Raw genomic sequence first — 60,948 nt, forward strand, 5'->3', positions numbered from 1 at the left:
TAAGGTCACGGAACGAATGATAGAGGAGTTCCCAGAGTTTGTGGAAGAAGTTGAGGCCAAGGGGTTGAAGTACACATTCACCGCTCTCAGCAATGACAATACTACCTCCATGAGAGGCCGTGGCTGGCAAGATGCGTTCGCAACTACTGACCAACAAGAAGCCGAAAAAAGGTGTTTTTTATGTCACAAGTGAAGAGCTTATGAACTACATACAACATCTTAATAATCGTAAAAATGCTAATTAATAATCTGTCGTTATCATTATTTTTTACGCTGATACGAGCATACTAATTAATGATAACAAAATTTGTACGTGCTACAGGTAATTTAATTTTGAATCCTGACTGTACATACAGTACGTATATGCTACTAGCTAGCTTAATTGTTAGCTTGGGATGCATAATTAAATATCTAATTTATATGAACCTTTATTTTAAACATATATTGTGACTTGATCAATTAATAGGGCAAGGGCACTAGGAATGGATGTGGAATGGCTAGACAACGGTGGTGTGAAGACCATTCTAGGCCCGAGACCGCTAACTAGAGTATTTGAGGGAAGGAAGGGGAGGCGAATGTGGTTTAACACGCTGGTTGGAATGTACGGGAAGGAACTCAGCTCGGCGATGATGGCCGATGGAACCGAGATACCAGAGCACATAGTGAAGAGATGTGAAGAAATAATTGAAGACGAAAGCATCCAATTCAAATGGCAAAAGGGAGATGTGTTGTTCCTTGATAATTATGCTACTCTTCATGGGAGAAGGCCATCTCTACCTCCTAGAAAGGTCTTGGTTGCTACTTGCAAATAGTATCTTTTGAGTTGCAACCAAATTGCAGTGATCTAAGGCCATTATAATAACAATAATAAAAGTACTCCATAATGGATGCAGATAAAGAAAACTGGTTTGAACTATATATCTCAATTCATCAAGTATATCCTACGTTTATTTAAGATGTTAAAAGGCCGGTACTAAATAATATGTGGTTCTCATTCAATTCTTCTGCTTTTTGTTTATATATATTGCATGTTTAATGATAGATAATTGATAATGTTAAGTTTTAGACAAGCTAGAAAATGTTTAGTGTGGTCGGGATCTAAATTTTTTTTTCCTTAACGCTATTTTTCGAGTAAACGGGAGGTTGAAACCGAGTATATCAAAAAATTTCTACACGAAAACAATATACCCTTACATTGTAAAAAAAATTTAGGGGGATCGGGCGCCCCCTCCGGCCCCTTAATAGCTACGCCCCTGGTTTTAGATTATTGTAGTCCCAGCTAGTGGCCAGACATAGTTTACTTGGCTTAGTTCAATTATACTTACTTGGATATATAATCACCTTACGAAAGCACCGATATAGCTAACTAGATTCTTAAACGATCTCAAAGATATCTTTCTTAGATCGCGTATAACTGAATTGAAAAGACTCATAATTTCTAGATAACCTAAGTTTGAAAAAATCTCGTATTTTTTTTAATAATCTGAACAATTAAATGTTTCAAATATCCTCATGTCGACATCACAAGTAAGTGTTTGGTTGCGGAAAACATCCATTGTTTTTTCATTTTTGTTTTCCAAGGAAATATTAAAAACAGAAAAAACGCGTTCTAATCATAGTTTCTAAGAATGTTTTTCAAGAGAACTAAAAACAATATCTTCCACTTTTCAATAGAAAACTTAAAAACTTCTTTTCTTGTTTTTCATGTTCCATTTTCATTTTTCATTTCCTTCATCCTCTCCCCTCACATCTCTAACATGTTTTCTAGTTTTCTAATTAGAACATGTTTTCAAACTTTTATTTGTTTTCTAGAAAATAAAAACCCTTTTTATTTTTCTAAATATTTGTAAATGAAAAACTAAAAAACATTTTTTTACAATAAAGTAGACCCAAGTATTTCAATATTAGAAAAGAATGCAATGGAAAATTTCTCACAAAAGTTAGTTTTATGTATCTAAAATCAGTTTTAAGCTAGCTATAAAATTACTTGAGTAACTAATCAATTTAAAATTACTTGAGTAACTAATCAATACACTATCTCTACTACATAATGTTATAAATATAATCTCTATTTATATGTATCTCTATTACATTATAAATCATTTGTTTTTGTCAAAAATTTTCAACTTTTCAACCATTCATTATCATTTTTCTTCTCAACTCTCAACCACTCATTTTTCCCCCTCTTATTCATAAATCATTTTATTCCTCTAATTCATTCAAAACATTTTATCTCAAAGACCGTACATTGATAAATTATAAAAATTATATGGGTGTTCTGATAATTTCATGTTTTTTCATTAGAGAGGTCATCCAATATACATTCGACGAATTTTTAAATTTGAGGACGGAGCCCATACACCTAAGGCATTTGGCTATCACACTCTATGACCTATCACCTCCTATATATGGGCTATGTCCTATCACCTCCTATATATGGGCTATGTCCTATCACCTCTACCATCTCACCGTCGCAACGCGCAGTACTTTATCTCGTACAACATAAAGCATTTGTTCCGCCAAAATTTTCCAACTTTTCAACTTATGAACCACTCATTTTCATTTCTGCACTCAAATCTCAACCACTATATGTTTTCCTCTTACATCCATAAATTATTTTATTCCTTTAATTAATATAAAATCTTCTATCTCAAAAATCATACATCGATAAATTATAAAAATTATATGGGTGTTCTTTAAATTTCATTCTATTTCATTAGAGATGTCATTAGATATACTTTCGACAAATTTTTAAATCTGAGGACGGAGCCCGTACGGCTAAGACATTTGGCTATCACAATTTATGACCTATCACCTCCTATGACCTATCACTCCCACCATTTCACCGTCACAGCGTACGAGTACTTGCTCTCGTTTAAACTAACACAAATAATTAGAGTTGTGATTTCAAGATTGTCACGTAACGGATTACTCAACGTCATATAATCAATGCCACATGTATAAACTTAACAATTTAAATTGCTAGGTTCCCGAGATAAAAAGAAAATTAAACATAGTTGTTATATTTTTGCAAACTTTCATGACTTCAATAAGTTCAATTCGTAAGAAAAGTTGACTTAATGAAACATTTTTGCGCTTCATGAAAAATTATATGCACACAATATAGTTATTTAGAATAACATGTTAATTTTTACCCTTTTTATTTTAAAGTTAAATATATTTCTTTCGTTCTTGAAACATATAATTAAAACGGCGTTTTAACGTTACTTCTATAGTGTCGTTTCCTTTAGTTTAGCTTAATTTCAAGATTCTTCGATTTTTTCTAAATTTTTAATGAAGACCAAATAACGTGAATATTAATGTTACAATTTTTGTCATTTGTTTATTAGTAGCATTAGGCTCTACCGGTAACTTAGAATCTTAGCTAGATATGATATCCTTCCATTTGACCTTTCTGAAAACAATTTACGAATTAATAAACGAGGAAACTTATTTGGAATCAAACTGAACTAACGAAGGAAAAGGCCAAGTCCCTCTTCCAATTCGCGTGCCATTAATTTCTTTTCATATAGTGAGGAGGTGGTTTAAGTACAGAAGAGAGAAAAATTATTTTTGATTTTTTTAAACTTTTTTTTATTTTTAAAATTTTTAACATAAATCCATTTGGAAAAAAAAAATCTGAACAAATTTAAGAAAATATATAAAAATTATGTATACAGATGTGTAACCTATAAAAACTTACATATGTGTAAGAATATATATATTTTTTTATTATTATTTTTTGAATGGGTTTTCACTAAAAGATAAAAAAAAAAAGGTTTAAAACGAAAACAAAGGGAAAAAAAAAATCAAATATCAACCTTCTTTCCTTCTCTCCTTAAGCAATATATCTTTTCATTTGACTTTTTCTATCAATATATACTTTATGTATATATTCAAATATAAATTATATAAGAAAATAAAAAATATTATATCTATATTTCCAATAATGATATCAGAATTCGCTTATATTATATGCATTTATCTCCATGTTAATTAATAATTTGCTGTATATAACTGGGTCTTTAACTTCAATTTAACAGATTCAAAACAAACTTTGTATTTTGAAATCTGGATCAATGCGTAATTAAAAACATGTATGTATACATTATGTTCAATTTGTGCAAATTAAGTTTCATAAATCGTAAATGCTTTAAAAAGTTCAATATTATAAGCTTATAGCTAATTTGAGCTTAAATTAAATTTAATAAGTTCATATCAGATGATTTTTTATAAAATAATTTTAATTAAAAAATACTAACATTTAGGTAAATTAAGCTTTTAAATTGGTCAATTATAAGATTAAGCATTGTGATTGGTCATGAATTTTAGGACAACTCTTTTTTAAAATTAAATACACTTGTAAACTGCGGCCCCGGTTTGCTGGGCTTCAGTTGTTGTGTTGAAACAATTGTTTATGTTAGTGTATTGTATTGAATTTTCAGCGGCTTAATTAAAAAATATTAATCATTGATAAGTTTGTTTTAAATATATATTTGTTAAAAGGCAAAACCACATTAGCTTCATTTTGAGTGTTGCGAGGTTTCAAATACATAAAATTACTATATTATCCTTCAATCAAATACATAAACTCTACAACTTAAAAGTAAAATACAATATCACAAACATGAATTCAACCATTTGGTTCGATATATCATCAACTCCATCAATACAGTTCCATCAATATATCATCAAAACATCTTCAATAATCAATTTATTATTAATACAAACTTCTTTCCAAAATATTGATATTAGGAACAATCAGTAAGAAAAATAAAGTATATCTATTCCACAAGTACCAATTTATATTATATTATATTACCTTATTGAATGAAATAAAAAAAATTATAACTATCCACCACAAAAGGATATAAGAACAAAGAGATTTGTTAACAGGATTTTAAAGCTTCATATTACCACCAAAATGTAGATGATAATGATGTGAAAATCTCATTTTCGCTGATAATTTCTTCCATTGTCATTCTCAAAACTCAATCATCAATTGCCCTTTTATTATTATTATTATCATTATTGTTGTTATTATTATCTTTTAAAAATTAAAAACTTCAAGTTATCATATAAATACAAAATTTTTAAAGGGTTTTAAAGGATTAGTTATTTAATATTTTGTTGTGATTGTAATTAAGAAGAAAAAAAACAAATTTTGTTAGAAATAGTGGAGTAAAAAACAAATGAAAGATTGTAGAGATGAAAGAAAAAAAAAATTGACTTTATATGGAATCATGATGAAGAAGAACCATTGAAAACTAGATTGTTGTAGGTAAGAGAGAAGTTAAAAGAAAAGAAAAGATGTAGAGAAAGGCATTAGAGACAAATGTGGATGTTGAATGGGTTCAGGAGCTGTTTTAAGACTGAACCATTCACTATAATTTATGTTTCGTTCAGCATTATTATATTGTTTAGAGGTGTCAAACAAACGCCCTGAATGCTGACCGAATCAGCATTCCATGCTGAATGATTCCATTCAGTATAAATCAAACACACCCTAACTCTAATGTTAGTTTCATCATGTTTACTGATTGTATTATAAAAAAACTGAGCCAAAATTTTTAATTAACATATATGTTCAGCTTCATTCCTGGCAGGTTTGTTGAAATCTGGATTATACTTCAACTCCAAAAATAAGAAATTTAATACTGTATATATATATATTTTCTAAACATAATACAATATACTTTTCCATTTTAAAAAAACTAGTGACCGTACTAGACTTGTTTCACTATATATACCAAGCACTAACGTATAGATATATACTGTCGGTGGTACCAACACTTACACTTTTAAGACTCATGGCTGCTAACAACATTAATGATAAGCCCACTTTCTCTCTACTCTTTCTTGCAAGATTTTCAGCTACTATTGTAGCCATTCTTGTTCTCACATGGGCTCTCTACTTCACCACTAGCTTCCTTCCTCATCACACTCCCTCTCAACATGACCTCATTTATTCTGTAAGCAACCCTTTCATGTTCATCATTTATATTCTATAATTATCATCATCATATTCTAGTTGTAACATGGATAATATAACTAAGCTGGGATTTTTTTTTTAATGTTAACTAATAGGTGTTGCATCCTTTGTTGATGGTGATTGGTTTCATTCTCATAAGTGGAGAAGGTAACCTTTTTGGAAATGTATGTTAATTTGTAGGATATATTGAGTTATTTCATACACAAAACTGTGCGATTTTTAAAAGACTATACAAGCATGGTAATGTACAATTTGGTGTATGAATTAACAATTTTGGTGAGTTTATGACCTTCCTTTTCAAAAATGGTGACAGCCTCTTTTTATCATGAACTTGAAGTCAGACAAAGCCATGGCTTTTTCTTGAGAAAAGAAGGTGATTTTGTTAAGTGTTGATTTTGCAGCAATATTGGTGCATAGATGGTTGCCTGGTTCAAGAAAAAGGAAGAAATGGGTGCATTTGTGGCTACAAGGTTTGGCATTGGCAAGTGGAATATTTGGGATTTGGACAAAGTTTCAAGGGAGAGATGGTGTTGTGGCTAATTTCTATAGCTTGCATTCTTGGATGGGTATCCTATGTGTTTCTTTGTTTGGAGCTCAGGTATGTATACACTAACACTCTCTCTTTTTATTACGAGTATATACATACTCTTGGAGAAGACTCCCAAATCACTTCAAACCAGATGACCAAAAGATTATATGAAAAATGTAACTCCCAACAACGATACTTAATCTCGTCATCGATGAGTGTAAGGAATAGCTTCTTATAAGTTTATAATGCCTTTAAGATCATATCAGACCATATAAAAATGACAATTTTCTCTATGTTTTCTCGGATATCCTGTTTTCTGACTTTCTCTCGTAGCTTGAACAAGTGTCAAAAACATTTTATATGGAAACTTGTAATATTCATTTATCTTGATAAATATATTTGATTTTATTCAAATTCTAACCTTTTGAAAAGCTGATAAATTTTGGTCTACTTGTAGTATTCTACTATGTCATCATATAAAGAGCATGAAAAATACATTTAAATTTCGAAAATGGTTTCCAAAAGAAAGTGATATAAAATTATTGGTGATAGTTGCGTCAAGCCATTGCTTATAGGGTCCCTTTCCGCCTCTCCTCCACAAGTGACCCAACATTGCATTATTGCTTCTATTATTTATAAAGTATTTTCCTCTTCATATACGTAATCAAAAATTAAAAACTCTGAAAAAGCATATTAACAGATAAAAATGTTGTTGAAACTTTAATTATTAACATTATTAGTATATCTATACTATAATACTAATCCTTTTTGAAATGTTCATTTAGTGGTTGATGGGTTTCCTAAGCTTTTGGCATAGAGGCGAAGTACGAACGACTAGAATACAGGTTTTACCTTGGCATGTTTTTCTTGGTCTTTATACATATGGATTAGCGGTAGTAACAGCAGAAACCGGGCTTCTGGAGAAGTTAACCTTTTTACAGACAAAGGGAATTGTTATGAAGCGTTGCAATGAGTCGCTGATTGTTAATGGTTTAGGTCTTGGGTTGGCCATGCTTTGTGGTTTAGTGATGCTGACTGCGGTCTCACCTAAGCAGTACCAAAGTATTCCCACAACTAAGGTTGTATACTCGGATAGCAAGTGTTTAACTTCTTAGTCAGACTCATACTGCTCGTGTTTCTATATCGAGAATCTGTGTAAATATGCAATATCCATGAGCAAAAGTGGCTTCACGTTTTTTTGAGATGTTCGATGTATCTGTCGTTTATAATCACATTAGTGCATTGTTCCTATTAAGTTTACTTTTAACTAGGTAAATAAAAACTGAGACATCAAAATCTGGTGATTTGCCTTTTCGTGGTGGCAATTTCGACCTGCCAAATTTGGATTGTATTTTATCTCAAACGGGTCAAATAGGTCAAACAAAAAGTTCAGTAAAAAGGCAAACGTATACACCTATTCTGATACAGAGACCAACTAAACTTTTTGTTCAAATACTCCTGGTTATAATCATGATTAACACATTAACTACTTATAAACATAACTGAAAAATAATGAGTAAAGTATTTGTCGGTTAACCTGACTTACGAAGCTAATTATTAAAAGAAAAAACTCATTTCGACCTGTTACCTAATCATCCCATCTTGCCGGTTGCCCGGTTGACACACCAAGAATCCCTATCAAGCAATTCAACCAATGGATGTGGCCCTAAGAGTTGATATATCTACTGGGGGATTTGAACGATAAAATTAGACCAAAAAAGTTACACCCAAAAGAACTTAGTTGATCACAACCTAAGCTCACCTAAGTTTGAGTGAACTTAGCTAACCTAAGTTCGCGAGAACTTAGGATGAAAACTATGCCTAGCATTCAAACAAAACAAACGAAAATGTTTTTTTAGAAAACGTTGACTATATAGCAGAAAATATCATGTAGTATATTATATCTTTTGATACCGCATTAGTTCATAACTTTCTGGGAATCTTACTACCTGGGGTATATAGTCAATAATAATATGTGAAAACAAAGTTTTCATTAAGACTAAAAAAGCAAGAACATCTGCTACCTACCGCATAGTGATTATGAGCTTTCTGTCTATAAATTTGGCTCCCCCGACTTTCCCTTGAATCTGAGATGGTAAATAAATAACCCGCCTTTGATCCCCGGCTTCAATCAATAACTCTGATCCTCCTCTATACTGCAAGATTCAATAGTCAAACAAACAACTTTTGACTTTAATATCACCACAAGAATCAGACATAGAAATAGTGTCCACTTACTTGATATAGTTTGATTTCAGACTTGTCAAAACCAGGCATGAGAAGGGTAACAGATTTGTTGGCTGGATCGAACGTTACAGACTGCATATGTCCACTTGAACCACTTCTCAATGCACTGAGAAGATCTCGTGCATTGCTACTGTGACCATTTTGCATAATATTATCCCAGTTCAAGGGATTACTAAATGAAATAGAAGGATATGATGCAAAAGGCAAGGGTGAAAAGGTCGTTTCAGCAATTTCTAGGTGTTCTTGATCACAACCTGAGTGTGTTACACCAAACGCACCAGAAACGAATGCACCAGCTTGTATGGCACAACCCCAGTAGCGTAACGCAGAGTTTAAAGACATTGGATCATTCAAATCCATCACAAGATAGCACCCAAACAGCTCTGGTTTTGTAATAAAAGATGACCCTTTCTGCATTACAAATTATAAAGGTTTAGTTTTCCTGAACATATTAGGCATCTTTATTCCCAACAATAATTACTGGATCCAACATGTTCTTTAGGGGGATTCAGTTGTGGGTTAATTTCTTCATGTGATAAGTCCCACATAACATTCTTATGAAACAATTTTTTATTAAAAGATGAGATTGTGATACCTCTAACATGTGCTCTAATTTGTCCCATACTTCTCCACTAAGTTGCCCGTTAAAACCAGAACTAATAGTTCCTGCATTTAATGACTCGTCTACAAGTCTCAACAGTGACGGGCCAGCCAACCGTCCCAAATCAGTCTTTTCAGCCAGCATCCGCATGTATTTCAAATACAATCTGGTACAAACATGTAATTATAGATCATCATACATATGTTATTTATGTCATTGTGTCTCTACATACATATATATAGAAGAGATAGAGGGAGAGAGAGACGAAACCTTGATTTACCAGTTGCACCTATCATCCTTAGTGTTTCTTCGGTGCTTAAACCATCATAAACAATAATGTCAAAATTATACTTTGGGTTATTCTTTTGTGTTTTGTTCTGTAAGAATCCTACAAGCTTTTCAAGTTCCAAAGCTGAAAATATTGAATCCATTCCAGGAAGCACACCGAGCTCTTCTCCCACCACCTATTCCACAATAATGCATGCCATCTAGATAAGTTCTCTAGCCACAGGAAAAGGATGATTAACTATCTTGTTTTACATTTACATTTTAAAATTTATACAACAACTTGTTCATGACTGCAAATTACAATGCTTTTGTGATGATTTTGCAATAACTACAGTTAGGTTGAAATGTAATTCCAAAAAACTGATGAAAAACTAAGCTCTTTATATGAAGGAAATGATAACGGCCACATACCTACCCCTTCAAGGACTCCTTGAGTCAAATTAAGACGGGCATCAGCTTGCTTTAATCTACTAAGAGGCTCAAGAATCATCTAATATTGTCAAACACACTTTATCAATCATCAATATATGATGAACACAAAGACATAAAAGCGAAATAAATAGTTACTTTAAAGAACAACTTACTTTTGTAGTTTCTAATCTAACAGCAGAAAGATTGTCGTTGCAAGTTACAAGAGTTGTTCCAATCTTACAGTTAAGTATATAATCTGCAGTGGGATCTTGTGAATGTATCACCAAAACTGTTTTGAGCCCGGCCATCGCATAATGCTGTAAAAAGAATGTAAATATACTTGAACAAAAAGTTTTCAGGTACTAACCACATATCAAACTTGACAATGCATTTTGACTTTGAGTTAGTTTTATTCAAATTCAACAATTTACTTATTTTAAAATTTGAGCCATACACCTCTTAATGAAACTCATACACTTTAAGGGGGGTGTTTGGGATTGCTTTTGGGAGGATCTTATCTGACCGTGGCATTTGCAAAAAGCAGATAATAGACCGTCTAAAAATGAAGATAACTACATTTTTACACAGACAACCGCATGTTGAAAGCTGCTTTTTGAAACGCCATCTTCAGGCGTAATCCTAGGTACAAACACCCCCTAAAACAATACTCTCACGATCAACCAATAACAATATTCTATCCTATCTGCATTTGTTAAAGTACGTCTTCAAACCCCTCTTAAGAAAAAGTTATAAAAGCTTATCAATTATCTAGCTTTTCAAATGCAAAGATATACAAGACTTTGACTAAAAAATTTTAATAGCAAGATTATCACTACTAATTAGGCCTTCATGCTCCAAATGCAAGAACTATTTTGTAGCTTTTTCTTTAGGGGATGTTTGGCTTAACTTATATTTCCGGGTATATCACGTTAAGCACATTTTCCTGGTTTTCGAGCTTATCAACTCGATTTTATTGATTATTTAAGCCTGCAACTTCAAGTCGATAAGCTCACAAACCGGGTAACAAAAGGTTTAAACTTTTTTTGAAATTTCAGCCAATAAACCTGGAATATAAGCTAAATACTCCCTTAGAAAAATAAAAATGCATACTTTACATCAAACTTCAAGTGGGTTATAAGTTTGTATTCAAAATCCCAACACTTAAACAATGTACCTATTTCTAACCACTGGTTTGACCAAAAAAAAAGTCAAAACCCTGATAGAAAATCTTGAAGCAAATGCAAATGAAATTACATTGTAATTGAAGAAAAAAAATATATCAAACCTGAGCAGCAAAAACAGCAGAAAATGTTTTGCCAGAACCACCTTTGCCCAAAAAAGTGACAAATTTTGTGGGTTTTGGGGTACCATCATTTTCATAATTAGTTGTTGCATTTTTGGACATTGATATGATCTGAAATCTTGGTGGTGTTCTTTGGATTAGGATATGATTTGGGTTGGAATGGAATTGCAGATTGAGGTGGGAATGGAATTGTAGAGGAATAGATGAAGGTAAAAAGGTTGGGGAATTACAGATAGCCATTTTTCGGGAGGAAATGAAATGATAGAAAATGAGAACTTACATGCGTGTCAGCCAAAGTCGTAAAGAGAAGTAGGTTGAGAGTGTCTAGGATTTAGGTACCACGATTAAACCAATTTGTCACCTTAGCAATTCAAGGTTGGTTCAAAGATTTTAAAAGAGTATTAATAGAATGGAATTTAAAAAATTTAATGTAACCTAACAAATAAGAAAACTCAAAAAAAAAATTCACCAAAATCCTTTGAATTCAATAAACCAGACGACCCTTAAAGTTTAATTTACTTATATTCATGTCATTTTTATTTTAAAATTTTAAACGGCCGAACACTGAAACAAACATATATCGAGCTAAATTTAAAATTTTAACCGAGCATATATATATATATATATCAACCCAACAACTATAACAACCGAATACGGCACATTTGTGTGTGATGCTTCGCATTCAATACGTCATGATATTCATGAAATGTTTTTGGCATATCTAATATGACGCATTAAATACCAATATGGATCGATCTTGATAAGATTTTGTACCAAAGCCATGGGTTTATTCCTACTCTAAAACATGTAATGTTGATGTATCTGCCGACGTCAAATGCTCCAAAAAAATAAAGATCTATGTCATTTAATCGAAGTATAAAAATATGCGGGGTATTATTGCTTAATTTTTTAAAAAAATATTTACGGTAATATTTTTTCATGCCATGTAGATTATTAAATTTAAAATTAAGTTTTATACTTATCTACTTGGAATCTTTCAATCTCTTTATATTTAATATGTATTTGTAATTAATTAATATATTTTCTTTATGTTTAATGTGGATAATTCATGGCTAATGTGGCTTAAGTTGAGTTTCAATTAAGTTTTTTTGCTTATTTGTTATCTTTTACTCTTTTTAGTATTTAGTTATATTATTTAAAGGACATACTTAGTCAAATTAATTATTTACATCAAATATCCACACCACTCGACGTTGTTTCTACCGCCAACAGTCGTCTCCACCACCACATCGCCGCCGCCACGAACACTGTCACATTGCGTGGGTACCGTGTTAGTCTGTAATAAATAAGTTTACAATATTATAGTTTTATAGTTTTAAATTTGAAATATGCATTATATATTTTTAACATATTTTTACAACAAGGATTATTTATCATGTAACACATAGTTTAATCTAGTAGTGATATATATTTTTGAATATCATAAGATAAATGAACATGAATGATAGTTAATACTTAATAGCTTCAAGACGTTTATCTCTTAATTTGTTATTATCACTACACTTTAGTATTTATATTTACTTATTTAGGTTGTCGTCTTGATAATATCCATTTTAGTATTAACATTTATAAAGTAGATTTAAAAAGGCAAGATATATGTAAATTATCAGAAAAATACAACATTTAATTATTTTTAATCGTTTGCTCCAGTACTCCACTTTATCCAACAAAAACACGATTATTTAGATTACTTTTTTAAAAAAAAAATATTATAATTAGTCTGATTTATCCAACAAAAAATAAATACTTTGACGTAAAAAAAAAAATTTAATTATGAACTTGGTATAGGCTATGATCCTAATTTATTTTATTTTCCATTAAAAACTTTTTCATATTTTAAATATATACCCGCGTGAAAAATAAGCTTTACCTATACGCGGGTTATTAACCGACTTCAACATAAGAGAATATATACATGAAAAACATTACAAACAAATACAAGTTTCTTTTTGACTCTGATTGCATTCGTTGCATTTAGGGTTGTTAACTTTTTTTTTTTTAAATTTTCAATTGAAATCATCGCATTCAAGGTTAGCATTCTGCAAACTGGTTTATATATCTTGTTTGTTTTATTATTCTTTTTATGAATTCAAGTTCATGATTTCGGTTTTTTTTCTTGATACGATTTATTATGTCAATTTTCATGATTTAGGGCTTTTTTCGTTCGAAAATTTCTTTTCCCTCCTATATATATATATGAACCATCAACAATGTGCAGCAGTAGGACCACCGGCACAGTCGCCTTTCAATCTCGTAGCTTTCAATAATAGATTGGTTTTCTTGAAATAAATAGTGGTATTTTAACTCTGTTTGCATTCGTTGCATTTAGGGTTTTTTTTTCTGTAGAAATGATCGAATTTAGGGTTTGCACTCTGCAAATTGGTTTCTTGAAGAATCTGTATTTTTATTTTGTTGAATTTTAACTTGAAGTTTTCATGATTTATGTTTGTTTTTCTTGATACGATTTATTTATGCTTTACGATGTTACTATGGTCATTCTGGCCTGATTTAATCATGGACCCTTCTGTCCCAATGTCCCGATGTAACTGTGGACGACACTTGTCCCGATGTAACGATGGACCCTTTCTGGAAATTTGATATTGGTGTCCCTTTTTGCCTTTATGTTTCATGATGCAAGAATTGATGTCCCGATGAATCTATGGACCCTTCTGTCGGATGTAGCTATGGACCCTTCTGTCCAGATGAATCTATGGACCCTTCTGTCCAGATGAATTTATGGACCCTTATGTCCCGATGAGTATATTGACCCTTATGTACTGATGAATTTATGACTCTTATGGCTTGATGTAACTATGGACCCTTATTATCAGTATGCTTTCCGATGTAGCTATGAGTTCTTTTCATAAATATGCTTTTCGATGTAGCTATGGACCCTTCTGTCTTGATGTGAATATGGTTCCTGATGTCCCGATGTAACTACAGACCCTTTTCGTCAGTATGTTTTCCGATGTATCTATGGACTATTTACGTCAATATGTTTTTCAATGTAGATATGGACCCTTATGTGCCGTTGTAGTTATGGACCCTTGTGTCTCTCTTTTTGCCTGTATGCTTCTTGATGCAACAATTCACCCTTTTTGTTAGACATTTGATTGTCTTTACACTGTGAACTTGTAAAATCACATGATAACATGATAATGTACCTTGTATCGAAAGGTGGTATGGTATTTGTTACATACCTCTGCTATGACGTGACGTGTAAACGAATGGTCCCTTCAGTCAGTATGCCTTATGATGTAAACAATTGTCCCTTTTGCTGGCATGCTTTGTGATGTAAGAATTGCCCCTTCCTGTCAGAGAAATATATATAATTATATATTATGGTCTTCACATCTGGTAATTAGTCCCTTCGTCTAGTATGTTTTTAGATGTAAACGATTTAGTATACTTTATGATCTGAGTATCGACATTTCTGTCAAGGATTAATTCATGTTTCTTAGCTAATGGTTATCATTTAGATGATTTTGCCATATCATGTTAATCTAGTGTTCATGATTCATGTCTTTTTTAGTCAAAAATTTCTTTTCATTTACCATTATGTTATATATATATATATATATATTTAGACACACACACACACACATATATATATATATAACCATCAATGATGTACGTTAACAGGAGCACCAACAGAGTTGCCTTCAACTCTAATAGTTTTCAAGAGTTAATTGGTTTTCTTGAAAGAAATGAGGTTTTTTTCTTCTGACGGCACTGTTTGAGCAGTAAGTATATGCTTTGATTTAAAATTATCGACCCTTTTTCTTATACCAGTGAGTTGGTAATCATGTTCATGAACTATTATGGATCCTTTCTGTCAATATGCTTTTCGCTGTAAGTATGGACCCTTTTCGTCAGTATGCTTTCCAATGTAGCTATGGCCTATGGACCCCTTCTGTCATTCCGATGTAACTATGGACCCTTTCTGGAATTGATGTTTTGTGTCCCTTTTTGCCAGTATGCTTCTTCATGCAAGAGTCGCCCCTTTTTGTCAAATGTTTGATTGTCTTTACACTTGAAACTTGTAATCGCATGATGATGTACCTTATAATGATCGATGGTGTGGTATATCTTTTGTATTATGACATGTGAAAAAATTCGCCTCTTCAGTTAGTATGCTTTATGATGTAAACAATTGTCCCTTTTTGCTAGTATGCTTTATGATGCTAGAATCAACCCTTTCTTTCAGAGAAATATATATTTTATGGTCTCCACATCTGCTAATGAGCCATTTTGTCTAGGATGTAGAAGATCGTCCCTTTTCACTAGTATGCTTCATGATCTGTGAATTGATCATTTCTGTCATGGTTTTAATCAATGGTCAGAGTAATCACAATACAGATTCTAGAACTTGTAAAATCACATGATGATGTACCTTATATGGATGGATGGTATGGTATTTGTTTCGTATCTTTGCTATGTCGTGACGTGTGAAACAATTGGCCCCTTTAGTTAGTATGCTTTATGATTAAAACAATTGTCCCTTCTGTCCTGATGTAACTATGGACCCTTTCTGCTATTGGAAATTTGATGTTGCTGTCTCTTTTTACCTGTATGTTCTTGATGCAAGACATAACCCTTTCTGTCAAACATTTGATTGTTACACTGTGAACTTGTAATTGCATGATGATCTACCTTATATTGATCGATGTTATGGTATTTGTTTTGTATCTCTGCTATGACATGTAAACAATTAGCCCCTTCACTTAGTATGCTTTATGATGATAAGAGTCGACCCTTTGTCGGAGATATATTTTGTGGTCCTCACATTTGGTAATGAGTCCCTTTGTCTAGTATGCTTTTTAGATGTAAATTATCCTCCCTTTTTTCTAGTATGCTTCATGATCCATAAATCGTCCCTTTTCTGTCAAGGATTTAATCAATGCTCTCTAGATCATAGTAATCACTTTGATGATTTGCCATATCATATTAATCTAGTTTCATAATTTAGGGCTTTTTTAGTTCAAAATTTTCTTTTTACTTACCATTTATATTATATATATAAACCATCAACAATGTGCGGCAGCAGGAGCACAGTCGCCTTTAAATCTCATAGCTTTGTTGATTGGTTTTCTTAAAATAAATGGCGCTATCTTTTTTTTTCTGCTCTTTTTGAGCTGTAAGTAAATGCTTTGATGTAAAATTATCGACTCTTTTTCCTTGATCCGTGAGTTGATAGTCGCACTGATGAATTATTATGGACCCTTCCCGTCAATTTGCTTTCTGATGTAGTTATGGATCTTTCTGTCCCGATATAACTATGGACCCTTTCTGCTATTGGAATTTGATGTCTGTGTCCCTTTTTGCCGGTGTGCTTCTTGATGCAAGAATTGACCCTTACTGTCAGACATTTTATTGTCCTTACTCTCTAAATTGCATAGTAATGTACCTTATACTAAGGGATGGTATGGTATTTGTTTTGCATCTCTGCTATGATATGTAAACAACCAGCCCCTATAGTTAGTAAGCTTTATGATGTGAACAATTGTCCCTTTGCTGGTATGTTTTATGATGCTAAAATCGACCCTTCCTTTCAGAAAAATATATATTCTATGGTCTCCACATCTGGTACTAAGCCCCTTTGTCTGGTATGCTTTCTGATATTACGATTGATCCTCTTCGTCAGTATGCTTTCCAATGTAGCTGTGGACGTTTCAGTCCTGATGCAACTATGGACCCTTTGTCCCTTTCTGCTATTGGAAACATGGTGTTTGTGGCCCTTTTTACCGGTATGCTTCTTGATGCCATAATTGACCCTTTTTGTCAGACATTTGATTGTGTTCACACTGTAAACTTGTAATCACATGATGATGTACTTTATATTGATCGATGGCATGATATTTGTTTTGTACCTCTGCCATGACATGTAAACAATCAGCCCCTTCAGTTAGTATGCTTTATGATGTAAACAATTGTCCCTTTTTGCTAGTATGCTTTATGATGGAAGAGTCGACCCTTTCTGTCAGTGAAATATATATTCTATGGTCTTCACATCTGGTAATGCGCCCCTTTGTCTAATGTCTAGTATGCTTTAAGATGTAAACAATCGTCCGTTTTTGCCAGTATGCTTCGTGATATGAGAATCAACTATTTCTGTCAGAGATTAATCAGTGGTCTTTACAACAGGTGATCACTTCGATAATTTGCCATATTAATGTGTCAAAGTTGTCTTATTTTTAAAGTTTGAGTCTTTGAGATGTAAACAGTGAGCCCTCCTTCTGCATGTATGCTCTATTCAGTTGTCCCTTTTTGCCTAATGAAAGAATCAACACTTTCTGTCAGTATGGTATTTATGTCAGACTAATGTTATTGAAATATTTTCATGTTTTTATTATTGGCTGCTGCTAAATATGAAGGAGATGGTGATGAACCTCTTAATGATGTTCTCAAGGAGGTTACAACTTCTGACTTCCAATGGACAAGTCCTTATTGTTGAGATTCACACTCTAGTTGGTGTAGGGCACCAGTTATGCTTTTTTTTTTCTTTCTTTTTATGTCATGTTTTCATTGCTCATTTAGTACTGAAACCACTTATTGAGTGTATTGGAGGTTCTGGTGGAGCAACGCGTGCTAGAAGCCTAGAATTCTAGGTGAGCTTCAATATTTTGGAGCAACCACGTTAAATCTATATAAAAGAGGATCCTGCTACAAAAATTATGTATTGTCCGGTATTCTGTGTTCAATTATCTGCCAGGCTGTTGAATCTATTCTCCCTGGACTGTGTGCGCAGTTTGAACTTCATCACGGGGTCAAAATACCTGACGATGCTTGACCTTTGTGTCTGCAGCTGTTCTTTCTGATCCATACATAATAGGATGTTTTTGTCTGATAAGGTTACATTATCTGAACACCATTTCTGCCTTCATTTAGATTTTTATTCTTTTTTGATATTAAATAAGTAAGTAAGTAACTCCCAATGCCGTCTTCCACGGGTTGTGGGTCCCAATACCGTCTTAGACGGTGTATGGGGGAGGTTGAGATGTAGACAGCCTTACCCCTACCTAAGGTAGAGAGGCTGCTTCCATGTTTTACCATAGGTAGAAAAGGTCCTCCAGCCTTGCTGGGCATGAGGATCGAACCCTTGACCTCTGTGTCCAGAGGTTTTTTGATATTATATATAGAAAATTAAATGTAAGTGGGTTTTGATTAGAAATTTGAGACTACTTGGATCAAAATTGGTCTTACAGCAATTGATCTTCTCGATGAATCTACTGCTAATAAAGATTGAGATTACCTCTAGGCCCACTGACTTGGACCAAGATGGAACGGTGTTGACACTTGATATGGAGAGTTTCTCTAGAAAGCTAGTCTCGTGAAACATCCAAAAAAGATCTGACTGAGATTGAAAGTCATTTTGAATCTTTGAAAGTGAAACAAAAATAGTTCATTGACCAATGGAAGCATGAAAGAATGTCAGTGACCCGCATACGGCCAGTCAAAAAAGAGGTAATTAACACACTCTCGATTGTGTTGACATCAATTGCGAAGGTGGCAATTTGAATGAATTTACTTGCTAATGGGTCGATTTGGGTTGCATTCATTTCAATTGGTTCAAATTAAAAGCATTTAGCTTAAAAGGGACAAAGTTGTATGAGTTGAACACAGTCCAAAGTATATAATGATGCATTCAACCTTGCTAAGTCAACTATATTCAAGGATTTTGATTATGATTGCTGTAGTATAGTTTTTGTAATCAAATCTATCACATACTTTCTTTTTTCTTTTGGAAAGAAGGAAATAAATTGCTTGTGGGTCAACTCACCCGTCCATCTTGTCACCTAAAGTCTCAAATATTGTTAATTCCAATGCCGTTATTAATTGTATTTTATCCTTTAAATGATTGATGGGTTAAACCAAGGAATGGAATCCCCTGGACGTGATTATGATTTGAATCGGCAGAACTCGAACATGAAACTTTGATCACCTTTAGAGTTTAGTCACCAACTAGAAGAAGCTGAGAGAAATATTTCTGATACAGCTTGTTTGTTCATCGATATGTGGCTTATACCCAAAATATGTAAGTTCCTCCATACCCGCCTAAAAGCTGAGAGAAATCTTTCTGATACACAGCTTCTTTGCTCATCGGTATGTTGCTTATACCCAAAATATGTAAGTTCCTCCATACCCACCTAAAGAGCCAGATTAAGAAGTCAATACCCATTAACTACACGCTAACCTGTCTGATAGTATTTGTTATGTTTGTTCATAGGTATGTGGCTTATACCTAAACATATGTGAATTCCTCCATACCCTGCCTAAAGAGCTGGATTTAAAAGTTGATAGCCATTTGCATTCTCATTCCATTGAACCCCACCCTGGTGCCTTTTCAACTTCAATTTGATAGATAATTTTATGTCTTTTGGGCTTTGGCCAAGTTGGTATCATTTTGTGGCTTGCGATACTGCTTATGATGATGTATAGGTAACTGCTCTTTATTTCAGGGAGATCATATGCCTTCATGGGGTTCCCAAGACCTTTTAGTGATCGTGACGTGAAATTCCCTAGCCACTTTTGGTTAACATTGTGGCCTAAGTTGGGTACTCACCTTAAATTTAGTACTTCACATCACCCATAAACGGATGGTCAAACGGAGGTCACCAACCAAACCCTGGGCTCTTTATTGCAAATGCTGATCAAAATTAATCTCAAGCAATGGGAAGACTTCTTACCTCTGAATTTGTATACAACAACTCTCCAAATCAAAAAACAGGTTTGAGCCCTTTGTGTTTGTGAATGCTATGCATATATTGTGCTGACCCTCTTGATCTTGCGGTGTTAGATGTTACACACCAGTTCAGTACCGAAGGCATTGAACTATTGATAGAAACTGGAAAATGTGATCAACTAAATTGGGAACAATTAGAAATAGTTGGCCTGATTCGAGAGTGGCTAATCTCCAATTACAAAGGTACAGAGACCTAAGTTGATATGCAAAAACATTTACTGACTACAAAACAAAGTATTGAAATACTTAAAACTTAAATTTGGCAGGAACAATTAATTCCCATCCTAATTCAGTGGGTTACCCCTCACTCTCCTGCAGTTTGAATGATACCTCTCCTAACTTCCCTCCACGTCTATTTCCTTTTCATTTGTAGCTGTGCCTGCCCTTGACCCAATGTGGCCTATAATCCAGGAGCAGGTCTGTATCAATACATCCTGCCCATGGAAACGACTTGTTCTCAAGTCTGAAAACTGGAAATTGGGTGGTGATGCAATCATATGGCTCCCATGTCGGTTTTGGCGATTTGCGAATTAATGGCTGGACCTAGCTATGAGCAACTCCAATATCAGATGGCCTGCAGCTGAAACCCAGTGATGGGCTAACACCACTGTAGGTTGATCCCTGGATTCTCAGACTGAGGGTCTGTTGGATCTACCTTCAACCCCATATCATTACTTAAGCTGATAAACAAAAACATTCACCGACTAACAAACAAAGAACTGAAAATTACTTTTTTTTCTGGAAAGCTACTGAAAATACTTAAACTTAGATTTGGCGGGAACAGTTAATTCCCCATCCCAGTTCTTTGAATGTTGCCTCTCCTATTTCCCTCCACCTCCTTTTCTTTTCCTTTTGTAGACTTGTAGATCGGCCTGCCCTGACACCAAGTTTGACGGCAAACTTTTCAGAAGAAGCGGAGAATGTTAACCAAACATTAGCAGGTCCTTCTTCCAAGTCTAACTTATCATCCAGCTAGTCAACAAGTAAATAAATTGAAGCCCAAGTCACCACATTTTTAATATAATATACGAGTATATTTTTGTCTGCAAGTTATTTCTGGTTGTTGAACTTTTCAATATTATTAGTTTTATTTTATGCCTACTATGTAGGCAATTGTGAGACCCATCTTTATTTGTATTCACATTGGAAATCAAGTGGGTCATGCTTGGCGTGAATTAATCGTCAATTTATGTCCATTTCTATTCTAATATTTAGCAAGTTTATAAAAGGTGATCTTGCAAACCAATTTTAAGTGCATGCGCGGTGAGTCTGTAGTGTATATATTTAGATTGGGTTTGTGCTCTTCAAGTTGAATGATTGGTGTGTCTGTATGTTCTTCAATTCGTTGTCATCTCTTAATTTGATTAATTTTTGAACATCGGTTTCAGTCTTATTAACCCTTTGGGAACCTATCACCTTTGCTCTATAGTGGTATCTTATGTGCCTTTGAATCACTCTAGACCCTGCAGTTCTGTGCTTTTAGAGCCTTGGTTAATGTTGAAGTTCTGTGCTTTTAGTGCCTTGGTAATGTCGAAGCAAATATATTTGTGAATGCCGCAACTTTTAATATTCATACTTACTAGAGAATGAACAGATAAGTGACTGAAAATTCCTTCTAGGCTCAAGTTAGATCGGTGCCAAAGTACAAGTTTTTTTGGAATAACTGGATACTGAGCAAAGTATCTTTTTTATCATGGTGAGCTGATTTGGAATGTCTTCCAACACCAGTTGCATTGGCAAGGCGAAATGTCAACGTTACCTCAACATGCTGTACCTTTTGTAAGTCGTATATTGAGACTGCTGAGCATCTTTTTGAATCGTGTAGTGTGGCACAGGAGACATGACGTTTTATTGCAAACTGGTGCAGAATTTCTGAACCCATCTTGTTTGGTTTTAAAGATTTAATACAATCCCCTACCTTCTTTGCTGGATCAACCATGTGGAAAAAGCTATTACATGTGATAATCCTCTCCGGTGTATGGGTTATATGGCGAACAAGGAACGAAATTATATTTAACCATAAGCACTCCAAAATGGACAACTTGTTGGAACAAATTAAAGTTATGAATTTCTTATGGGTAAGAAATAGAGCCAAATTGGAGACAATTTCATGGGAGCAATGGAAAGTCTTTGACATATCAAGTACTGGAACTGGACTATAGGTTGGCATGACTTATACTGGGTTGCATCTATACCATGGTGCTTGTATAAACAACAGTAGCTAGGTATTTCGTATTTTTGTATTGTAACTTTTGTTAACAATAAATATATCTGTTGGCCGTTCAAAAAGAAAAAAAAAAAAAGTTCCGTGTACGGATGTTTGCCTGTTTGGTATATCTCATGCATTTTACTTGTAAGTTCCAGCTTATCGATGCACATGAAAAAGGAGAGCCGCTTCTATTATTATTAGATCGCTATTTGGTTTTTTAATTTATTAGACAAATTATGGAAGGATGTTTCGTATAAAGTCATGCATCCGATTTGGTGTTGATGTATCAGTGATTGATTTTTGTTAAAATAAAGTCGGTCTTTAAATATATATTTAAGACTAATATCGGTCCCTAACATCATTTTTCTTCTGACCGGTTTTTTCTGGTGTAAATAATCGCCCAATATGCTTTCAAACATTATATGATGGATTGATGTTGCACATTGACTTGCTAATCACACTAACGTTTTACTAGATATAGTATGTATTAAGATAAAGAGCTAAAAATATAAATTATTAATGGAATAAAAGTGTAAATTAATTAAAAAATTTCTATAAAAAGGGTTATTTACTGAAATGGTACCTGGACTATCCACCATATTACTGGTTTCATACCTATAACTTTAAAATTACTCTCATCATACCCCAACTTATCAATTCTCCACACGGACGATACCTGACCTGACGGGCGTCAGTTTGGCCATTAAGTTGGGGTATGATTACGGTAAATTTTAAAGTTTTAGGTATGAAACCAGTAATATAGTGGATAGTCCAGGTGTCATTTATGTAATTAACCATTATTATTATTATATTATTATTATTATTATTATTATTATTATTATTATTATTATTACTATAATTTCTTGTAAATCTATTAATTTCTAATGGAAGTGATGTTTTTACTATTATTATTATTATTATTATTATTATTATTATTATTATTATTATGGTTGTTGTTGTTGTTGTTTTAATTACACAAAGTATTATTTAGAAATAAATAATTTTAAAAAGTACATTGATATTTTTTGTAAATATTTACTTTTATTTTATAAAAGAATACTTTATTTTTATAAAAAATATTGTAAATATTTAGTTTTTTTTACTAAAAACTATTAATCAATCAAATTATAGATCCATGATTATTTTATTATTTCATATTTATTTATTTTTTATTTAAAAAAAATAAGTAAATCGGAAGCAGTACATTAATTTCATGTAAAGCATTGATAAATGAACATGAAGTCTTGAATGGATACCACCACATGGAGTTGATTAAATCTGTTTTGAGCTGATTCAAACCTTACATAGTAGTTGTACAGGTACTAATGCAATACAAGAAATTATGATATTCTTTCCGGTTCACCCCTTTAAAAAAAGAAGATTGAAAAATATTTTTTATAAAAATAAAAACTTTGTACTAAAAATGATCTTTTATAAAAGAAAAATTTATTTTATTAAAAATAAATTTTATAAATAATAGTTTTTGAAATATTAATAGTTTTTAATAAAAAATTAAATATTTACAATAATTTTTTTATAAAAATAAAGTATTCTTTTATAAAATAAATATAAATATTTACAAAAAAAAATATCAATGTACTTTGTGTAATTAAAAAAACGACAACAACAACCATAATAATAATAATAATAATAATAATAATAATAATAATAACATAAATGATATCTGGACTATCCACCATATTACTGGTTTCATACCTAAAACTTTAAAATTTACGGTAGTCATACCCCAACTTAACAGCCAAACTGACTTCCGTCAAGTCAGGTATCGTCCGAGTGAAAAATTGATAAGTTGGGGTATGATGAAAGTAATTTTAAAATTATAGGTATGAAACCAGTAATATGGTGGATAGTCCAGGTACCATTTCAGTAAATAACCCTAAAAATATATATAGTAATTTTTATGGGGCTACAATTTCTATTTTTTAATTATGAATTATGACATAAGCAAATTCTAATTTAATGATATTTAGCCTTATTATTTTCTAATAAGTTATTAGCTAGTTGTCTTTTAATATATATATATATATATAAATATAAATATATCGTGTGCATGCGTGTTAATTATAATAAAACTATTAGTTTATCACTTGTTCGACGAGACTATAACACATAAAACTTAAGAAAATTAAAAATAATTTTCTCGAGATAAAATATTACGTACTGTATTGCATTATATATAACAGTTAGTAGATTAGTAGATACAATATTGATAATAGTGTTAGTTTAATGGAAAATTTTTAAGGGTGTAATATGGTTCAAAACTCAAAAGCAATCTAGCAGAATTTATGATGGTGCCGTGCCGTAGTAGTTACTCATGTTTATTTTAACTAACTAACAAATAATTAAAAATCATTCACATAACCATCATTATAAGCACCAACCAAAGCAATTAATCTATAATATACTAGAAAAAAAATATTAAAAAGTAATCTCTCATTAATCCATCTATACAAACTCAAACACACTAGACCATGCAATCTTAAGTTGAACTAGAGGTTCAAGAACACGAGTATCCATATATATATGTCAATCAATCAAATCTTCTAGTGATGCAACGGATTTGGGCCAGAAGGCACAAGTCGTTTCTCGACACCATATAGTGGATCAATAACATGACCCATCTCCATTGAATTTTGATGGTGGTGGTGGTGCTTAAGAAATGGACTGAAGTCGAATTTGGATGTTAGCATCTTTCGAGTGGTAGAAAGGTGGTGTTGGTGGACTACTATAGTGGCCATGGTGGATTTATGGGCCATGAGAGACATACAAAGAATGAGATAGATGAATTGAGATATTTTTAAGGGCATGTTGAAGGTGAAGGCGAAACATGGTTTGAAGGTTGAGAGATAGATAAATGTGGGATGAAATATATAAAGATGAATGTTGAAATTTAGGGTGTGAAATTTATGAGATGTAATTTATTTTTGTGAGTGTGTGTAGGTAATGGGACCCTTTTCCCCATAAAAAGTCCCTTAGATTACAAGGAATGTATACACTTTTACTTGGATTATTAATGTACTAATGTAGGCATTAGGGTTATTTTTAAGGTTAGTATACACTTTTACTTGGATTATTAATGTACTAATGTAGACACTAAGGTTATTTTTAAGGTTAAATAGTACTTTTATTTAAATCTTTAGTATCTTTATTATATTTAATGATGATCTTCATTCAATTAATATTTCTGATTACTTTCTGGTTGAGTAGTGAATCATTTGGTCTCTAACCAAGTACCGTAGGCAAAGCTTAATTTGTCCAAAATGTATTTGTTAGTATCCATCCTTATTATTAATTAAGGAAACATTTTTGACAGTGGTTTAAGATAAATACACACAATATTTCTTGATCATTAACTTTTTGTATCATACTTTTAACCAATAATATATGAGCAATACAAATCTTGAAAACACTTGTAACAATTCATAGAAAAATATATAAATAAATCATAGTGGGTCACATTCCTACGATAGTTTGAGTAGAAGACTAAAAGTAGCAATAAATTAAAGGAAAGAAGGAAGAATATGCAAATCCGCAATTTGTTATAATCAAGCACGCTCTCTCTTTTTAAATATGGAAACTCTGAATAATGTGAGAATATTTCATCTCTTTAGGCTTATTGGACAGGTTAGGCTACGTGGTACGACTTACGAGGCCTTCCATAAGTAAAGAGTCTTCCGTCATGTGGCGTCACATTAGCAAGCAAGACATTCCATGACATTCTCCATAAATAAAAGGGGTAAGACAACTTTGCCTCAATGGGCATCTTACGCCATATGACAAGGTCTGTCCAGTTTTTTTATGTAATAAAAATTATAAGAGATTAAATTACATTAAATAGCTAACAAAATAAATGCCATTATAACATTTAGAAAACATATAAACGATAGAAAGCTCGCACTTTCCCTTAAGAGGTCCCAACTTTCAAAGCTTTGCCTAGATTCAATTGTTCGTCAATTGTCCATGGGTTTATCGACATTCTTTTTGGTAATTGTAAGATAATGTAAGTAAGTGTGTGTAAAGATGTAGATAATTAAGGATGAAAAAAGAGAGTGTGTGAGAAGATTGTATAAAAATTGATGGGTTTTATAGAGGATAAAAACAAAACCTATTGGAATAGTAGCCATTTCGCATTGGGCAGAGGTGGCTCAACGATATTATGAGGCTAGGCGATCGCTTTAGGCCCCCAAATTTTTAAGGCATCCAAATCTTGCATATTAGACTTAGTGTTTGAATTTTGGATTAAGTATCATTATATAATTTGCATTGCAGTAACGCTTTTTTGATTTTTGCATCAACATTTGCATATTTTTTTTTATTTCTTGTAGTTCAATAATAAAAGACGAGCTACTTTTTTTTTACTTTAGTTTATATGATAATGAATTAGGCCCCCAAAATTAATCTCGTTTGAGGTCTCCAAAAACCTTAAGCCGCCACTGGCATTGGGAAGAGGAAAAGGTCCAAGTTTGGTCCATGGTTTTGCCTATCCGCCAACGCCCATTTTTAAGCCCGAAACCTTGTCGGGGCAATTTAGCAGCCATTCTGGCCCTATAACATCTGGAAAAGGCCTCATACCAAATACTCCTAGAGGTTCTCTCAACTTCTTCCAGTTGACTAGTCTTTAACTTGAGAGATTTTTAACTGGATTAAAATCAAAAATAAAAAAATCAAAGATTAAAATTTAACTTTTGATTTTAAAGAGTTTAAGAATCTCTCGACTTACAAATAAAGTTGAAAAATTTGAGGGATTTCTTATCCTATTTTACATCAAACTTTACATTTAATTTAGTGGTATCTATCTCATATTGTGTGAAATTATTTTTATAACTTCTACGCCAAATATAATTAAGCGTTTGTAAAATTTACATTGTTACTTTAAACTTTGTAACTTTCTAAAAAAGCTTGCAAGTATGTTTGTAGACCAAAGAGTCTTTATTTAGTTATACTTTATGAGGGCGTGGAACTAATTTGTAAGTTGAAGATCCTTGATCATGTTTGATTACCTTTGTATCTAAGCTCTTTTAAAATGAGAGATGATATTCATCTCTCTATATAACTAAGAGAGGGTAATTTTTTGATTAGTTGACAATTATGAAATAATGTCATGTAGGATTTTTTCTAATGTGTCATGCCTACATTAAATTTCTACTTTTAAACATTTTGTAAAAAATTATTCTTCATCCTAATTATCATTAATTATTATTTTTAAAAAAATAATAATAAAATTACAAGTCGCCTAACAAAATTTCATGTCGGCTACAGGTCATATTTATATGAAATTAAATAATTCAAATCTAGAGTTTGATTGAAATTATCATGCGTAATATAAATCTAGAGTTATCGTAAAAATTGTATTTTTTTAAATAAAAATTGTGATTTGACATTCATATAAACTTAAATCTAAATATTTGAATATATCCGTATACTTCTTTTTAAAAATCAGGAATTTCAATCTTATTAAACATTTATATAAATCATTAGCGTTTTATACATATACGTTGAAGTTTAATTTGACTTTATGATAATATAATATTTTTATTATAGATTATCATTTATAATTTTTATTTTTTCAAAGTCACATTAGAATTAAGGTAATCACATGTTTTTCCCATTTCTCATAAACAACTTAAAATCAAAGCTTCTCTTTTGCATAAGTTAATAAATACATGTTCTATTAGTCATGTTTTAACATATTTGACATTTCTCGATATAACTAATAGATGATATTTTTAAGCTTAGTTGATTGTCACATAAGATTTTAGTTTAGTTGTTCAATTTATCCTAAATTTTAGTTGTTTGTTCAAATTTATTATTATTATTATTATTATTATTATTATTATTCAATTATTATTATAATTCATTGGTTTTACCATATCCCTCTAAGTTGTTAAATACATGGTGGTCTAACAAAATATTGCATTTATATATGCTAGATATCTTATAGTTTAAATTAGTTCTAATGGTTACTATTGGATACATCAAAAAATAATGATAATATTAATAATAACCAATTTGTTTAAGCTTTATGCATTTAAACTAATTTTGTTTATGTTTATCTATTAATAACTACATTTTATATAAAATGATTGCTATTTTGATACGTAATTATACATATGTATCTATCGTCATTAATGATACAATATATTGTTATGTCATCCTTCAAATTTGATGGATAATTTTTTTCTAGTATGACTATATAATGTGAATTATAATTAATTGTCTTACTATTCAATGCATGGATCAACTTATTATGTGCATTACAAATTTTATAACACAATATATAAACTTCTAATACATTATTTTGATAAATTAATCAAAATAATGTGATGCGAATATCACTTTGTTTTTGAGAAAAATGTGAATTATGTAATGCCAATTAAATTAAGATAATGAAACTTATACCACTAGTCCACTAGTGACAAACTGACAAACCATTCAAACACCTAATTGGGCCTTAACATTATAAATGGGCCTTATCACACTTTCTCCGCCGTCCATATTAACCGCTTTAAAAACGACAGCGTTTTGTTCCCGTATAAAAGCCAATCACCTGAATCAGAATATCGCTTACAGGCTATTTTTTCCCACGAAAACTGAATTTCATCAAATCAGAATTTAATTATCAGATCACGAAATGGTACGTAAAGCTCTCTACTCAATTATTTTAAATAATAATATCTATTTATTTCGATGTTTTTATTTTAAATAAATCATATTGATTATTTCTTTGTTTATATAATAATAGATCCCCCTTTTGATGAGTTAATTAGGGTTTTGCAATTAGCTTTCATATGCCAGATTTATCAATTTTAGGGATTCTTATTTTATTTTATTGTTTTGATTTAATTACTTTCGTTGGGTTATTAAAGATAAAAAAGAAACTATATACTCATGTTTTGACAGAGCCTTAGATTTTACTCGATCGGATCGTCGTAAATTTAGAAGGAAAATTACACACAATTATGACTAGTTGAGCTAGAGGATGTTATATTTTTTAGGATTGTGAAATACGTATGTTAATAAAACAAAAAAATGTTGGCGTCTTGATAGCCATGTCGCCTTCTTTTGTATATGTCCTGGCATGGCCTCGCCTCGCCTTCACGAGATTGAACCAATGTTATTTTTCAACTCCTTTGATTAGGGAATTTACTTTTCTAGTTAAGGGATTAGGAAAAGTACAAACTTTTTGGACTCTTAACTTCGATTTAATATTTTGGGATTCCTGATAATATATCGCAGTTAATTGATTATGTTCTTTTTGATGTTTTATAAATTATAACCAATCGGGTTCTATGCATAAATCATAAACTCTTACTTATTTGACTTGGGAAATCGCTTTTTTGCGTCTCTTGCCTAAGGTGAGACTAAGAGGTGCCTGACTTCAAATATTGCTTTTTGTAGTAAAGTTAGCATTTCTCTTGCTGCCAAATCTTTAATTAGTTTTATTCTTGTAGTTCTTAGTTCATACGTCACATAAGTCCTCAACTTGAATGATGCGTGGTTTCTATAAAACTGTTTATCGATTTGTATCTGCTTATCGTAGGTTTTGTGTATTGGCTTTTAACAAATATTACATCCTGTAAGTTGTATTATCAGCTTAGTATTACGTAATGATTTCCTAATTAGAAAGAATGTAACATACTCTCACAACTAATTAAACAAGGGTGTTTTTTTAAACATAGAAGATATATTTCATTGCAAAAACTAGAGGAATGCTTGGAAATACATGCTCTATCAATCAATTGAAACAGCACTATTGATTCTAAGACTTTTAGGAACTGGAATGTAGCCTGCTTTCAAAACCAATTGAACCGTAGAAGATGATTATTAGAGTTTCTTTCAAAACCAATTGAACCATAGAAGATGATTATTAGAGTTTTAGGATCTGGGAATCAAATTCCTCATCATGCCAATGTAGTAAATGTACTAAAGAAGATGCATTTTAGAACATTAGTTGAGATTTTTGTAAGCATTTATTTATTCTTCTTTTTGACCGATTTTATCATTTTAGCTCATACCCTGGCTTTATTTCATGAACTGAATGAATAGTCACTACTAAAAATTTCAGATCATGATTTTGAGTAGATTCACTTTAACTTCTTATAGAGGTAGTTTCATATATAGTTATAGACATATACATTACACCGAAGCTACTGATTTTTAAATGAGCATCTCTCTCTCTCTCTCTCACACACACACACACACAAACATATGTAAATATATATGACCACTAGAACTTTTTCTTTTCATCTGGCTACTTATAGGGTGTTTTTGGTACGTAATTACTATATGCATATCTACATTCCTGACTCTGCAAAAAAAAGTTGAACAAATTTCAGAGAAACATTTGTCAAAAGTATGTATACTGCAACTTTATAAAATGTTGATTCTGAGGGATTTTGATTATGAAAGAGTTCGGTCAGCTTAGCTTAGTCACTCTAAATTGCAAAGTATGATGTTGGCCCTTTTGATGTTGTTCTTTATTTTACTTTTCAACTTCGTTTATGAGACATTCATGTTGCAATCTACCTGCATCAAGCATCATTATCATTACGGTATCTAGATACGAGAGTGGAGTAGTGACATACTGACATTATTGTTTTTTTTATACAGTCGACACTTGCAGCTGCCAGGGCAGACAATTTTTACTACCCTCCAGAATGGGAACCAAAAAAGGTATGATGTTTGACTATTCAGTTAATGTGGGTTGAGACTTGTATGCTTGCTTGAAGTTATAGTTTATAAATGTATATTTCTTTTACAGGGTGGTTTGAACAAGTTTCATGGGCAACATGCCTTAAGGGAGAGAGCAAAGAAAATAGATCAGGGTATCTTAGTCATAAGGTAATCTTCTTACCATCACTTTGCTAAGAGTTTGTGAATATAAGTCTCTAAAGCCAGTGGATTTCAACTTTAAATAACTAAAACTGATACACTGAATATGGGACTGAAATAACTAAAACCTCATGTTTCTTTTGGATAATTTCTAGGTTCGAGATGCCTTACAATATCTGGTGTGGTGGTTGCAATTCTATGATTGCAAAGGGTGTTAGGTTTAATGCCGAGAAGAAGCAAGTGGGGAATTATTATTCTACAAAGGTAAGCCACACTTTTAAATTTATAAATAATATGGTCTGCCCACTTTTTTTTTCTTCTACAATTTCTTCATTGTGGTTACTGTTCATCTTACTCAGATATGGAGCTTCACTATGAAATCTGCATGCTGCCAGCATGAAATAGTCATTCAAACCGATCCAAAGAACTGTGAGTATCTGGTTATGAGTGGTGCTCAAAAGAAAGTCGAAGAGTTCGATACTGAAGATGCAGAGACTATGGTACTCGCTGTTGATGAAGGCTAGTAAATTATTCTCCCTTGCCTTTACAAAAGGACTGATTTTTCCTGTTACATTGATCAGTGTTTTTGATACTTTGACTAAGAGTTAGCCATTTTATGTGGTCAAGCATTGTGTTTTTTGCACCAGTTGTTTTACGAAGTTTCTTTCTTTCAGAGAAAAGCAAGCTAGCAGACCCCTTCTATCGTCTTGAACACCAAGAAGAGGATTTAAAGAAGAAGAAAGAAGCAGAGCCATTGCTGGTGCGACTTCAACGGGTATCAGATGCCAGACATTTGGATGAATATTCCTTAAACCGGTCCCTCCGTGCCAAACTTCGAGTATGTACTTTTTACACAGAGTTTACTTCAATAACCCTGTCTTTCAAACTTAGTTTCTTTTGTATCATGCTTCTTTTAATTGACAGGGTCAAAAGAGAAGAGTTGCTGAAGAAGAGGTGACTGCTAGGAAGATGGGACTAGGAATAAGACTACTTCCAGCATCTGAAGAGGATATGATGGCTGCTAAACGCGTGAAATTTTCTTCAAAGTTTACTAAGAACAGGGACGAGAAACGAGCTATAATCAAATCCACGTCAATTTTCGCAGAGTCTTCTGCATCCACTTCAAAAAGGTTGGAACTTGAGGCGAAGAGAAGGAAAATAAATGCAGCAACAGCATCGAAGTTGCTGACCGGGGGGTTTAAACCATCATCTTGGTCAAGGTCTGCTGGATCTTTGGTTCGTAAGAACAGGGCTTGAAGATTACCACTAAAGTTACTCCAAATAGATATGGATCTGTTGTTTTGTATCTCTTTTGATTGCTTTAATGTAGATACGTGGTTTTCTGCTTGTGTATATTTCATAAGATGATATGCTCATATGTAAACATCTCCAATTTGGCTGCTCTATTTTTCTTAAAAAAGTGATTGATATTGCCAATTTGGCGGTTCTATTTGTTACTTGTAGTTTGCAACAGGTATAAAAAACATCAACTGTATATAGCAACAAATTGCTTGAATGTAACGGTATGCCGTTTTGTAGTTCAAGCAAATTAATGCCTCTCCCTTTTGAGATAGCTTAAGAAGTTGTTTCAACATCAGCAGCAGCAGCAGCTAATTCGTATGTTTTGACCCGCAATAAGCAGACTATTTAATAAACAACTCTAATTATATCAAAGATGTTGCAACAAGTATGGTTTTTTTCTCCTAATCATGATAAAGAAGATGCAGTAAAAAATGTTACTCTTGTTTGATCGTTAATAAAAAAAAAATAACATGTGTAAATAAAGGTTGTTACTAATCATTTGTAGCACTTGCACAGTTAAAACTGTAGTTTTTCAAGTCTTTGGGAACAAACGTCATTACAACGTCTGTCTGATGCTATGATCAACCCCATCCATTTTCAAGTAGTGGTATAGGTCTCATCAAAGACTTGGATGGCAAAAACAATCATGCATACAAACTCATCATCAAAAATTGTACCTTGTATATTTCAGTTGTAGTGGTCACTTTTTCTATCAGAATTTAGGCTTAGGAGGAATTTACTTTGAAACAAGTAAGATAGATGCAACAACTTTGCCATTGATAAATGATGATCCAAATTTAACTTTTGTTTTGTTTTGAACGCTAGAATTACTTATTACAAATATAACAAGATGAGGAGTCTAATTGCCACTCAATCCAACTAACATTACACCCTTTAAAACAACATAATCAAAGATTGTCTCTGGTTTTCTGGAAAACAGAGCATGTTCCTGTTTTCCCATCAGGTTGTTTGAACAGCAACAACAACATGGGAAGCTTTTCTTTCGTCAAAACCCACCAAACCTTCTGGCCCAAGCAGCAAATATGATCATGATTAATGTTCCTGTACGTTAGGAGGTTCGTTACAGTTCCACCGTCTTTTTAATCAGACAGAGCCCAAGTTTCCATAGCAGTCGATATTGGACAGTTTCAATGTGACCGTCACATATAGGGCACGAGTGAAGATCGGTTTGGAGGCGATCAAGGCTAACTCTCCTCGAGAGTTGATTTTTTATTTTTAGTAGTAAAGCTCGAGTAGAGTTGATATTTAGGGGGTATTATTCCAATAATAGGGACAATAGTATTCCATGTTTGTATTTTGTTTGGAGAACAAATTAATAAGAACCGAGAGATCAATGGAGTAATTTCTGAGAAGGTTTACCACAAACTTTGGTTGAGAAGAAAGGGGGGAATTAGTCCAGAAATCTTCTTTTGGCTGGAGACAAGCAGGTGATGATGTTTGTTGTGAGAATTAGTTTTTGTCAGTGTTAGTAGTAAACAAGCCAATTTTGATGCAGGCATCTTAATTTGGTGAAAGTTGTATCTTTGTAATCTCAAGTTACATATTCAATTAAAAATACGAGTATTTCAATTTTGCTAAATAAAAAAGTTCAATTTTTATAAATTGAAAAGACAAAATTAAATGCTAAAAAGGTTGGAAAAGGTGTAGTAGCATGGGACCAAAAATTAGCCATGCCTGGTGACCAGCGGAAATGGGTCCCCTCCAAGAAGAAGGAATTCTTAAAGCTAGCTCCTTTCCATCATATATGGTCGTGCAAATTTTAAACCACTGAAGTGACTTGACCAAGAAAAAAGATCAGTATTTTTCGAGAGAATGAGAATCACATGAAAAGACTGATCTTGGTCCGTTTAACTCAATAGACAGAATAACATAAGTTAAAGAGGAGTATTGAATGTTAATTTATTAATCCATGTTTAAGGATCTTTATGTTATTAGTTTATGTATTTAGAGTTATGTATGTAATGTTTATATTTAAGTTAAGCGTCGTAGCATGTCAAGATTAACGTTAATAACCGAATGGTAGTTAATTTCTGTTATAGCTAGGAAGTTGGTTATGAAAGGTTATGACTTTTGATAAAAGTCACGATGGTAGTTATTTATGGAAACTTGTGACTCTTGAGAAAAATCACAATGGTTCGTATGTATGTCTATATATTTATTTGTTTGTCCAATGTAAAAGGTAACATAATTCATTATATACAAAGTGTGAGTTTGTGTGTGTGAGTTTTGTTCATTAGACATGTTTGATTCAAGCCCGAGATGATCGAGATGGACCAATTTACAAATTTTGAAAGTTTACTACTAAAGTTATTTATAAGTAGACTGGTTGAACCAATTTTTGAATTGAAGTGTCATTAAATGGTTAGTTACTTAATTGTATTATATAGTACTATGCAGTATCCTCAAAATGACATCTCCAACGCATGATATATGAGATCAAGTGACCAATTGCATGCAACCAAATTACAAGATGTTTGTCGATCATATATCAGATCATCAAATATAAAGCCAAAATTTCCATTTTGATTAGACATAATCAATTTGACTAGCTTCCTTGTGTACATTTGTATGCATATGAGGCAACTTTATGAGAAGAACCTGGCATGGACCTTATCACAAAGAATTAAGTGTCTCCTTCGGTAGACCCAACATTGGGTCAAATAATTAGTAAAGATGTACAAGTCTTTAAACATATTGGACCATATATGGTCAACAACCAGTAGATAAGTAGTTATTTTCAAGAATCATTTTACTGCTTAAGTTGAAGACAAAACGAAATCAAACAATATGATTGCCGCTAGGATTGATCCCTCTGTCTCCCTTAACCAAATGAAGCCTCTAACTATGTATGACCTCGTGCGCGAAGCTGTAATGCATGGGCTCAAACAACACATGAAGCACTTGTGATCATTTGTCAATGATATTTATATATGAGTAGATTCACATGAAATTAAGTTCAGCATTTTAGATGTCTTCAATTCACATTCTTTTTCCTACTTATCGATTCTTGGTCAAAAAATGGTCCCATGATATATATACACTACTCTGTACACCAAATCAAATCAATACAGTTTTCCAATTTTACTTCGTATTAACATTGAACATTGTATAAACAGATGCATATATATACTTCAATTCCATGTGTGTCGTTGCGAGCTAAATCTTATTGGTCTTTAATATTCGGGTTCCGTTTATAATATACCACAATTAATGATACAACAAAAGACAGCCATTGCCATTTTAATTGGCAAGTCATCTGCAAGAAAATGTACATTTCTAGCATTTGAGTCAAGCCAGTTCAACCATGCATGTGGGGGTGGTCTATTACACTTTTACAAAGTCCCTTGTACTCTACTTTGTGTCGTAAGTTGCCCATCTAATATTTCACAACAAAATTTCACCGAGTAATCAACAAACATATGGTCACAGTTGTGAATAGGGTTGTTAATACACGACCCAACCTGAAATCCAACTTGAAACCACGTTCGGGTTGAGTAATCTCGACCAGCCAATTAACCTACCAACTTTATTTTTTTCAGGTCGGGTCCGAACTTTATTTTTTTCAGGTCGGGTCCGAGTTGTTTCTTGTAACCTACCAACCCAAATAATCATTTTAAATCAAACTAATTATAACTTTTAATAAATACAGAACTATTTAACTCACTTGACCCATTGACCAGACAATGACCCATGTAATCAGGTTGACCCGGGTCATGGTTGAAGTTTTTGACCTACAACTTTTGGTTGGTTGGTTTAGAGGGTCAGATATTTTCAACCTGATTGAACAGCTCTAATTTGAATGATTAAAAGTTCTTTGCATGATTGAATCCTCTCATTCTAGTTATCCTGTTTTCTTAAATAACCTATTAATTGCTAATCATAATAATAATAGCAATTCATAATCTTGTCTTTGTTGGCAAAACAATGCATCATGAAGACATTAATTAGCTTCAAGCAAAAGCAAGCAAAAGAAATGATCTATTATCTTACCATGTAATTATGTGATGTAATATATTCATTTTAGTCGATCTTGCAGATTTTTGTCTTTTATCTTTTTAAAAGTAACTATTTTCTTACGTTATTGTCTACTTTAAAGTGTTTGAACTTTTAACTAACTCTATTTAAGTATTTTTGATCTTAAGCAGATGCAATCCGTCAAAATTTCATTGCAACTCTGTAGTTAAAAATGATAGCAGCAAGGAAGTATTCATCTATAAATGTTGGTAACGATTTAGTAATTAAAAGCTAGCTAGCTAATTGCACTTTTGAATATGGTTTTGGACTCGTAAAAACAAAACCAAGTCATAAGCCACAAAAATCCAGAAATTAAAGGAAGGGCAAAAGAGAGAAAAGGGCACTAGTCACCATGAGATGAACTTTCTATCATTAGAGTCGTCTGTGCTTTTAATCTTTGTTGTCTTTGGTGGGTCGACAAAATGAGCCTCGTGTTTTCACGGTGTTCCCCCCCAATCACAATACTCGCACGGAGTAATAATGCATTCTCAACCAGTCTTTAAGCAACATATATACAGTACTTTTTTAAAACATAATTACTATCTAGTCTAGTAAGAAAATATGATAACAATTATAAAGTAAACCTTTCTATTCTGGTAATTACGTACTTTGAGGTAAACATATAAATACTCGTATAATATAAAAGTTAGTGTGGGGATGAATGTGGTATTGGTACCGCCCTCCTCTACCGGTCTTGATATTGATATATCAGTCTTGAAATTCACCAAGACACAGTATCGATCCCAGTCTCATATGAATCGGTACCGGTATATCCCGATACTGATCACAAAAGTTCAGCCCCATTTGAAATTCAGCACCACTTTTTGGCACTGGGATCGAGACCATACCGAGTCGGGATAGGAACAATACTAGGATGAAATCGGGATTTGGGAAATTTTGCTCATTTCTGAGCTAGCATAGGTTAGTATGATTTAAATCAAAATATGAATGCACCACAGTAATGGTCAAATGTGCCACATGTAGTGCAAAATCACCTTCATGTACGTGACAAGAGCAAAATTGTAGAATTTTCTCTCACGATTCTGTAAACATGTCATTCATAAAAAACAAAATTCGTATGAAGAAGTTATGACCAAAATTCAGAGACTCCATGACTTTCTTTATGTGATTCCCATTCTATCTATCATTTATCAACTTTTGACCATTTTCCATCCTTAGGAGATGTCTTTCTTATACTACACTAAATGAACCTGAAACTATCAAATCACGCATATAAGTATCAAAAGTTCATATAAACGAAATAAAATGAGTATAAAATGCATTAACTCACTAAACATATGCCCAAAATATGAGTCATACTTTTCAAGACAAGTACTCACTGATTATGTTTAAGAAATTAAACAAAAATAAAGTGTTCCTTTGACTCGAATAATGTTATGATCATTTGATCACCTTAAACCTATGACAAACATTTTCTATTATAAGTAAACATTCTCTTAGTAGTTATGAGTGGATTTCATGTGTCATCCATCTTGTAAAACTCTACAAGAACAATCAATGATTATGTTATATACGGTCATCTACTAATATCACCAAAATCGCGGTTGTTATGCACAAGGTTGAAGACAACCACTCTTACTACTCTAGTTATCCTTCATGTCATTCTTGTACTATCTTGCATATAAGTTTACAACAAGTAATATGTGTAACACTCGTGGAGTTGTCGCGGTTGTTTCATATCTATCGCTTCAGTAACATGTTCGTTGGTTTTGTTATTTTAAATATCAAATGTATGTACTTATATTCGGGGGCGGTACCACATGGGGGCAAATGTCCCCCTCAAAATTTAGATTTTGTCATGTATTTTTTAATTTTTTATCGATTTTAAAAAAATTCTTATAGGTTTTTAACATTTTGACTCCTTTTATATTTATATTTCACGGTTTTTTTAATTTTGCCTTATTTGGGATTTTTTTCTGGTACCGTCTCTGCTTATATTGTTTAAAGATATTTTTTATATCAAATTTGGCATTGTAATTGATATTTACATTGAAAATGCATCGAGTACATACCTACTTGAATTTTAATTAAGAAAAGTCTCTCTAGCTAGCTTGTCGTCCGTAAATGCAAGTAGATTACGTTAGTTGATCATCAACCGTTTAAAATGTTTAATTCATACTTGAAGGTTTTATGCATGATTATTGCTACTAGTTCATGCTTTTGTTTATAGGATCACATATCAATACGCATGCTAAGTTCGATTGGAGTGTCAATTTCTTAAGATATACTTATATTATTTGAAAAGAAAAAAAAAGAAGTTAAAAGTTAATGTTGTCGTAAGAAGAAAGGAAAGGTAACAAGAGGAGGTCACTCCCTCATGAAAGGAGAGAGAAAAACAAAAAGGAAACCCTAAAAGATCACTACTACACAAAAGTTTAGCACTAAAAAGAAAGTATGTATATATTTCTACTACTACTACTAATTGATTAAATGTTGTAAGCAGCATCAAAAGGCCATCAACATCATCCAACCCCAAACCCACGCCCCCAACCCCACCTCATAGAACAAAGGCTGACATCTCTAAGAGAGAAAGTGATCATTAAAATAACAAGGTTTTATACATAAAGAGAAAGAAGTTAGGAGAAAGTTGATGTGATTTAAGGGATTTCACCATGTAGAAAGTTTATTTTTAACACTTTTTTTTTTGTACTATACCATTCGTATTGATTTACTCCACCAAAGTTGTATCATGAGTATATATGGGGGTTGGTGTAAATAATACATGTGATTGTGGAGAGACAATATATGTTGTGTGGAGGGGTGAGTCAAAACTATTATGTGTTCTAAGATAGAAGAACAAGAACTAGGAGAAGAAGTAGAACAACCACACCACCAAGAAAGTGATCATCATCATCATCAAAATCTTGAAAACATCCAAACATTTCAAGATCACCCACAACAACAAATCATTCAACATCAAAACAATAGTATGGGTTTTAATGATTATTCATACACATCAGAAGTCTCTCCAATCTTACACCCACAGCAACAACCATGGATCTTACCTCATCATCAAGTATTTCACCACCACAACATGACCGGATCATACACCCCGGCCGATCTCCCTTTCCCATCGGGAGACCATAGCTCTTTCCTCTTCCCTCCTCCACCGCTGCCATCATCTTTATCATCCTATGGTGGTTTGGTTAATAATAGGAGGGTACCTACTGCTGGCGGTGGTGGGTTGCAGTTTGGATTTGAGGGTAGTACGTCGTCAGCGGACCACCAGTTAAGGCTCATCTCAGAGACACTAGGACAGATGGTTCAACCAGCTGGAGGGTCTATGCCATTTGGACTCCATGCTGAAATGGGCAAGATGACTGCTCAAGAGATCATGGATGCTAAAGCTTTAGCAGCTTCAAAGAGCCATAGTGAAGCAGAACGACGTCGTAGAGAGAGGATCAACAATCATCTTGCCAAACTTCGTAGTTTACTTCCTAGCACCACCAAAGTAAGTATACATATATAATATATATATATTCGATCTTAGTAATTATGTACGAGCTAGCTAGTACTATATGTAACAATTAATAATCAAACTTTTTAAAATGATCAGTTTTATTCACACCATCTAGCTAGCTAGCTAGTGCATGTTTTATAATGGTCTTGCATGAAATTATTGGGTATTTTTTAAGAAATTCAGTTACTGTATTTTATTAATTAGAGGCCATAAAATGATGTTATCAAATTGGCAGCTTCTCCAACCCAAGAGCTAGCCCGGCCCAACTGACTGCTAGCGAAAAACGAAGAATTGAAGGGGGTCTAAATTTTGCTGCTGCTTAATTATCTCTAATAATGCCCAAATTTCTAGCTAGCTAGGATTTTTTTAATAAATAAACAATATAGTTACGATAACTTTTATGGTAAATTTCTATGAATTGAATGCTCGGAAACCAAGATTGTTTAGGGTCCATATAACGCAACAACATTATTCTCCTAGCATCATTTTGTCCAAAACATGCAACACCCAGCATAAAAAGTACTGTAATTAATTAAGTTTATCTCTGGTTAATTACTAGATAATGTTTTGTTTCTATCTTTCTGATATATATAATTATTGGTATATGTATATATAATCTTTCGCATTCATAAGCACACATATGAATTTAATGAATGTACCTATGAAATGTTTGAGTGCGTTTATATGAGGAGTTACACATTTGAAGCTTAATGATTAATTAAATGGATCATGCTTGACTCATAATGATGTATTCTCATTTTACATCATATATTAGAATTAGTTATATTACATCACACCTAGCTACATTAGACATACGAAAAGATATTCGTATCATAGGTTTTGATGAATATTCTACTACACGTACACATGCTTTAATAAACTTGGTACAGTCTGTTCAAAAAGTTGTCATGTGTGATAGATCTATTAAAATATGTGGTGTGAATATCATTTCCCATTCAATCTTGAGAACTGTGAATTTTGTTTTGTAGAAGAAAAACATAAAATCTAAGTTTCTAATTAATGACTACATATATTATGTTGTTGTGTAAACATATGCATTCATCTATAGACGGACAAGGCTTCATTGTTAGCTGAAGTGATACAACACGTAAAGGAACTCAAGCGACAAACATCCATTATAGCCGAACAAACTCTAGTCCCTACTGAGACCGACGAGCTGATGATTGACAACACATCAGATGAAGATGGCAATCTAGTGATTAGAGCATCATTATGTTGTGAGGACCGGTCAGATCTTTTACCCGACCTCATCAAAACCCTAAAAGCACTTCGACTAAGAACTCTAAAAGCCGAGATCACTACACTTGGAGGGCGTGTAAAGAACGTCTTGTTCATTACCGGAGAGCAAGATTTGAACAACAACGAAAGTACCAATAATTATTCGATAAACATGATCCATGAAGCATTCAAAGCGGTGATGGAGAAAACAAATGGCGGAGATCATGAAGCTTCAGCTGGAGGTGTTAAGAGACAAAGAACAAACAACATTAATGTTCTTGATCATCGAAGGACTTGATCGATATATATATTAATTAAGTCGATCTAGCTCCTTATATAATGAAACATTTACTACATCATATCAGTGCTTACTAGCTAGTACTCCATATATTAAGAATTTCCGTTAAGATCGATCTTGCTGGTATAAGTCTTTCATTAATTTGTACTTTTTGTGTGTTTCTTAATTGGCCGGGCCTTTTTGTTTGATTAATTATATATATGGTGCTTAATTGATGAAGTGTTGTTTAATTAACTAATTGTGTGATCAATGAAGAAAAGATCGCAAGTACGTACGTACGCACTATCTGAGTTGTGTACGTCGTTAACTGTATTTTCCTTTATTTCATGAATATATATGTAATTGTGTGATGAGATGAGAGACAGAGAGACACCAGCCTTTTTAATTATTATGAAAACCAAAGAAGGAAATGCTTTAATTTTGGAGTACATTGGGTATTTATTTAACTTTTGGTCGGGAAGAATGAATATGTTATTGTTATGGGTAAGAAATATGCTTAATTATGAGAAGGATTATGTATATATGGAAAGATGATGGATGTGGCGTGATGATTACGCTGAAGTGTGTGTTGATATAGAACCTGTTAACCGGCCATATACCTGATGGATGGATGATCGATCATGTGCTGAATTGGTGTTGGGCAAGCAGGTGACATATGATCAATAATGATAATAATTATAATGATGAGGGGATGACATAGTATTTGACGTCAGCAACAGTATAGAAGGGACATTCTAGCTAGATATATAAACGGCCACATATATATACAAACAGCAACGACCGGCCAGCAAGTACTCGATCCATTATAATTAAGCAAAGAAGAGAGAAAATTTTTAAGTGGGCGAATCAAATCAGAGGACGTACTAGCTACTATACTACTGACAGACCAACGCATGATATGTTGTATATATTTCTGATGGCCTGGTCATGGTCTGTGTTTTCTGTTATTTGGATCAACATTTGTAGTTTAGTTTTGACCATGATCTCATTTTTTATTCTCGTCCATCTCTACTTTCATGTACTACTAATTCTCTACCCTTTTACCGTATATATGTACGTACGTTTCTCTTGATCTATACTACGTACATATATATATAGGGTGGAGTTATTTTGAGAATTTTTTTTTTGCGAGAACATGTGAGAAGTCACGAAGTAAAACAGATTACAAGACCGTTACTTAACAATCGTGAAGTGTGTGGTCTTAATTATCGATCATATTATGTTGGTACATGATACAGTAATTAGTATGCTTCCACAGTTGATTGTGGGATGTAAAATATGGTACCATGCATTATTACGCGAAGATATCCGGATACTCTGAAAACTAAAAGGAATATGAATTACACAAACATGTGCATATATCACCACTTCACCAGGTTCGTTTGAAATTTATGTGTTAATCTTTGGGCTACTCTTTGGGCTTAAGCCCTGCAACCTCGTAACTAACAGTTATGTTTTGTAACTAAATACTGTAATACTGTATTATGATATATATGCCTAATTAAATTATAGGCTGGCGTAATGCATTCAATAGTTTGTTGTTGTATAGGAAATGTGACACAACGAGCAAGATTAAAAATATTGAACTTATGCCCTTTTTCAGTACAATCTTTTAATCTGGCTCGATCGGGATACCTGTTTTGTTACATGGTTTATATAAGCAGGTATAGGAAAGACTATTTACATCTCATATCCCTAATATCCTGCTTATGCAAGGATTGAGCGCGTACTATTGTTGTTGTTGTATTTTTAACAAACTATTTATTATTGTTTTTGATATGACGTCTTTAACATGTTACAATAGTTTGTTGTATTTAGGGTCGGTCCTAAGAACTTAGGTACCCAGAACGAGCTAGATTAAAAGACTCACGGTCTCAAGGCTAAAACGAGTTCAAATATATAAACAAATATTTTTATGTATGACGACAAGCATTATAAACAAAAAAAATGTGACACAACGAAACAATGTGTTGAAGACGGGGTTGGGTTTCCATTGCCCTGGGCCGGTTCTAGTTGTATTTCTTATTATTGAACTTATGCCCTTTTTCAGTACTTTCGTTGATTTAAATTAATTGTTTGTTAGGTTTTTAAATTATACTTTCTCGTCTTATTAAATTTGTCTATTTTTTAAATTATACTTTCTCGTTTTACTAAACTTGTCTATTTTTAAATTTTTAAAGTCAAATTTTACAAACTTTGACAATAATTATTTTTATTTGTGTTATAAAATAGTTGATGAAAGTTTATAACTTTATTTTTTAAAATAAGCTATAAATTTCATGAGGTTTTAATATTTCGACGATGTAAAAAGGTTGTCTTCAGCTTTTATATAAAATAAGCCTTGCAATGCATGAGGATATGACTCTTAATCTAATGTCTATAAAAACAAAATATTAACGATTTATCCAACATACATTTTTACCTCGTTCTAGATCTAATTGTAATTTTTAGGATAACACTACGGTAAGAATACTTTTAAAATAAGGTGAGAACACTAAAAAACATCATTTTGATGCATTAAAAGTCCATAAATCTAACATAGTGTATAAATAATTATCATTATTTAAATGTTAACAACACATTGATCCGTCAAAATCCAAAAAATCACGTTTTTTATTTTGATGAATATGCATCCAAGATGGATAGATTTATAAAATAAAAAACATGATTTTCTTGATTTTGTCAGACTAATATGTTATTAAATACTTTAATAATGATAATTAATTATACATTATGTTAGTATTATAAACTTTTAATATATCAAAATATAATTTTTAAATGGTTTATATCGAGAAATACACAAAAAGTTTTTAGACCAAGTATCACTTTCCCGGTCAAGTGCTAATTGTTAGTTATCCTTTCAAATTTCAAATCTGTTGACGTGAATCATCAAAAAAGTAAACTACGAGTATTAAAAAGAAATATACTCGTACTTTATACTAACATAAAATATATACACCCTTTTTAGCGCATATCCTATTTGGTCCACTTTCAGTCAAACTCATTTGCAGAGACAGTTCTGGCGAAGAAGATCCATTGTGCCCTAGTTCTTAGTTTCTCTGATCCCAATCACTAATCACCATGGCTGGGTAACCACCATTTCTTTCTTTCTTTTTTAAATCAATCAATCTTTATTTATTTATTTATGAACGAATGAAATAGGAACGGATTGTAACTTCTTCTTTTCTAAGTTTCTTGGTTTTTATTTTTATTATTATTTTAATATGTTCTATTGAGTCAAGCTTTGAACTTTATTAGGATTTGATGAAAACCCACTTCTGAAAGTGTGGTTTTGGTTGTGGGTTCTCTTGCAATCCTCCAAAAAACTAACAAATTTTTGTTTTTTTTTTATAAATACTTTTGTGATTGTGATTGGTGTGAAACCCAAGCTTAAAAAGTCAAACTTGAGACACCCTTTTGGTCAAAGAATGATATAGGATGATCCATTGTTAGCAATTGATCATGATTTTGAAGTGTCCTAATGATTTTCAGTTTTATTGGCATTAGGGATTATGTGTATAATGTGAAGACGTTATTTGGTGCTATGTATTTTATGACAGGATAAGTGTTTGGGGGTTATATTCAACTTTGTACAAAGTATATATTCAATTGTTATCGTATGCGTTTGGTGGTATTTTTTTATAACATGTGATCCATATTAGGCACAAAAATACTATCACATATATTCAATGGCAAGTTCTGAAAGTTGGATACACATAACGGCAACATTTGAAGTTGGATACATAATACGGGTGCTAGCTTTTTGGCTATAGTTGGATACATTTCCAAACACTTGATGACATAACCCATATATATTTGATGTTTTTCGTTGGGAATGGGCTAATGCGTTTAATTGGATTTGGTGGTTTCTGAATGTCTTAGAATCTAAACGTGAATGATAGTAGCCGAGACGTTCATTTACATGGTTGCTTTTGTCATTATAATAGATAGATGCTTTTGACTTCTAGATACAAGACTTCCTTCAATTTTCCATCAATACATACAATGAGGCTATTGACTTTGGTTTACAAGATTCTGTATTGTGGTCATTGATGACAAATATTTTATGACATTTGAGTAATAGCCAAATGCTTCCGTCAATTATGTGTCGAATCAAATGCTGCATATATTATTCAACTATGCAGATGTTATTCATTTTTATGTGAAAAACCTATGAAGATGTTATATGTCAAGAAATATGTAAAAATGCTAGCATAATATGGTAATGATTTTCTGCACACACCGTCTGTATCAAACCAGATTATGTGGGATGATTTACTTGAAGTAGAACATGGAGAAATGAAAGCTAAAAGTTTTGTCAGTGTATTTATAATCTCTTCTTGGGGATGAAGGCTTGTTTCTGTTATTTTTATTCAATTTTGCGATTCTTTTCGAAGTTTTTGAATATTATTGTTATGTTTTTAATGTTGACCCCTCTTTATTTCGGGTGTTGGTTTACATTAAGTTTATAGTTGATAAATCTTCATGCTGAATAATGCAGACCATCGTGGCTGGTTGACAGCAACAGAATCGCAACAAAGATTAGAAGTGCCTCTGGTGCATGTAATCCTGAACATATCACTTGGAAAAGCAACCCCACAAAAGCATGCCCAAATTGCCACCATATTGTTGACAATAGTGATGTAATCTTTCTAATTTTACACATTTTTATAATGTTTTTAAATATTATTTGAATCGTGACTTTTATCTTGGACGTAATTTATGTCACCCAGTATACCATTTCACCAATCTCTAGTATCTTTGTAAGATTGGAGATTTGAAATGTTTTTATCCCTAGGTGAATCAAGCATGGCCAGGGTTGCCTCGTGGTGTAAAGTTTGATCCATTGGATCAAGAAATTATTTGGCATTTACTTGCTAAAAGTGGTGTAAGCGGATTCGCACCTCACCCTTTCATTGATGAATTTATTCCAACAGTTGATGAGGAGGATGGAATCTGTTACACCCATCCTCAAAAGTTGCCAGGTGCATATACAATTACTTTTTATCTTGTTATCTTGTATATGAAATTTTTAATTTTCATGTTGCTTTGTTCTGTATGTTTTTCTAAAAAAGTCTTTTGTTCATAGGAGTCCAACTAGATGGAAGTGTATCTCACTTCTTCCACAGAGCAATTAAAGCATATAATACTGGAACTAGGAAGCGTCGTAAGATACATGGTGATGATTTTGGAGATTTCCGTTGGCATAAAACGGGAAGAACAAAACCTGTTGTTCTGGATGGGGTTCAAAGGGGATGCAAGAAAATTATGGTTCTTTATGTTAGCCCTGCAAAAGGTGCAAAAGCAGAGAAAACTAATTGGGTAATGCACCAATATCATTTGGGTACTGGGGAAGATGAGCAGGAAGGCGAGTATGTGATCTCAAAAGTCTTCTATCAACAACAATCACAGTCAAAACCTAATGGAAAAGATGAGGAATTTTTACTTGAAGAAATCAACAATCCGATTGTAAAAGTTGATCCTGTGACCCCGAAGTCTGTGACCCCTGAACCCCCGCGTGCTGAAAGGCGAATTCCAGATATGGGTCTTGAACAAGAACTCATTGATAATTCTGCAAATCTTGAAAAAGTAAGTGCCTTTTGCAAATCCTGCATATACTGATTTCTGAAGATATGATTTGACAATGCTTTTATTTGGCAACTTGAGTTTTGGGCTCCTGAACAGTTATTTTTAACTACCTCGTAATTGTTTGTTGTATCGGTTAAATAAGAAAGTGAAGTCAGTAATCTAAGGTTATTAAAATGATATTATGTTAATTCTTAAGGGCAAGTGTATTTGAAAATGTAAGTTTTTGGTTGAAAGGTAGAACTACTGAGAAAACCAAAGTGATCTAAACACTAATCATATACATAGATCTAATAGCATAGTGTGACCAAACAGTATTGAGGTAGTGTTTGGATGTGCACTTAAAAGTTAAAAGCGATTAGGTGATACTAAATAATCATATCTAGATAGTAATGGAGTTGAATAAAATGGGTTGTAGAGGATAGACAAATAGTGTGTGCTTTTGCTTCTTAAAGTTGTATTTAGTTGAGTGTTTGGCAAATTCTGTTTATTTAAGTTAATAGTTGATAAAATAACTAAACTGCCGTCTTTGTGAATAAAGGATACGGTATATAGGTTATTCAAGCTTACCTTTGGATAATCAGTTTTGTTGCAGCTTAGTTGAAACTGATTATCTTAACTATCAGAACCATGTATTGTTTATGCAAACATTAAAAACTGATTATTGTGGCTTTCGATCATCAGTTTCAGTACACAATTGCGTTTTTCTTTCAAAACAAGGAATATATTAGTGATAATGTTCCTCTAACAAAAGACATGCCTACTTAAGGCTGTGTCCGTCTGTAGGTCATTTACTTCTAATATCTTGAATGATTTATATTCTGATTTCTGTTTATGTGATGATCTCATGATCTAGTGAATAGTGTAAGATAGAATCTATTACAAGTAGAAAATGCTAGACCACTGCATAGGTTATGACATATTTTTAATCTATATATTTTTAACTGTTTAATGTAGCATGAGATGGAGCCTGTTTACCATGCCGACTTCGAGACCCCTTGTGGGAATCTTGGTGATCATGAAGATCACCTTCCAGAAGAATATAATGCTCTTGAGCAGGGTAACATCAATAGTCAGGGTGGGGAAGAACCAAAATGGTGGGACAATGAGTCACAATATCTATTAGATTCACAACAACTCGTGGAAGGACTATCTTTGTGTGATGAGTTTCTACAGAGCCAATCTCCTCAAAGAGACGTTGATAACAATGATTCAAAGAGTAAACCTCGCCTTGCAGATTATGCTCATCTAGGACCAGAAAATTTAAAGAAGGATTTAGAGGCCTGTCGTGACTTGGTTCTCGATCCTGCTAATTTGGAACTTGATACTCCACCTGATTTCCGGCTAAGCCAGCTTGTAAGTTACAAATATGACTGTTATCTAAAATCCCTTCTTTTGTGGGTTTTTTTTTTGAACGTCGATCCCTTGTTTTGTGTTACAACCTGGTAAAATAATGGACTTTGTTTTTGCAGGAATTTGAATCGCAGGAAAGTTTTCTTGCCTGGGGAGGCGGCAAGTGATGTTTTTTCTTTTCTTTTTGTTGGCTTACATCTTCATTTCATCCAAAGATGCTGATGTTTTAACTTTTAATGTTGTAGAATTTTGTGAAACTATTATTGTATGGCTCTTGAAACCAAATTTGGATGATTAGAGATGGTACTTCTAATATTTTTGAACTGTTTATATGACAAGTGTTGGCGTTTGTTTATGTATGAGCTAGTATCTTGTTACGCTTAAGTGTATTGCATTTGGGTTTGTGGGAGGGAATCACCGAACTTCAACGTGTTCAAACATGTTTAAGTTTTAACCCATCAAACCTCTGTATCTAGAAAATTTGTTTTTTGAACAAAGCTGTTTATTTTAAATAGCTCAGACGGATTCATAGGTGTTAAATGGGTTGGATTTTGAACCACCAAACAATATACAAGTAACGATACCAAGTTTCTCAAAAAAAGGTATCATAATTGTAAATACCAGTAAGGTTGTTTAATAAAGAGGTCTCGAATTTGAAGTTTATTATGTAAACATCTTGGGTGGTCAGGAAAAATGTTCGAACATGGTTTTACTATGTAAACATCTTAAGGTGACCGAGAAAAATGTTAGAAAAATAGTGACGATGATACGTGGTTCCATCATGACGTTTTGAGTTAAAGGCTTGTCTTCTTCAGGGAACAAACATCATTCTATTACTTATTTTTACCAACTAAATAAAGCAAAGTCCCCTGCCCTTTCAATTAATTTATATTTAAAAATTAAAATATTCAAAATACTCTTACTAATATAACTAACAATCTAACATTATCCATTAATTTATTAAATACCCAATATACCCTTAATTAAATTTATTTACAATATCTACCCCTTAATCGGTAAAATAACTACATTGTCCATTTTACATTGATAACCAATACTACTTGTTATGGTCACTAGTTGGCGCCACAAATACCTGTCACCATTACCATCATGCTGCCACTACCACCATTGTTGCTGGATTGCGCGAGTCTTCGTCTAGTATCTCTATAAAAGTTTTTTTGCTTTTAGTATTTTGTACACTGTGAGTGTGTGTCTTGATATGTTCTTTTCTATACTAGTCATATGTCCGCGTTATATGATGGTGTGGTGGTGGTGGGTGACGACGGTAGATGGTGGTGGCGGCTATGATGGTGGTGACGTCGGTGGTGGTAGCAGCAATGTGGTTATTAATGTAAAACTAATTGATATTAAAAAATGTAATGTATTTATATTTTGAGTTGACAGATATATGTTGTAAATAATTTGATGGATTTAATTAGTGAAGAAAGGAGATCGATGGTTCTCAGTGAGTAAATCAAGCTTTTTCTTCTTTTTTTTTAACAGCAATGGTGTTTGGGCTCAACGTCATGCCTCTTCATCGTCCGGTAGAGATCGACCACGTCACCAGCACAGTCTATCCGAGGGCATGACAGGCGGTGGAAATCCCACTACCGTTCTGGAGGAAACTAGCTAATGCTAAAGAAAACCCCTTATGCTCCACCTCTTACATAGTTTATGAAGTTGGCAACTATTGTGGGGTGTGTATGTTTTTTTGTAGCTAGAGTAGTAAAACGCCAAGTGTTATTTTGGATAAAATGCCAACGCAATGCCAAGTGTTATTTTGGATGCCTAGCGAAAACGACAATGACAAAAACACGTGTTAACTATATCAATGGATCAAGCTTTACTTAAAGGTTCGATCATATATGTCCCCCTTCTTCTATCATAAAAAGCGTGTGTGGTCGCTAACTAATATTGTGTTGATTATATACACTTGGTGCATAAATGCATATGTTAGCAACTACTTTTAAGTAACCACTATTCATTCTACATGCCGAATTAGCAAAAGTTGGATATTAACATCAAGATGATATACGAGTACTATACTACACAATGTTAGAAAACAAAAGGACGTATGCATGGTCCACGTCACGTGTACCCATTATAGAAGCGGTAGGAGGCACAAATTAACTCACTACATAACAACCATATCGTGTGCTATACGATAGGTAATATACAAAATATGAGCCTTGAAAATAATCAAATATGACGTCATACTTATGTCTTTTATATATAAGAGGCTATATTTTGGCAAATTGAACGGCTTTTAATGGATTAAGGGACTGCTTTGTCGTCTTAAGCATGTCGAGACTCGATAGTCCAAAATCGGAAAGCATGCATTGATATTCGATGGATAGTTGTTAAGATCTTGATTTTAAATCACAGAATCTTACAAATTTATATTGTTTAACAAAACCGTGTCTATTACTTATAAGATCTTTGTAAGCCTATATGATGTCGATCCTAACTATAGGACCATAGTATCTTGGTTTGATTCGATTTTTTTCTTGAACTAATTAATGACTAAAAAACCTATCAATAAAGTAATTTTATCTGATAAAAAGCTAATGAGCTAAACAGCTTCACCATTCGTAAAAGTGTTCTTAAAAATAAACTTTGCCTTCATGGCTTCATATTTATGGCACCCCCTAAAATTAAAATCTTTAATGAATAGAACTTTAAATTCTAAAGGCTAAAACTGTATATTTTGCATGAGGTACAAAACAATGATTTGCAATATATATGATTATATTATTTGTATTTTAATCTATATATATATTTTTTCCCATACTTGAATATGACACAACATATCAAAACCATATGGAAGGTTTTAATGATAACGTTATAATAAATGAATGTGATTTTGTAGGTCGATGTCGTGGTAGCTAGGCACAAGGGATATCACCAAAGGTACATAAAATATAAACCCGAATTCGAATCCAGTATTCATATTTTCCATATTAATATACGTGTAGTTCTTTTTCCCTTATGCTTTCGTCTTAAATATAAAATTGACTAGACGGGACCAACATACAATACAACAGCGGTGATGGTGATGGCGTGTGATGGAAATGGAGATGACAGGTGATGGCGGCGGTGGTCGTGTAATTATTAATGTAAAAGTAATTGATATATAAATTAGGTTAGGATAGTTATTTTGAAGAGTTGATGGTGTATGTTGTAAATAATTTCATTAAGGGTAGTATAAGTATATTCGAACTAAATATTTAAATTAGTGAATAAAGGATAAGCGTTGTTTAAGTTTTTTTATGGGTCGAAAGTTAAAAATGGGGGAAAATTAGTTTGTTTAAATAGAAGTAAAGATGTATGATGAGTTAATGTTGTAAATTGAAAGATTAATGATATTTTTTTATCACATAATAAAAAAAAACATTAAATAAACAGAAGGTATTTATAAAATCATAAAAATGAATATCAAAAACAGATAATTGGAGTACTAAATATTATCATTTTTAAAACGTTTAATATTAATTTTATGGCTAAAATTGTGGTAGTCCATAAAGGTTTTTGGCCCGAGTAAAAACCTTTCAACTATTTAGCTCATAATTTTATCATTTTTTTGAAGAAAAATTGATTTAGTTTAAAACTAGATTAAACCCATGCGTTGCATGAAACATAATCGTTACAAAATTCTGTTAAAAATAAATAATGAGTCTTTCAAATTTAAAATCAAAGACTGTAATATTGTAGCAACAATGTATTCAAATATAAATTTATTTGTTAAACATATGATCAATGGACTTGTTCTTTTAATAGTGTCTACATAATACAATCATTTAACAACAAATGAAATCAAAGAATAAAACATATAAAATATACTTCATAAATGAATCATCAACATAAAATAAATTTCAATGCATAAAATAAAAACTAAAAGGATTAATTTCAAAAAATGAATAATTTATTAAATTTGAGTAATATATCAAAAATATGTAAACAGGTTTTTTTTAATGATAAACAAAACATAACTTTTGTTAGTTAATAAATGAGAGATAAAAAATGTGTAAAATAATGAACATCTATTATTAATATTAAATACTTAAAAGATATATTTATATGTAAATAAAATTATAACAGATTAAATATTTATTGTTAATATTAAATATATATTCAAATAAATTGTATATAAACTTTGCCTAGCTAACTATATCTCTGCCTATAGGTTATCTTTTAAAATCTTATCTTATAGAAAAATATATAACCGTATATTTTAAAAAAATAACATAATAGATATCTAACATTAATATAAAATATTAAATTAAATTTTAAAGCAACACCAAAATAAGCTAAAATTTTAACAATTTGACACATAAGTAAAAATCTTACTTGTCATCTAAAAAAGGTTGTCACATAAGCATTTTTATATCCTCTCTTAGTTATATAGAGAAGACTAAACTAAATCAATTTTATTAGACGTCCAATTTTAATTTACTAAACTTAGCGTTAAAAACCCCATTGAGTATTACTCGTATTTTGTTATATGTAAACAGTAAACTATCAAACATATTTCATGTATGATATTGTATGAGGTTTTTTTTGTGATATACATCTAATAAATTTATACAATCTTTATTATGTAATAAGTTTGCCATCATGATCCGATAATTTTTTTTTTTTTAAATAATAATATAAAAATTAATGATCAAATAATGTGATGATGCTTAAAGAAAGTGGGCCGGAAAATTGGGCTTGGGAGATAAATGTGGTGGGGCTATCCGCACGAGGCGAAAGGTAAGGCTGCTGCCCGTTATTACGGGTCATGCAATAACGTTACATCTTCACCCGACACCAATACAAATCGTTTCACGGGACCAGATATTTATTTTCTTCATTTAAATATAATATTCTATGTACCATATATTGATTCAATGAAAATAGTCGTAGAAGATAATGTGGAATTTAGTTTTTGATGATTATATAGAGAATATATAATATGTCTAAAATACGTTTCGCAAATTATCGAAAAAATGAATTTTAGTTTTACAACTTTTGATCATTTTCAAAATTTCATAATCTTTTTTTGAGTCGAAGTGCTTCTAATTTTTTTTTTTACTCGTATAGCCATCAGTTAAGCACTAAGCTGTCAACTATATATACAGTTACGGAGTATAAATCTTCTTGAAAAGTTTCGTTTGACCATATATGCATGCATATAGTGTAGAGTCAAATAAACTAGACCACTTCAATGATTGATATTCGACTTAGCTCTTCGAGGCGACATTGGACCTACATATATCTTTATGTATGTATGGCCATTGACCTCAAACATTATATTCCAAGGATAATGCACTAACGTAAATGTAAGTTAATTAGATAAATAAATTTAATTAAAGCTGCTAAAAGGAAAGATCAGTCTAGATACAAATAAAGAGCTTACATTTATAATTACTCTAAAGATTTTTTTTATTGTTTTTCTATATATGGTTTATTTCCCTCTTACTTATTCATAATGTACTAAAGCCAGATCGTATAGTAGTGTTATCTTTCTACGTAATTAATTAAGTAGGACTAAATTACACTGTCAAAACCTTTAATTTAATCCAATAATAAAAATAATAATAATAATAATAATAATAATAATAATATCTCGGCTAGAGGGGTGGGGGTCGACAAATAAGGGAGATGATATATGTACCACTATTTTTTATATATATACCACATTTATACATTACATGCTTATACAGTAAGCTGTAAGACATATACATTGTGGTAAATAAATCAAAGTTAGTGGTAAAAATGTCATTTCCCTCATATAATTTCTCGTCTTCCTACTAATTTCTGGTAAATTTTACAAGTTTCTAATATAAGTTACTTTAATAAAAAATAAAAATAAATAATAATAATAATAATAAAAAGTATTTTATGTCGTTTTACACACTAATTAAGAATCGATTGATTATAAACATAGTATAAAAATTAAAGAATAATAGCTTGTCACTCTAATTTCTATCTACACTATTTATTAAAGAAAATACCCCCATGTTGAAAGTTACATGGGGGGAAATGTCTAAAATGTCCTTCCATGTAATATTTTCATCTATCACCCTTAAAATATGTAATATTTTTACTTAGCACTAATATATTTTTACTTACACTACCCCTTTACATTAATGATTAAGTTATACTATCAATCCTTTATTTTTTAAAATATCCCTATTAATAATCTACATCAATCGACGTCTCATCTACCACAAATAGTCGCATCTACCACCACATCGTCGCCGCTACGACTACCGTCGCATTGCGCGGGTAACGTGCTAGTAATGTTTAACGTACGTATGCTTAGTAAATTTTATGTGACAGTTAAGAAAATATGTGTGATCAATGATTATAGGTATAACACCCAACCATGAACTAATATATGTTCGAAACTTGCATCATTTTATTATATTTCTAGCGCGCATTTATCAAATCTTTACCAAGGAAATTTAAGTAGTTGATCACCGATTTCCAAATAGTCAACACAATAATATCACCATTGACTGTCGTCTCTCATTTGGCCGGATCCTCTGGCAACTCTCCTTTTTGTGTGTAAAAACTAATTAAGAAATTAAGATGATATATAATTAACGAGTACAAATTCAATTTAGAGATATATAGTTACTAGTAGAAAGCTAGTGATCTATTATAGATTTAAGCAAACAAAAAGCCAAGATGTTCGGTTACAAAATTGGCTATTGTGCCATGATCAGTATTTGTATGTATTTACATTATATCTTAGACAAGTATAAAAAGTTTGAAGGCCATGAGTGAAGTAATTTATCAATCATGATAACAAAGGAGCATCACCACACATCTCCTTATAATATAAAGTCTTGCTTTTTGCTCTTTAAGCACTCCTCCAAATCCCTTACTTGAAATCCTTCTTGTGGAGCTTCTCATGCTATTGTTTCCTATCAATTTCATCTCTTTCTTTTTCTTAGCTTCACTCAAATGATATGAAAAAGGAAAGAAAAAAAAATGATCCTGTAGTAAGCTAGGAGGATCAACCAAAAAATCTTGACGTTGGTTAAGTTGTTTTGATATGCAAAGATATATATGTTGTATGTGTTGAAGAAAGTTGTGGGATATGTGATTCCTTTATATAGAAGGAGAGTATTTCTACATTTAAGGCTTGAAAGGGAGTGATGGTGCTTCTTGGGTCACCATACACTTTCTTTGTAGGGTTTGCTTAATTCCCACTTGAGATTCCATATCTCCTCAGGCCAACACTAGAAAAGTAAACACCTAATGTCATTTTTTATGAATTTTGGGTTGTATAAAGATTATTATTATTAATTGGTTTATTAAAGTATATGTTAATTTCACGATATATATGTGAGTGATGATTTACGACACAAGTCGCACAACCAACCAATAGAACTTGAAGTTCAAGTTTAATATTAGGTATTTTGTTGATTTTAACTACTTAGTTAGTATTGTTATTATGTCTGTTATTACTTAACAATAGATATATTAAATTATTTGTGATTGTAGCTACAATGGTATACATGTCATCCTCATACGCGGATGTGTGTAGGCATCACCCACAAACATAGTGGGTCATCACCTAGTGAGGTAGTCGCAAGAATTTAAAACTTATTATAACTTTTTCTTCAACTTGTTCATCATGAGGTTATCTTATGTTTCTTGATCCTTTTCATATATACGTATGACCAACATGGTGGACTATGACCATACAAATATTACATTTTGAACTTTTTTATTTCATATACATGTAGCTGCTATGACCTACATTGTGGACTACGACCATGCATAGAAATAATATACAAACATATACTATAGTGTCTTATATTATATACTTTACATATATGTCATAAACTCATAAAGAATACGAATTAATGTAGTGTAGTCTTGGAAGCATAGCTGAATTGGTTAAAGGTGAAGTAAATTTACACTTTACACAATACGAGATTAGACATTTGATCTTTGCATGTGGTCAAAACCTCTGCATCCGGCCGTGCATCGTCTTTTCCTACCAGTAAGCTGAATTTACCTCTTACGTCTTGGACCTGAGATGGTCTGACGTCGACCCTTCGAGGGTTCCGTAAAATGAACCTTTTTCACTTTACACTTGAGAACAAAATTTCATATAGTTACTCACAGAAAATCATTACATTACAATGACAGGTAGTCGGACAACAAGTAGTTCCGCCGTTACCCCTTTTTGAATAGCAACTTTGCACGTGTTTTTTATATGTATATGAAATATTGAATATGTGTTTTGACTAATCAATAATTATTTCCAAGTGATCTAGTAGTTAACACCATGAAATTTTTTCAAAAGGTTTCATATTCAGATCTGGCTAAGTATATTATTGGAGTGTACATCTGAGTCAAGACTCGTCCTACACATATGACTTGATTAAAGAAACATCATCCATTTGTTTTGACTAATAAATATTTAAAACAAGACATTATTAAATAACCTTTTGGAAGCAAAGGGTGCGATTTGTTTCTGAATGGATTTGGTAATGGTTATATATGTTTGAAAAAGAAAAATTACAGATAATACAAATGATAGTTTCTTTGAAAAATTATTAGGCATTAGCTAATCAAATTAATTGATGCATATGAGACCATGAGTTGCTTACTTGCTTATTTCAAATTCTGAAATAATAAGCCTACTTAGCTGATTGGGCTTAGACATTCCTTGTGAACAAATTTAAGTAAACCCATCTCTCTTTACTTTCCGACCTTATGCTCGTCACTGAGTGGGCTCCAACATATAACGGGCTCAAACATTTCTAACCCGACAGACTTGTTAGAACTAAAAAAGTATATAATATAGTAAAAATTAAATATGTTTATCCCATGTTCTTGTTAAGTTTTTCATATGTAGAGGAATCACCTCTCCCATTTTCAACCATCATCACGCTAGTAAATTTACGACTAGATATACAGGAACGCAAGTACGGTCACAACTAGATATACAGGGGAAAGAATAGATTCAAGCGTTTCAACAAGTTATTTAATCAAACTTTACTTGAATTTAATGGTTTAATTTCCTCAAAAATGTCACGTTTGAAAGTATAAAAAACTCGAACTGAAACCAAGTTTGAAAGTGTTAAAAAAAAAAAAAGTTAAAAAGCTAAATACGTTTGTCGATAATAATAAAAAAAAGGATAACCAAAATTTGGAAATAAGTGAAAATTGGATTCTTTTACATTTTTCTTTTCTGTTTGCCTTACATAATAAGCCTGTGTATGTAAGTCTTGTTGGGTTGTTTTTCCTTTTGACCCATGAGAAAGAAGCCCATAAATTAGGCTCATATTTAAGAGTCCATTGACTCTTATTGACTTGTGATGCTCTTGAAATTTGTTTTGGGCAACCACTTCTTCAGTTAAGACAATAATAGAAAGAGAGAGATCAAAACCAAAAGACAGGAAACTTCTAGCTCATTTTTACCCTGAAGTAGTCCAATAAGTTGAAGATCTCTAGAGATTGGACCGTTGGACCGTCTTGGTTTTTGGTCAGTTTGTTCCTAAGATCTGGGCCAACATTTTGGACGGTTGATTTGTCTCAAGTGATATGAAGCTCGAGTTACAATGGCTGGAACAGAGGGCATAAAAACTGATGATATTGTTCTTCTTTTGTCTTTATTTTGTTTCCATACATCTTGATGTTTTATTCCAAGTATATGATGATTGTTGTATGCCTCTAGTATATATAGGGAAGGTCTGATTGTATTGATCTATTATTGGTGGTAGTGGATTTTAAACAGCCTAAGGGTCTCGTGGTTTTTACTTCCACTTTGAGAAGTTTTCTACGCTAAAAGTTCTTGTATTTCTGTGTACTATTGTTTGCTGATCTTGTTACCATTAGGAGCTGATCTCATGGTTTTTACTTCCACTTTGAGAAGTTTTCTATTTGTCAGTTTCCTCATAGGTTCACTCGGGTTGGGAAAGGTTGTCAAATGAATAGGTTATTTTCGCATTTGTGTTTATCGTTGTGGTGTTTATTTTCCATCAAGTCTTAGCATTACATAGAAAGTGACACATGAGATTATGATTTATGAGTTACACTATTTTCATTTTATATCAATTGTACTTAAAATTCTCATGACCAATAAGTCAATAACTAAACGGGATGTATACATACATTATTACTATTATTTTTTTTATTTAGAAGGATTGCTTATATAATTAACATCAAACAATACAAACTTCAATTTTATCAATAACAATTAATTATGCGACAAATGGTTTTTGTGAAAGTTACCACGTACAAGCTCGATCTGTATGTTAAAACCAGTTTTTTATATAGTGGTCTAGTGGGAATAGCCTTTGTCCTTTGAAATGGTTGATGATAGATCAATACGTTACATATTGATATCGATTAATGGATTATCAAAATATTTACTGGCATCAAATTAAGAATTCTCTTCAAATTATCTTTACCAAAATTTTAGCTATTGTCTAACATCACATTCACGTCCTACCTAAAATTTGCTAATTAAACATGCCATATATGACAAATGTACTTCATCCCGTGAAATTAAATATATCGGACATATTCTTACACATCACAGACAACAATGTATAATAGTGTATGTTAAACGATTGTACACTAGACGGCAAAATTAAGTTCAGTGTCATGTTTTTTCGTATAATCGACTACAATTAAGAGAAAACTCATGATTATGAAAACTCTTTTCTCCATTCCCATAAGCACTTTCCTAACACCAAAATTGGAATTTAAGATCTCCCAGTCTCAGACTCTATCATATACTGATTCATCTATCGATAATTGGTACACCAAAAGTTGTTTTTAAAAAAAAACTCTTTCAATAAGTTGTCGAACTTTTGTACACTTCACTCATCATATATATCACTACTAAAGTTACCAACTTTAATTGTATAATCAAACATATCTTATTACTCGTATATGATTCCTTACCAACTACCCCGAATTATACAAAATATATTCTCTAAAGATGTTTAATTAAATCTTACTTAATATTAATTTTCACCTGTCCGTAATTAACGCTGGATGTTTAAAAAGATCATAAGGGGCCCATAAACCATCAAGTGGGCAAGCCCGTTTGGAATCCAACCTTAACCATGGCTTTCCTTTCCCACTCCAATGCAACAAACTAACCGGGCCCGGGTGCAAGTCTCTACACAACCCTTTCACATTATCACCACCGAGCCCATGTTGGTTCCATCTATGTTCAACCCCTTTCACTTCCCCACCAAATACCAACAAAAACGGTGGTAATGAACCCAATTCATATATTCTGTATCTCTTTTGTATCTCCATCCATTTTACTAGCTTTTCCGTTATCTTAACCTTTCTCCATTTCGTCATATCGATTACCATCACGCCCGTGTTGAAGTAACACGGGCGTGCACGTCTTTTAAATGTTTCGGAAAAGGCAGGGTTTGACCAGAATTTGGATGTGAAATAGTATGTGAAATTTGCATGACAGTATTCTGGTGCTCCAATAATATGGGAATTAAGGTTTATTTCCCATAAGTTTATTATATCGTCTACGACAATTATGTCTGAATCTAAATATATTACACGGTCAACTGTGTTTGGGAGTAAATGGGCTAGGTAGATTCTAGCGTAATTAAGTGGTTGGTCGAGTGCTCGACGAATTGATGTTGATATTTTGTTTTTGACTAGGAATGTGTTGAAATGATGGATGTAGAAGCTTAAGTATGGGAATGTAGTAGTGATGGTGCGGCGCAAGGTCGTGGAGAGATGATAGGTGGTTAGGAAGTGGAAAACAGTGTTTTCTGGACATGTAGAGTGTTGAAGGATAGAGAATACACCCGCGATTGATCCACGGAGATAGGTTGTGTCAAGTGTCATGGCTATATGTATTTTATCTGTTATGTTACATTGTTTTCCGTTACGAAAAGCGGGCGCCTCTTGGAATTGTGGTGGTTGTTGGAGGGAGGTGGTGGTTTGGATTAGCAGGAGGAGGATGAGAGGGAAAGTGATGGTTATAAGGAAGCGGTGTGTTTGTGGCATTATTGTGAAATTGATGATGGTTGGTTTGTGAGTTTTGGGGGTTTTTTAATTTGGTGATGGGGTGTGAATAATGAAGAGAAATTTCCAAGTCTATGCCATTTTTTTTAAGTATGGTAATATATATTGATGCTGCTTTTTGTATATGCGCATTCCAAATTACTAATAATTTATATATGCATAGTTGCATATCACTAAATGTAAAAATATACTTAATATAAGATTTTTCTCCCCAGACCCATTTGCTTTTCTTCATTTTTTTTTATTTTTTTATTTTCATTTTCCTTTTTCTAGAATTAATATATTTATGTGATAACTCCATATGCGGCTCAATAGTTATTAGGTGCTAAGTAATCTCTTTAGGCTCCAAAAATTCGATGCTCCATTTTTTGTATAACAGGGTTAGTGTTTGCATTTTTGGCTAAATACCATTAGAAAAATCCGAGGCCTCCCTTTT

General features: G+C 32.4%; 8 protein-coding genes across 8 annotated transcripts in view; 5 read left to right on the forward strand and 3 right to left on the reverse strand.

The window, feature by feature from the left end:
* LOC122609921 (clavaminate synthase-like protein At3g21360) overlaps positions 1-812 on the forward strand; it is a 1,365-nt gene extending 553 nt beyond the window's left edge. Inside the window, exons 2-3 of the mRNA XM_043782869.1 lie at positions 1-171; positions 467-812. The exon at positions 1-171 is cut by the window's left edge and continues 83 nt beyond it. Of these exons, the coding sequence (XP_043638804.1) occupies positions 1-171; positions 467-812 (517 nt within the window). The remainder of the gene's footprint in view (positions 172-466) is intronic.
* A 4,957-nt stretch (positions 813-5,769) lies between these two features.
* Positions 5,770-7,725, forward strand: LOC122578885 (probable transmembrane ascorbate ferrireductase 4). The gene is made up of 4 exons (XM_043750934.1): positions 5,770-5,972; positions 6,088-6,139; positions 6,394-6,590; positions 7,307-7,725. The coding sequence occupies exons 1-4, from the start codon at positions 5,811-5,813 to the stop codon at positions 7,634-7,636; spliced, it is 741 nt and encodes a 246-aa protein (XP_043606869.1). The 5' UTR covers positions 5,770-5,810; the 3' UTR covers positions 7,637-7,725.
* A 726-nt stretch (positions 7,726-8,451) lies between these two features.
* LOC122579511 (uncharacterized protein At1g26090, chloroplastic) lies at positions 8,452-11,666 on the reverse strand. The gene is made up of 7 exons (XM_043751694.1): positions 11,354-11,666; positions 10,242-10,385; positions 10,073-10,147; positions 9,640-9,833; positions 9,364-9,535; positions 8,760-9,179; positions 8,452-8,677 (listed from the first exon to the last, which is right to left on the reverse strand). The coding sequence occupies exons 1-7, from the start codon at positions 11,609-11,611 to the stop codon at positions 8,546-8,548; spliced, it is 1,395 nt and encodes a 464-aa protein (XP_043607629.1). The 5' UTR covers positions 11,612-11,666; the 3' UTR covers positions 8,452-8,545.
* A 17,228-nt stretch (positions 11,667-28,894) lies between these two features.
* On the forward strand, positions 28,895-32,634 carry LOC122578498 (coiled-coil domain-containing protein 130-like). Its single transcript, XM_043750473.1, has 7 exons — positions 28,895-28,999; positions 30,976-31,038; positions 31,127-31,206; positions 31,353-31,461; positions 31,557-31,716; positions 31,872-32,035; positions 32,122-32,634. The coding sequence occupies exons 1-7, from the start codon at positions 28,997-28,999 to the stop codon at positions 32,452-32,454; spliced, it is 912 nt and encodes a 303-aa protein (XP_043606408.1). The 5' UTR covers positions 28,895-28,996; the 3' UTR covers positions 32,455-32,634.
* A 6,543-nt stretch (positions 32,635-39,177) lies between these two features.
* Positions 39,178-41,699, forward strand: LOC122579383 (transcription factor bHLH30-like). Its single transcript, XM_043751550.1, has 2 exons — positions 39,178-40,006; positions 41,085-41,699. Exons 1-2 carry the CDS (start codon positions 39,332-39,334, stop codon positions 41,550-41,552), a joined length of 1,143 nt encoding a protein of 380 aa, XP_043607485.1. The 5' UTR covers positions 39,178-39,331; the 3' UTR covers positions 41,553-41,699.
* Positions 41,700-44,517: 2,818 nt separating this feature from the next.
* Positions 44,518-48,846, forward strand: LOC122611367 (SUPPRESSOR OF GAMMA RESPONSE 1). The gene is made up of 6 exons (XM_043784389.1): positions 44,518-44,641; positions 46,054-46,195; positions 46,351-46,537; positions 46,642-47,141; positions 48,096-48,494; positions 48,611-48,846. The coding sequence occupies exons 1-6, from the start codon at positions 44,634-44,636 to the stop codon at positions 48,656-48,658; spliced, it is 1,284 nt and encodes a 427-aa protein (XP_043640324.1). The 5' UTR covers positions 44,518-44,633; the 3' UTR covers positions 48,659-48,846.
* A 6,266-nt stretch (positions 48,847-55,112) lies between these two features.
* LOC122580015 (small polypeptide DEVIL 4-like) lies at positions 55,113-55,571 on the reverse strand. Its single transcript, XM_043752283.1, has one exon. It carries the CDS (start codon positions 55,416-55,418, stop codon positions 55,275-55,277), a length of 144 nt encoding a protein of 47 aa, XP_043608218.1. The 5' UTR covers positions 55,419-55,571; the 3' UTR covers positions 55,113-55,274.
* Positions 55,572-59,054: 3,483 nt separating this feature from the next.
* LOC122578683 (probable galacturonosyltransferase-like 3) lies at positions 59,055-60,599 on the reverse strand. The gene has a single exon (XM_043750702.1). The coding sequence runs from the start codon at positions 60,492-60,494 to the stop codon at positions 59,481-59,483; it is 1,014 nt and encodes a 337-aa protein (XP_043606637.1). The 5' UTR covers positions 60,495-60,599; the 3' UTR covers positions 59,055-59,480.
* Positions 60,600-60,948: the final 349 nt, after the last annotated feature.

This window comes from Erigeron canadensis, chromosome 8 (genome assembly GCF_010389155.1).
Source record: "Erigeron canadensis isolate Cc75 chromosome 8, C_canadensis_v1, whole genome shotgun sequence".
Classification (NCBI taxonomy): domain Eukaryota; kingdom Viridiplantae; phylum Streptophyta; class Magnoliopsida; order Asterales; family Asteraceae; genus Erigeron; species Erigeron canadensis.

Excerpts from the sequence above, each read along its gene's own strand:
- LOC122578885 (XM_043750934.1), top strand. The coding sequence starts at position 5,811 with ATGGCTGCTAACAACATTAATGATAAGCCCACTTTCTCTCTACTCTTT. Across the intron at positions 5,973-6,087 it reads AACATGACCTCATTTATTCT|GTGTTGCATCCTTTGTTGAT; the intron begins GTAAGCAACCCT and ends GTTAACTAATAG. Across the intron at positions 6,140-6,393 it reads CATTCTCATAAGTGGAGAAG|CAATATTGGTGCATAGATGG; the intron begins GTAACCTTTTTG and ends TTGATTTTGCAG.
- LOC122611367 (XM_043784389.1), top strand. Across the intron at positions 46,196-46,350 it reads ATATTGTTGACAATAGTGAT|GTGAATCAAGCATGGCCAGG; the intron begins GTAATCTTTCTA and ends TTTTATCCCTAG. Across the intron at positions 46,538-46,641 it reads CCATCCTCAAAAGTTGCCAG|GAGTCCAACTAGATGGAAGT; the intron begins GTGCATATACAA and ends TTTTGTTCATAG.
- LOC122580015 (XM_043752283.1), bottom strand. The coding sequence starts at position 55,418 with ATGAAATTGATAGGAAACAATAGCATGAGAAGCTCCACAAGAAGGATT.
- LOC122578498 (XM_043750473.1), top strand. Across the intron at positions 31,039-31,126 it reads CAGAATGGGAACCAAAAAAG|GGTGGTTTGAACAAGTTTCA; the intron begins GTATGATGTTTG and ends TTTCTTTTACAG. Across the intron at positions 31,717-31,871 it reads GGTACTCGCTGTTGATGAAG|AGAAAAGCAAGCTAGCAGAC; the intron begins GCTAGTAAATTA and ends TCTTTCTTTCAG.
- LOC122579383 (XM_043751550.1), top strand. The coding sequence starts at position 39,332 with ATGTGTTCTAAGATAGAAGAACAAGAACTAGGAGAAGAAGTAGAACAA. Across the intron at positions 40,007-41,084 it reads TACTTCCTAGCACCACCAAA|ACGGACAAGGCTTCATTGTT; the intron begins GTAAGTATACAT and ends ATTCATCTATAG.
- LOC122579511 (XM_043751694.1), bottom strand. The coding sequence starts at position 11,611 with ATGGCTATCTGTAATTCCCCAACCTTTTTACCTTCATCTATTCCTCTA. Across the intron at positions 10,148-10,241 it reads TTAGATTAGAAACTACAAAA|ATGATTCTTGAGCCTCTTAG; the intron begins GTAAGTTGTTCT and ends TGACAATATTAG. Across the intron at positions 9,834-10,072 it reads CTCAAGGAGTCCTTGAAGGG|GTGGTGGGAGAAGAGCTCGG; the intron begins GTAGGTATGTGG and ends ATTGTGGAATAG.
- LOC122578683 (XM_043750702.1), bottom strand. The coding sequence starts at position 60,494 with ATGCCACAAACACACCGCTTCCTTATAACCATCACTTTCCCTCTCATC.